Source organism: Rousettus aegyptiacus, unplaced genomic scaffold (assembly GCF_014176215.1).
Source record: "Rousettus aegyptiacus isolate mRouAeg1 unplaced genomic scaffold, mRouAeg1.p scaffold_m13_p_11, whole genome shotgun sequence".
Taxonomy (NCBI): domain Eukaryota; kingdom Metazoa; phylum Chordata; class Mammalia; order Chiroptera; family Pteropodidae; genus Rousettus; species Rousettus aegyptiacus.
In genome coordinates, this window is record NW_023416286.1 from 36492573 (window position 1) to 36564661 (window position 72089).

General features: G+C 41.1%; 1 long non-coding RNA gene across 1 annotated transcript; it reads right to left on the reverse strand.

Annotated features, from left to right (window-relative positions):
* Positions 1–16100: 16100 nt before the first annotated feature.
* On the reverse strand, positions 16101–49067 carry LOC107505791. The gene is made up of 3 exons (XR_001595788.2): positions 48846–49067; positions 43993–44085; positions 16101–22544 (listed from the first exon to the last, which is right to left on the reverse strand). It is a non-coding gene; the product is annotated as an uncharacterized LOC107505791 (long non-coding RNA).
* Between the last annotated feature and the right edge of the window lie 23022 nt (positions 49068–72089).

Consider the following 72089-nt stretch of genomic DNA (forward strand, 5'->3'; position numbering starts at 1 on the left):
AAATATCAATAAGGAAAAGGTGAACAATGAAATAAAAGATGGATGGAATATATGAAAAAACAATTCCAGAAATAAAAAGAAAGTTAATAAACCTTTGAAAAATTGTTTGTTTTTATTATATAGAATGCTAATTAAAAAGGATATTTTTAAAAACCTATCAGATTGGCAAAGATAAAGCAACACAATACTCAATGTTGAAGAGGGTTTAGGAAAATAAACTCTTTCAAGCACCTTTTGTAAGTTTTAAACTGATAAAATCTTTCCAAAGGGCCAGCTGGCAAAATGAATACAAATTTTAAATCTTGCATACTTCTCTTTGACAGAACATGTCGAGAGGCATCACAAAGCAATAGTTAAGCACACGGGATTTCACATCAGACCACCTGTGTTCTAATCCTAATTCTGCCACATACTTGCTTGGGGTTACTGGGCAATTTATATAATCTCTCTTTTTTACTTTTATCGTCTGTCAATTAGGATATTTAATACCTACCTCACTGGATTATCATCTGATTTTAGTGACTATTTGTACAGCAGTTAAAATGGTGAACAGCTCTCAGATTGTTACTAGACTTACGGTTTGATCACTTTATAAGGTATATAAATTTTGAATCACCTGAAACTAATATTATATTTCAACTGTAATTACAAATAAATTTTTAAAATAATGAGATAAAATAAAGTTGTGAACGACACATTTTGAATCTATAACAATACAAGTGTTTGCTGTTAATATATTGGTAGTGGTGTTCATGAAAATCCTCCTTGAAATCCTTGGACCATCCAAGCAAAAATTACCGTGTAAGATTTTTTTTCCTGTGGATTACCAGATGATCGCTTAAATTAACTGAACCTGTAGGTCCTGAATTATAAGTGAGGTGATGTGATATTATGATAGTTTAACAGTTTGAATGTAGGTACGAAGATACTTGAATTTTATGGATGTGCTTTGCATTTTGAAGATTCATGATTTACTTAGATCTTAGCTTACAAATGCTTGGACACTTTCCTTAAGAGCCATGACAATGGTCTTAATATTCGATTTATACCACAAATGAAAGAGTCATCTGATTCTGCCCCAAGGCCAACATGACAGATCATGCCTTCGATTCTGTGCCATCGCTGTTACACCTGCTGAAACAGGTTGACAGAATTGCTGTTCTTTTTCTGAATGACAGAGACACAAGACTTCGTAGGGACATGCAGGTAAGAACCCATGTGACTAGAAAAAAAGAATTTGCTCCTGGTGGCACTTTTAGAACTAAGAAATTCTTTTACCCCTGAAATATCCAGTAACTCTACTTTTAGAAGCTATCCGAAGGAGATAATAACAAGTTCACGAAAATGTTTACAATAGTAAAAATAACTAAAATATTCATTAATGGTCAATTTTTAGATAAACTATGACTTATCTATATAATGGAAAGCATGGTGATTAAAAATACTGCCTTGGGTGTAGATTTGACAAAAGGGAAAGATTCCCAAATTATTAGATTACATTGGTTGCATTTATAGTACAACTATTTGTTCATTTTCTACATAGAGCTTGTATTCACCTGAAATCATGTATTTTCCTCTTGTCACCCAAGTGTACCTAGAGTAAGGATTCCTCTACTTTTACATTCAGGGTTTATTTCCTAAGTCAGATATACAATGAAGCCACACTTTCTCTTAAACCATGCTGCCTTCCTAGCATTTCTAGTTAAGTGTAAGAAATCTTGAAAGAATTATAGCCTAGGAGTCCTAACTGTGGGATAGGGATATACATCTCAGTGACTAATCAGAACCTTCTTGGCTCTAACAGCTCCTGGGAAAACAGCAGCTTCAATCTCTGCAAATTTGAAATCGAAGAACTAGGAGAAAACCTGAATCTCAGAGAAATGGACAGCACCACAAAGGTGAAGCCAAGGCTGACTGTGAGTTTCTGCCTCTTTTGAAACCGAGGCTCTGGTTGCAGGGGATGAAGCCCTCCAGTTGCTGCCCAGCTTCTGAGCTGTCTCATAGGGGGAAGGCCTGTGGTTGGATGAGGGAGGGCAGGCAGGGTTAGGGAGTTTCAGCTACATACCAACCTCCACGCTCATGCTTCATTCTCTGAGGGTGCACCTGAGACCTGAGACCACGAGGCCGCAGCACTTCTGTTTGGGATGGTACAAATAAATCCTTCAAGAAATTGGTATGAGGTAGCTGCCTCTGACTGACTTCCTTTATCCACTTGCAACCAACTCCAAACCTCTTACATATTTTTTAGGATGTGTGTCGTCAATCTCCAGTCCCTCTCTTGCTGAATCAGGTAACCCGTCCCCGTCCTTGGCTAGTGTTTGATGAATGAAGTGGAGAGCTCAGGGTCAGCATGCGAAGATCCTGCTAGGGACTATGCTGGCCAGAGGCATGACTTTAGCAAGCAGACAGATGATGCTCGGAACCTTAGTTTGGGAGGCCTGAATACTTTTCTTTTTGACTTCATGATGCCCTTTACATTGAATGCCTTTCTCTTGCCAGTGTTTCCTGTCATAGCCTCCAACAGGCTCCAATTTCAACTCTACTTTTAGCATTTAGTTCCAGTTCTTTACTACTTTACAAGAGTTGAGTCTCTGATTTTCAGTGTTGCTTTCATGTTGAACCAGAATAGTAGCAGATATAATGTATGCACTCAGAATGTTTGGTGCTACAAGGATATGGATCAATCTATCAAGAAAGAGAAGCGAGACAAGGAAACCGAGGGTTCTTCTGAGCATTTACTAAGCATCAGGCACTGTGTTAATTGCTTTACATCATTGAATCTTAAATAAAATGTTATAATCTCCATTTTCCACGTGAGCAAATAGAGATTCACCGAAGTTAAGTAACTTCCTTTAGTTTGCACGGTTAGTAGGTAGTATAGTGAGGATTTACACCGAGGTCTGTCTGGAGCCAAAGCTTACATCCTGCTCATCTTCACCAGGTAAGCCCTACATGGAGGGATGAAGATGGGAAATCTGGGGATCTGACGTCTGGACCATGTTATATTAAAATGGGAAATACTCATGCCACCACCACACCGTGACCTTCTTTGCCTTCCACCAGAACCCAAGGACATGAGCCAGAGGCTGATGTACACATCCACATAAGTACAGCTTCTACACGCATCACCCTGGAAGGAAAGGGTCCAGAGCTTTGAGGAGATGATGTACCCGTTTTTCAGTCTTCCTGGTTTTTAATCATGGTCCCAACTCAGGATCTATATATGAAACAAATCAGAAATCAGTTAAGGAAAATATCATACAGCGTTTTTGAACAGGAATCAATTAAAGGAAATATCGTACAATTTCTTTAATCTTAGTACTCAGCATCGATATTCAGTGAGTAGTCTCATTGCTTATAAAGAGTGTTACCATTTTGATTAAGTTGCTTTTAAAGCCTCATTGTAGCAGGAGAATAGATCTTACTTTTGAAATAGGGTTGAATTTTTCTTAAGAAAGAGAACATTACCCTTGGTCTCCCAGCATTGCCTTTTCCTTTGGTCTAGAAAATATAAAAATAAACATGGTCTGTTTACCTCTACCTGTAGATCAGGAAATACCAAACCTTGAGGTTCTAGGGAAAGAGTTAACCCTGCCTCTGGGTCCATGCCATGTTGAGATATTATTTGAACTGCTCTACTTACAGTGCTCTAATGTAGGTTTGTTCTTATTAAACCCATTTCCCCTTTTTGAGTCAATTATTCAGCTAAAGATTAGAATAGAGAGAATTAATGGAAATTGTGGGAACTTAAGTTCAAAAGGCTAGATATTCAACCATTATTTTTCCCTCATACTTGACCTTTTATTCAGAAACTTTATTCTGACAAGTTATTCTTTCCAAACCTGAACTTGTGCTAAGGCTGCAGGACTAGTGTTGGCTTCCCAGGAAACAATAGTTCCAAGTATGCTAGACTCCCTCCCTTCCCTCACACTGTTTATTTTGCCCAGAATGTGCTTCCTTCCATGTCTGCATATCCAAAAGCCACCTACCTTCCTCAAGGCTCTGTGTAAATATCTTTACCTTCATGAAAGCTTCCTTGAGTCTTTTAGTTGCTAGTTGTAAGATGGCAGTGTGATGGCAGAAAGCAAGGATATGGGGACCAGACCACAAGAGTTTATTCATATCCCAGCTTTGCCATTTGCTAGCCACAGGACTTTGGTAAAGTTTCTCACTATGTTCGTGCCTTAGTTTCCCCTCTGTAAAATGGGGATAATAATAATACTGACCTCAAAAGTTATTAGGAGCATTAAATGAGCTATTCCATATAAAATGCTTATAACAGTGCCTGGCACATAGTTTATACTACATATGTATTAAATAAAATAAATTTTTTTTGAGGAAAATGGCAAATATCATCTAGTTTTACGTGGATTCCTATTAGTGTCAAGTCCTGTTGGTGACACAGTCTAACCTTCATTCCACATTTCAGAGGCTCTCTGTTTGGATTCCAGAGCTTACAAAAACCCAGAAGGTGGCTGGCACCTTAATTTCACAGGGAGAAACGTGCCTCCCATTCAACTAACAATTTTCATTTACTGAATCTGGTTCTAACTTAACATGTCAGTAAGCTCTCTAGCTAAAGAGGTCATTTCTATAGTTTTGGAACATGCAATTGCAATTTCCCCAATAATTGGGAGACATTGTGCAATGTTTGGTTTTAATTTGTTGATTTTGATTCAAATATACCTGAACTCCTTGGGCAATAGTGGAATTGGGAGATCAAACCTTGATTCCAGGGTTTGCTGGTAGACTACACTCCCCCATACCACCCTTGGGACCACACTGTGTGACTTCTAAAGGTCAGGGAACAACAGCATGACATAGTCACAAATGTCCCTCTGCTCTCAGCTAATCAAGTAAGTTCTGCCAGTTCTGTTCTCTCTACATCCTCACCCATGCCCTTAGAGTGAGTCCTGCATTCTCTTAGAGAATTGGGCTCAATTTGAAAGGCAAAAAAGAAAAGAAAAGAAAAGAAAAGAAAGAAAGAAAAGAAAAGAAAGGAAAGGAAAGGAGGAAAGAAGGGAAGGGAAGTGAAAGGAAAAGGAAGGGAAGGTAAGGGCCGGGAGGGAAGGAAACTTCGAAGGCAATTTAAAGCCTTCAAAATGAATTACACTGACAAAGCAGGCTTCCCGTAACCTCCCCTCCCAACCGTTCCCCTACCGCCCCCCGCACCTCCACTCACCTCACCGCCCAGACACCAACCTAAAAGACCGAAAGAACCCAACTTAGGTTTCAGTGAGGTATTTTCAAAAAGAAGAGTCTAAAAGTGTTAGTGGTTGTACGTGATTTCAGTTGCATTAAAAATTCTGATGCAGGCTTTCCTCAGTAAATAGGAGTCGTGGGTGAGAGTGGGAATGAGTATTAAACAGAATTTTAAAACCCCTTCATTTTGCAGAGGAGGAAAATGAGTCCCAGAGAAGAGAGGTGACTTCAAGTTTCCAGAGTGCCTTAGTGACAGAGACAACACTTAGTCTTAGTACTTGAATCTTGAGACCCTCTGTTTTTTCAGCTAGATCTCACGGAAAGGAAATGGCAAATGTTTGATAATTTAGTTTGCATTTAGTCACCAACTTCTTGAGCACACTGTAGTTTTTTTGTTTGTCTTGTGTTTTGCTTCTTGTTTTTTGCCTGGAAAATGTATACAATGCAAATTTTGTGGAAATTTTGGTTTAATCAAACAAAAGCTATTTTTTGAGTGATTTCTGCATGCTACATTCATTATGCCAGTGTTCTCGGTACTAGAGCTAAAATTGTGATTTGTCTTCATGGAGCTTACAGCGATGGAGAACACAGGCCAGGGAATTGACAAGAGTAGTAGGAAGGAAGTGGTTTGGAAGGGAGTCCCAAGAGGCGGGGTGGGGCTGGTCAGAGAAGATATCTTGGAGGACTGTCGTCTAAACCAAAACTTGAAGATGAGTAGGAAGGAGCCAGATGGGAAAGAAGAGGAGGAGGAGAACTCAGGAATCACACTTGCTTTCATGCCGTGTCATGCTTCTGCTCTCCTTGCCTTGGGATGCCTTCTACACCCTGCTCTGCCCACACCCTCATGCCCTCTGCCTGCTGAGTTCTTAGTCCTCTTTTCATTCTGGGGACAAATGTCAGGCTCTTCAGATACTCTCCCTTACCCAGAACAGGCAAAAGATCTTTGTTCTGGCTTCCTTTAATGTTTTGTTTATTCTGTATTATAGCAATTATCATATGCTATAGAAACATGCTTATCTGTCTTCCCCACTAGATTTTAAACTCTCAGAAATAGGGACTTTGTTCTATTTATGTACTCATGCCTACAGTGCCTGGTACAGGGCAGTTGTGAACTAGATGTTGAGACGTGGTTAAGCCTGTGACTGGCATCAGGGTTAGCCTACAGGTCTTGTGACTCTGCCTCAAAAGCATCCAAACCACAGTTTCTTTCACAGATTACATTTGAAGACTCTCATTTCTAAAAGGTGGTATTAGTGAAAACCTTAGGTTGCCTTTCAGGAGAATGAGAATGTAAAACTAGTCGGGGGTGGAGGGCGAAGAGTCAACACCAGTGGGGGCATGCGGCTGCCAGGCGGAGGCCCAGGGCTGGGCTCTGGCTGTGCCTCTGTTCACTGCCAAGCTGGTAAAGGGTGGCAGCTGCAGTCTCCCTCTCCCCACACCCCAGCAGGCCCCAAAGGCCACAGTCCTCCCAATGGAGAAGCCCCACTATCTCAAGCTGTGTTCTGGGGGTATGGATAGTGAGAATCAACTTCCCTCGCACTTCTGGTGATTTATTTTAAGCTAAAGTCTTACGGGGAAAGCTGCAGACCAAAACGAGAATTTATTTAAAATGTCTGGAGCAAAACAAACTTTTGTGGGTGGAGTAAGAAGAAAAAGTTGAACTTTCTACGCGGGAGCAAGGAGAATGTCCTGTGTCGAAGACAGGCTGGTGGTGACAGACTCGTCTCAAGAATACTGGAATGCAATTATGAGCCTTTTATATTCTTAACTAGGTTCTATTAGCTAAATCACAAATTGATTTTTTATTTTTAAAAGCTTGTTGTTAACATTTAATGATATATTAGAACAAGAGTTTACTGAACTAGAGATTTTTACCAATTCCCAAAGGGCAATAGTCACCATTCCTTGTTGGAATGGACCAGTTTCTGTGCTCATTCATTTCCAACTCACAGGTGGAGTTACCGTTTCCATGTGAAAAATGTCAGCATTCTCAGTGAGTTCCCAGGACTTTGATTTCAGTTTAAACATACAAAGGAAGTGATAAACTCTAGTCGGAGAACGTCTGAAGTGAGAATTAGCTTAATCGGCTGCCTTTGTTGACATGTTCCCAATTATAATCTGCTTTTGTCTACCACATTTCATCTGTGGTTGAAAGACTAGTCTTTCCTCCTCTGGGATAGTATCCTAACTGTGCTAGATAATTTTTTTACACTACTTCACCTAACCCCTAAGTCACCAGAGCCAATTTGCTCATTATGAACTTTTTTTTTTTTTTTTTTTTTTTTTTTTTGTGAAAAGATCTAGATGCAGCAACTGAGCCCAGAACTGGAAAGCATGTGAATGTCAGGTGAATAGTTATATCAAAGTTTGCAAATACATTTTCTTTCCTAAGTACTCTGAGCCTCAGTTTCTTTACCTATCAAATGAAGACTTCAAAAGAGGCAATTTTCGGAGTTATTTTTAGGCTCTTACAGTCCTGAATCGATCTAAGCTATATAACATCATTGTTGGAATGGGTGCAGTTCTTGCTGTGGGGGACCTCATTACAAGGGAAGGGAATGGAAAGTCCATTGGCGGGGAAGTAGAGGTTCTTCAGCTCTTTAGACACCTGCACCTCAGAAATTCCTCTCATCATGGATGCCTGAGGGACCATCATGAGTGAGTGGGCTGTCCACTGCCCTGTGCTCCCCTCACACTGCCCTGATCCCCTTAGGGACGATTAGTCCTGGAGGGTGGATTGAGCCAGGAGGGCTGTAGAATGAAGAGTCTGTTTTGAGCAGAGAGGAGGTTCAACAAGGGAAACCAAGCAGAGCTCCCTTCTGGATATTCCTGTCATAGAAGTGGTTCATGGCCCCAGGTAGGGGGCATTCGGTGTCTGGGACATATAGAGAGAGGTGGAAGAAAGGGCTAGCTGTGGGGGTATTTCTCAGTGAGAGCTAGTAATGAAGAGGGGAAAAGATGGGTCCTTGTGAGTCTTTGCCTTTCTCCTTCTGTCGTGGTGGAGCAGAGCTGGATCAGGGCAAGTGGCCTGCTCCCTGTCTTGTCCCTATGACAGAACAAGATTCCAGAAAGGTAAGTGGACTCAGAGGGGAGGCATGTGAGTGTCTGGCAGTTCTTGGCTGTGCCTGCCTCTCTACCTGAGTCAGTAACCCCAGGAAGCCAGACCAGCCAGCCTCTGAGAGTTGTGTGCTCACCTGAAACTTAAGCCAGGCTTTGAAAAAACCAAACTGAACAAACAAACAAACAAATGAACAAACAAACAAAAACTGAGATGAATAAGCAGAACAAGGCGAGAATATTTAGTGCAGTTTTCAAATCTCCAGAGAAGGAGACATTTTAACAAGAGTCCTTGCTAAAGGTCTCTGTTATTCGAGAAAACAAATTCATTCTCAAAAAATTTCTATTGAGTGCCTGCTGTATGCATGGGAAATCAACCAGGGCACTCAGTTTTCTTTTGTCTGAGCCCTAAAGCACGCTTTCTGGCTCTGCCTGATCTTACCTCATTAAAATTCCAGATGTCGGAAGGAGGCTATGCTCCATTCCATGATTTAAGCCCCACTTTGTTAGTTCAAAGCGACCTCAGCTGCCCTGATACAGAGTGCCAGGTTCATGCCCTTAGCTGCACTTCATTGGAAAGGATGCCAGGTGGGCCTGTCTCCAGAGTGGAGTGATTTTTCTTAAGATGGGACCCTTTGAAGTAATTGGGCCCCCAAAGTGAGTGTGAATCCTAAGAATTTTTTTTTTTTTAACAATAAGGCCTGTAACTTTTATCAGATTCTTTAAAAGAAAGAAAGAGAACAGAACAGAACCAAACAGAACAGAACAGAACAGAACAAGAAAGCAAAGTCCCCCCTCTTGTAGGTCTACCAGCTGACTCACAGCTCAGGAGCTGCGTGGGGCTGATCCTTGTTTAGTTTCTGTTTTGTCCCTCTTCACTATACAGCCCAAATGTCCCACCTACTTCTCCCAAAGCAAGAAGCTAGACGACTCCTTTTTGTACCCTTAGTCATTTGAAGGCTCTTTCTTGGCTGCACAGCGTTCATTATCAGGCAGTGACGGGATGCTGGGCAAAAAAATCACCAGGGGCCTTCAGATCAACACTTTTCCTCCTTGCACCATGCACATATCCTCGAATGACTTCAAAAGGGTGTCCCGGCGCGCACCCCTCCCCCCCCCCGCTCCCCAAGGGCAGGGGAGCTCCTGCACTTTGGTCAGTTAACAGACCAGCAAAGAAAAAAACTCTCAGCGCAGCTCCTGAGGGAGAGGGTAGAGGTAAGCAGTGTCAGGAAAGAGGGTGAGACTCTGTGGGGGGATGGGGGGACGTGGGGGCGGGGGCTGTGAAGCTGGTGGTGCCCTAATCTCCATGGAGGAAACATCGAGCCCTGTAAAGGATATGTCACCTTTCTCCTGCTAGTTCTACCCTCTTTCCTGTTTTTGTAAAACTCCCAGATCTATTGATTTTCTCTTACCACTGATGTTTGCTAATTTACTAATAATAATATTGCCTTCACCTGACAGGGAGGAACTTGTATTTGGTTACTTGATTTGTTTCAGATGCCAGTCCCATGGGAGAGCTCGACATTGATTAATGGGACATTTTCTTGCTAAAGAGTGGAACTCCTCATTTATCTCTGGGCTTTCTCTTTTATTTACGCTCTGCCCACTTTCTGAGGCTTTCCTCAGAGACCAAGCCGGGCCCCCTGCAAGCTGAGGGACGACTGAGTGAAGGCTTTTCCTCACCTGCTGTGTTGCTCTAAGGCCCCATTCTCCACCTAACCGAAAAGGGCTTCGCTATTTCCACATGACTCAGGGTTGTGACCCAAGCCGGTGAGTGAAAAAAAGAGAGTTCTCTTCAGATATATGCTGGTCTTGTTGGATTTAAATTGTGGTTGGGAAGACTGAGACATAAGATGAGGATGGAAGTTGAAATGTGGAAACATTTAGATTGTGAAGCTTAGAGGGTTCCTTTCTAGCAAGGAAGAGAAGCAAGGAATCTCTAAGAAGAGAGTGACATTTTTCCTAGGGAAGTAAAAGGTATTCTATCAGTTAGGATGGGACAAAAATAAATTAGGTGAGACAGTTTGTAAGTTTGTGTAATAGAATGAGCCCTGAATTGGGGGCTAAAGTGTTGGGTCTTAAACCTTAACTCTGCCACTTACTAGCTTTGTGACCTCTGGGAATAACTTCCCTGAGTTTCAGTTTGTCATCTGGCCAATAGAAATAACAATGTATAAGAACGGTGTTACTTGCAAATAACTGAAAATCTAATTCAAAATGGCTTAAATATTAGAAGAAATGACTTAGCTCATAGCTACGAAAAAGTCTGTAAGTGGCAAAAGCTTCAGGCATAGTTCGATCAGGTTCTAGACACATTCCTCTTTGAGTCTCTTGTTTCTGCCCTTCTTCATTTGCTTTCTTTTCCTCTTGGGAGAAAAATGGTGGTGACAGTTCCAGGCCTCCTAGCTTGCATGTCACTTTGACCTCACTCTATCTAGGCTGACATCATATCCTCACTTGGCCTGGTAAATGCTATGCGCTAATTTTCTTAGGCCTGGGTCATACAACCCTTTCTATACCAACCACTGTAGCAAGAGGAATAGAATAGCTGTTTGATTTAGACTGGTTATTTTGAGGATTCAATCCAAACAGCACAACTGCTTTGTGGTGGAGAAGGGGTATTCTAGTGATGCCAACTAAAAGTAGCACCATCCATGAAGGATTACAGGAGGAACTCAATCATTTAGCGTATATGAACTAATCCTAGCACATAAGAGATGCTCAAAAATTAATCAAATCTGAATTTGTGGTGAAATGTCCTATATTAGTTTTTATTGCTGTGTAGCAATTTATCACAAACTTAGCAGTTTGAAACAACACTTGTTTATTAGCTCACGGTTCTATAGTTCAGAAGTGTGGGCATGATGTGCCTGGTTTCTCTGCTCAGAGTCTCACAAGACCAAAATCAAGGCATAAGCTAGGCCACAATCTCATCTGGAGTTTGGGATCCTACCTCAGACTCATGCAAGTGGTTGACAGACTTTAATTCCTTGCGGTTATAGGATTAAGATCTTTGTTTCCTTATTGGCTATCATCCGGAGGCCACTTTCAGCCCTTACAGGCTACTTTCAAGATCCCCTCCATCTTCAAAGTCATCAATGGAGAAGCTGGCTTGCACTGGATCCTTTTCATGTACTGAATCTCTATCTGCCTTTAGTGTGATTATGTCAGGCCCACCTAGATAACGTCCATGTTTGATGAACTCAAAGACAACTGATTAGCAGCCTTAACTACATCTACAGAATCTCTTCACCATGTAACATAATATAATCAATCCCACGGGAACAATTACATCCCCTCACGTTCCCAGGTTCTGCCCACACTGAAGGCACCAGGGGGTGAAAATCTTGGGGGTACCACATGTCCTCAGAAGAAAGACTCAGTTATTGTAACATGGCATTTTAGGAGCATAGTAACTATTTGTGAAATGAATAAATGAACATAATTCCCAAGGTCCTTCAGGATCTGGCCCATTCGTATCTCCTGCCAACTGACCCCCAACACACACACACACATACACACACCTATCCACAGCCCTATCCACACACACACACATACACACACCTATCCACACCGACGCCGCTAGGCCTTCAGATCTTAGCTTCCCTGTTGTCTTTGATCCCCCAAGCCTGGGTGAGGTGGCCTGTGCCAAAGTTCTCATAAAACCCTTATCATAGCATTTATTGTAGGATGGTATATTAGCTCCCACTCAAGACGCTGAGAACAGGGAAAGTGGGAACTCATATGCAGACTGTTTTGCAACATGACCAGCCATGACTTGTGACACATATTTTCCTAAAGACTCAGACTGTCTAAAACCAACTGTTCCCCTTCAGCCTTGAGTCCCTTAACACACTATGCCAGTGACTTGACTTTAGACCCTGTTTGGCTTCAGAATTCTGCTTTTCCATGAAGTGAGAAGAGTTTAGGTTAGAGCACACAGCGAACTGCATTATGCCATATGGATGATAGTGCGGGACGTCCTATTAGGGTCTGAAATGAGGCAATGGCATGACAAGCACTTCTTGCTTTTCAACCGGATTTTAAATGTACTAACTGTTTATCTTTCCCTTTACTGTCTCACTTGCTATTTCCCCTGCAACACAGGTAGTGATGGGGTGCTAATGAAGAGAAGCTTGCATCTTATGAATTTTTATTCCTGTTTAGAAGTCCATTTCCATTTCAAAAAATATATATATAGGATCGAGAAGCAATATGCCATTAGTATTGAGAGCAAGGGTGAGAGGATGAGATTAGCCACAGTTAAGAATTAGCAGGAAATCCGGAACTGGATTCTGTTTTAGTTATTTTGTGAACTTGGACAAACTCCTTCTCAATCTTAGACACCCCGCTAGGCTCTAGGAATAAAAAATGAACAGATTTTTGGAGCTTCGTGGATAGCTTTGAAGGATAGCTTCGTGGAGCTGCCAGTCTGGGTGTAGAGATACAAATGGAAGCAGAAAAATGACATGCATCTGGGTATATATTAGAACAGAGGCGATATAGTACAGCGGAACGAACCAGTGATGACAGTTGACTCTTAATCTTAAATCTGAGTGGGAGTTTGCCAGGAAGAGTAGGAGAAGGGGCATTGAGACAGTGGAAGCAGTTTTGAGCAAAGGTACAGAAGCACTGAGAGGAGAGGGAAGAACAGAGGGAGTGGCGCCGGTTACAGGCTGACAGCTAACGGCTCTGCTCTGCGAGGGCACGGGCCTTGCTCAGAGAGGCAGGGCAGAGTGCCGAGCTGAGCGCACGACGGAAATGCAGCCATGGACGGAACGGCCCTGCCCTCTCAGCGAAATGCAGGTCGGGAAGATAAACAGCTGGTCTGGGAATAGGCAACTGCTGTGGGTAACAACGGCCCTTGAGTTTTTCAGATGTCCCAGCCTTAGTTACATCTTCATAGTCTCAGCTTCCCTAACATGCTCTCTCCTTGTCGGGGCACCTTGGCTAGGTAGCGTGCAAGGCCCTGGTTGGATGCCAGCAAGGTGTCATGGGAACAACAGAAATCTTCAAGGGTGGCTTTCAGTGTTTAGAAAATGTCCAACTGATTAGCCCCAGGACCTCCACCCACAGGAGAGAGGCTGGAGACCTAGAAGTCCCAGACTTTGTGACAAGCCCCTGGAGGGAATGGATCAGGTGGTTTTAGTGGGAACAGTGTTTTGAGGCCCAGCCTCAGATTCCCCACAAAGTGGTGGTGGTACGAGGAGCGGGGGTGAGTAGGGGGTGAGCATATCCTGAGACTTGCTTACAGTTGCTGGTGGTAGGTGGTACCAGAACTCCCTTGGGTAGCCTGACTTTACGTGTAACGGAACTTGGAATATTTGTTGAGGACTGAGAAGAAGCCTTTGGAATGACTATACTCCCGGCAAAACTACACTTGGTTTCTTACCAAATTTAAAACCTGTGCACAAACATGTACAATTATCATTCCAGTCAAGATCTCTAGGTTCACAAACCATCTTTGGGGGAGAATAAAGCCTACTCTTTGTAAATACAAACAGAGTCCTCGTTGCTGTTCATTTTCAGATAATATTCACCAGGCTCCCACTCTGATCCAGTTACTGTATCTGGAGCCTGGAAAAAGTTTTTGTTTTGGATTTCTTAATAAGTAAAGGAAAGAGACTTAGAAAAAGTTTAAACAATTCACTCAAGGTTACACAAATATTGACTAAGCATGTTGATACATCTGTAGTTAGCTGAAGATATGCTGGGAGTAGGTTTATTTAAGATGACCTTGGCTGAGATGACATGGCTCTACTTCAGATGATCTCTTATCCTCCAACAAACTCGTTCAGGCATATTCTTGAAGCTAAGGCAAAGGAGCAAGAGAGAGATAATAGAAGCATAAAAGTTTTTTTGAGGCCTGGACTCAGACCTCGTGAACCATTGCTTCCACTATAGTCTGTTGGCTAAAACAAACAAGGCCAACGAAGGCTCTAGGGTTAGGGAAATAGAATTGATTTCTTGACAGATGGAGCTACAAAGTCCACATTGAATAAGGGATGGGTAGAGAACTGGGCCAGTTTTGCAATCAGTATACCATAATCTAGCCATAAGTGTTCACATGTAATACAGATCTATACCCCACAAACATGTCCAAAATTGCATGTCATTATGGCACTGGATATATTGCTCCATGTCTCTTTTTGAGACATGCCTGAATATTGTGACTAAGATCAGGTCCAAACCTGGTTCCCCTTGATCCAAAGACCTATGAACTAAAGCCACAAGTTATCTGCCTCCCCCACATTCAACATACGATGATGAAACGGGCACAAGGTAACCACATTAAACTGCCACTTGAGAGGGGGAAGATTGGAAGGTACGGGTCTTTGACAATTCTGAAATCCCCTAGTGCACATATTACCCATTTTCCACACTGGAGGGTTGGGTGGCGGTCATGACAGTGTCTCTCCAGACCATCGTTCTCCACAGCTTTTAGCTCTGCCCTCTGGGACATAATTCCTTCCCATTACCCTCCTTAGCCACTTCTGAAGAGAAAATGTGGAGCATGCTCAGCCTTCTTCTTGCCTGTAAAACACTGGGGACCCAGAGGCCTTTTACATTTTCGAACAATTTTAACATGGAGCCTTTTAGTTCAAGCTGGTGGCACTTTTGCATTTATAATTCATTTAAAATTTCATGGAATTAGTTTGGATCTGATTTGAACCACTCTATCTGACAAATTCTTTTTGAGACATGCTTGACTCTCTAGACTTATTCTCAGCTACTTTGGGCATTCAGGGTTCCATGGGATGGCACCTTCAAAGTTCCTAATTGTCCTTTGTCCAGCTGAGAGAGTATACTAGTCATCTCTTGAATTCTTTATTATAACCAAAATCTTGATTTCTCTTGTACTCTAAGCTGATATCTTTCTAGCAGTGCCTTGGGTTTATCTTTTACTAATTGGAGTCACTGAAGAGGAATAAGTTTTATTTTCCATCCTAGCCTGTTCTGTACCTTCTGTATTCCTTCTGAATTTGGTTTGCAAACTAGCCAGTTCTTTTTTCACCAGAAGACACTTTCAAGTTTTGCCTTGAAATCTGATTATTCAAATTTCAGAATTCACAAGGTACATTTCTTTTTCCAACCAGCCACTAGCAATGGTTTTACCAATAGTTTCGTACTATTTAATAGGGTCTTTTTTCCAGACTCCTATAGTTTTTAGGTCTCTGATTGTTGTCTTGTCCCTAAGCCAATGCCACATATTTTTAAATTTTGTTATTGTAGCACCTCAATTATGCATACTGAATTTTGTTTTTGTTTCAGTTAGCTATTGCTGCATAACAAAACATCCCAAAACTTAATTGCTTAAAACGACAACCATTTTTTAAGATTGTGATTCTGCAGATCAGCAATTTGAACTGGGTTTATTTCAGTGACTCCTCTGGTCTTCGCTGGTCCCAGTCATTTGTCTATGATCAATTGTGGATTGACCAAGTAGCTCTGTTTCTGGAGATTATCTGACTGTTGGCTGGGCACCTCAACTCTCCTTCACATGTCTTTTTCTATACTTTTCTTTTATATCCTTCTAGCATGCTAACTGGGCTTACTTTTATAGTAAGTCCAAAGTTCAAGTGCAAATAATCCCAGTTGTTTAAGAGAGCAAACACAAGGCCTCTTAAGGCCTAGGCTTCTTCTGTATTCTATTGCACAGGGCAAGCCACGAGCCTGACCTGTTCAGTGTGAAACTATGAAGTTACAAGGCAGAGGGCAAAGATATAAGGGACCATTAATTGGGGCATCAATGCAGTCAATTAACCCCAGGGAGAGAAAGAATCTATTCTACTCAAGTCACTATGCTTTGTTACAGCATCATAGTGCTATAACACCACACTTACTACGTGCCTAACAGCATGCCTGTGACCTTACTCCTATTTTCAAACTTAAAAGGAATAAACATTTTCCCAGGAAAACATATAACCACATCTATCAAGCTACTCCCTGTTGCTTGTTCTTTTCTCCTTTCTGGACCTGGCTTTTAGTGGAGAAAAGGATTCTGGCAAACATGATTCTTATCATAATATATAAAGTGAACAACCTGCAGCCCCAAGGAAGTGTGGCACTTCAGAAAGTCCAGATTAAAAATACAAACAAAAGCCATTGTTGTCCCTACTGACAATGCCATTTTTTGAAAAGTAATGATTTGTCTTCACAAAACTCTCACATGGGTTTTCCACTCAAAGCCAAGTGAGAGTGCTTTAACATGCCTTCCACTGAGAAAATTTAAAACACTAAATATTTTTAGAAAAATTTTACTGAGGCCTTCCATTGTATGCTGAATTGTGCCCCCATTCATATGCTAAAGTCCTAGCCCAACTACATCAGAATGTGGTTGTATTTAGAAATAGGGTCTTTTAAAAGGTGATTAAGTTAAAAAGAGGTCATTAGGGTGGGCCCTAATTCAATATGACTGGTGTTCTAAGAAAAAGAGATTAGGACACAGATGCACACGAACGAAAACCATGTGAAGACACAGGGGGAAGACAGCTGTCTATATGCCAAGCAGAGAGACCACAGAAGAAACCAATCCTACCAACACTTTGATCTCAGACTTCCAGCCTCCAGAAGTGGGAGGAAATAAATTTCTGTTGTTTAAGGGGCTTGGTCTGTGACATTTTGTTATGGCAGGCCTAGCAAACTGCTACGCTCTGTATGACATTGATGACTTTGGGTTATTTTTGGTTAGAATGGCTTAGTTTGAGTGCACACAAGTTTCCTTGTCAAAGTAGACAGCAGAGTTTACTAATATTGGTAACAAAATTTCATTGAGCACTTACTATTTGCCAAATAGTGCGATTATGTATATTTTCTCATTTTGTCCTCAAAACAGTCCTATAAGATAAATACTTTATTATCCCTGTGTTTTTAGATGAGGAAACAAGCTTAAGTGAGTAAGGGGGTAAGTGACATCTCCTGAGTCTCCTAACTGGCAGAACTGGGATTTGATCCCTCTCAGCTGGAAGAGGCTTGGGTTTGAAGTCGGATGGATTTGAGATCAAATCCTTGTTCTGCAGATTACTATGCTATTGGGGTAGATGACTTAAATGCCTTGTCTTAGATTCCACATCTAATAAATGGTCATAATAATGCAGTTTATTGTGACGGTTGAATGATAGTTCATGCCTGCTAAAATCTTTTATGAAGCCTAGTGCAATTTCTATTACATATCAAGGGCTCAGTGAATGTCCGCCTTTAAATTTCAAGGCAACATCAGGTCCACTTGTGTTATAAGCATCTCTAATCCAATCAGTCTGTGTGTCAGGGCCAGAGATCAAGGCTGTTTCCTGCATTACATTTTTTCTAGTTCCTTGTTCCATCTGCTCTTACATTTCCTCAAAGGATATGACCTTTACCCATGAACTCACATTGTAGATGAGGAGGTCAGAAAAGGTCTCATGTAGACTGAAGAAGCTCAAGATTCAACACAAATCATTGCACAAAAGAAATTAAAAGCCACTCTGTATATCTTCCAAATAAGTGGCTGAATCCACATGCTCAGTAAAAGTGATGTGAAGAATAGGTTATTTTCAAAGCTGCGATTTGAAGGATGTTGCTTTCATTCAATGATTATCGATTTTATTGATTATGAGTACAAGGATGGCATCATGCTGGGCACATCAGGGAAGATAAATTCTGAGGATGTACACACAGCAGCCAATCTTATTATATGTTACATGCCTTTAAAAAGGTGAAACGTCCTGACTGGCTAGGGGATGGAGAAATAATTTTTGATTTGGAAATATATACAGCTCTGTAGAGAGAGAATGACATTGGATAGGAATGACTAGAAGGAGGGAGAGGAGAGAAATGGCTTTTTCATCCAGACACACTCTACTGTCAGCTTGGCTCTATGTTAAGGCACATGAGTCAATATTTAATTGATAGCATAGATAAACCAAATTTCAACTATTTGTAAGGAAGTATACTTTGTAACTTATTACTAAATAATGTACTCCAAAAACTTGGTAGAAAGAGGGTATGCTAGGGACAGTTGTTTGGAGGATCAGAAAATTTTCAGTTTTTTCTATTATTTTAAGATCTTCTCTGGGATTAAGTCACATGAATCAAGAGCTCCTGGGGCTCCTGGATGATGTTGTATGGCCACTGGCTGAATTGTTTCCATGAGAGGTGCCTTGGGTGATGGATGGAACATCGCATTACAGGGATGCTTTTGAGGCTGCTCATCAGTGGAGAGTATCCTGACCTGCTTAGTTAGGGCCTTTTGCCTCTATGGTCCAATGGTTGCTCTTCTCCTGAGAAAGTCTCATCTGGAAAGGCCAACAGCTTTTCCTTTCAGGATCGGTTCCTAGAAAGTGTGTAGTCAAATAAATGGCTTCCTTATAATAAGCATACATATCATTATGGCATGCAGTCCTTAAAATCTTATTCTTGGCTCCATTTGAAATCTCCATCCTGTTTTTGTTTTTAAATTATTATTCCTTAAGTTCCTCTCTTTGATTTATGCCTCCTTGTTCCAGCTTTTATATCCTCATGAGCAACTCTCAGTCTTTTCTGGAAGGAGGCGTGGCTGCGCTACCCTGTCCTTTCATGGAGCCTGAAGATCTTTGCACACGATGTTTCCTTTGCCTGGAAAACTCTTTCCTTTCCCCTTTCCTCTTTTCAATTTCCTATTCTTCTTCTTGGTGCCCCTGGACCTCTGCCCCCTTCATGTCTGTTTGATATCACTTCCTCTGTGGGTTAGAGGCTCTTCCATGTGTTCTCTCAGCACGGAGTCCTCCCCCTCCACAGAATTCCTCACTCTCTGTGCAAGGGACTGTTTTCTTGTCCATATATCCTACTACACCATATACTTTCTGAATGTGGGGTTCTGTATCTGGCTTCTTCAAGGTTGCCTCTCCAGGACCTAGCATTTTGCCTGGCATATATGAGACGTACAACAGACATTTGTTATATAAATAAGAGAAGTTATTTTTATGATCTTCTGTTTTCTGACATGTCAAGAAGAAGATGCTACTTACAATGCAGGATTGCTGTGAGAATTAAAGAGATGATTTATGTAAAATTACTAGTACAGAGTCTTCCATAAACTAAGGTATCCTCTCACCTTTAATCCCACTTCCTGTAAGCAATTAATTTCTTAGCACATAATTCACTATGAACCAAATCCTTCTTAGGAGCAGAGCGTAGTCTGTTTCTAGGAAGAAAAGATACTGATAGAGATAAAATGATTAGGGAGGGCTTCTTGTAGAGATGGAGCATTGTGAAAGCGTTTGATGAAGTTAAGACTTCAGACGATAGCTAACCTCAGAGAGGGGTGATGGAAGTGGGGATGAGGGAGTAAGGTCTCATTTCTGAGGCCAGTGAGCAGCCCCTGACTCCATCTTTCCAGGTCACTGGGTTTCTGATTTTCATGATGCAGCCTTGACTAATGAATAGAGTTGTGGTTCAGTGTTAGGGAATCTCAGGTGAGCATTTTCTGGGGGTTATGAGCTCTCTGTGCATATTTTTCATCTTCGTGGGGCCAGAATCTAACATATTCCCCCAATGCCTGTTAAATTCAATTTTCAAACCCACTTCTCCCTTGGCCTTCCTTTCAACCAATTACACAGTATATCATATCTATTCTGTCCTCAAACACCTTTCTTCCCCTTTGACTCTCAAAGCAACAGAGCTTCCAAGAAGCACAGACACCATCTGCACACACCTCTCTGAAGTTGCTGCATGGTAGATGGGAGAAATACTTCCTTTTACTCATGTGAGGCACAGTCCCTTCCACAAATATGGATGGAGCTCTTGCTGAGCAGCAGGCACTGGGAATAGAGGTGTCTGAGGGTGGGTGGCTTGGTTCTTTACCTCCCAGTCAGCAGGGGATCTATAGTAGCTGTTTTAAGAGGTGGCCTCAGCCCTGTTAATTCTTTCATATTCTGTTGCTTCTCTCCCCTACCGTCACCCCAAACAACTGATCTAAGTATACATCCTTGTGCTTACTCTGTCACTGCAGCTTTAAAATATATGTCTCCTGATAACTGCTATAGAACCCCTCCTATAGGGAAATCCCAGAGTTTCTGCTTGAGGGTCTGAGAAGAGAAAGCTTGCAATATCAGTCTCAGTAGTGTATGGGAGAGGAGGGGTCTCTTTTCCTTTTGGGGGGCTTCCTTTGCTTCAGAGGCTCATTCTTCTCATTCTCCAAAAGAAGCCAGAATAAGACATAAGAGGATTAGCTACCCCACTTCTTTCCCCCTCTTTGCTTTCCTGACTCCTTTCAATAAGATGGAGATCAAAATATTTAAATAAGGCTGTTTATAATGCTAGTTCAAGTCAAAAACATACTATTTCAATATAGTCTTAGCTCAGGGCTGTGCACATAATAAAGTTTTAATAAACACATGTTGGTTGTAAGTCTTTGATCTCTGGAATCAAATATGAAGAGAACTGGGATCCTTGAGTGTTTCTTGTTTTGTGTGGAACAGAGAGGTTCTGAGCAGCAAACCTTAGAAGAAGGAACTATCTTTTCTATGGTCAATAAGAACCAGAAAAGAGCATTAAGAGGATCTTCTTGTGCTCCTCATAGTGTCCAAGATCTGAGTTTTCCATATTGATAATGGAGAATATTATACCACCAATTCACAGCCCAAGATCAGCTGAGAATGCACGGTATCGGCTGGAAAATTCCTACTCCATTTATTAAAACAATAGTTCCTCAGGACACTATAGAATTTCACTAATAACTGGCTGAATATATGTTTAAGCCCAGTAATAATGGCTAGCAAACTACGAGGTACTTACACTTAATTATACCTCTAGTGGGTAGGTTGGCACAGAGGGAGGCCTTAATTATCTATGTATTATGCCCCTGCTTTTCATATAATAAATGGCTTAATGTGGCTATTCATGTTATAGTTTAAACATCTTGGTAATTAGGAAGTGGGAAATAGGTGTAGCAGGGGGAGCTGGCGATTTCCTAAGCTCTACATGTGAACTGCGAACTCTGTACCTCTTTGAGCTGAGACTCTCGGCTAAGGGAGGAAGGACCAGCCTTGGGCCAGAGGATGGCATAGCGTGAGCTTGCCAGACATACGATTAGGCTGAGGAGAGTGCTACTCATATAATTGCACCCATTTATTTATTTAACACATCTTTACTGAGTACCTACTGTGTGCTCAGTACTGGTTTAGTTATGCGGGACGTCAGTAAATAAACCAGCCTCAGATCCCTGCACTAACCCAGCCTCAGATCCCTGCCCCTGTAGAGCTTCTACATGAAGCTGGTTCAGTTACAGAATTCAAAGAGTTAATGACTGGTCCAGAGAAGGTCGCCAGTAGTGAGCCTGCCCTGATCCTGTCCTGTCCGGTGCTTTTGTTAACAACTGGGATGATGACACAAAAGACATGAGATCAGTTCTGCAGAGAGAAAGAGTAAACCTATGAGAGCTGAACAGCTTCCTTTATTAATCTCTCATCCTCACCACGATTGTGCAAGGCAGATGTTACCATCACTTTCATTTTAGAGCTCAGAAGGCTGTAGGACTTACCTGGGTTTCATATCCAAGTTGGCTGCCCTACTTCAGAAGATGCAAGGCTGAAGATGACATAATTAATACTGTGTGATAGAATGAGGGTTCTATAAGTCTTTATTATATGAATAAATGAGCTCAAACTAACAGTTTGTGTTAGGAGTGTAATATAAAGCGATAAGGTCAAAGACACAACATATAGAGACTTGGATTCTATTGGCGCTAATTTTGATTCACTATCTATTTCTGTAATTACTTCCTGCAGTTTATGAGGTTTCTGTTTTTTCCTGGTACTCTGGAGAAAGTTGTTGTTTAAATGCAAGATCAATAAATTTAGTAGCCAAGTTAAGGAGTAAGGAAATTTAGTGTTAATGTCACTCAAGGGCAGAAGCAACTATGCCAAGGTGATTTAGGCATCGGTCTCTGTCCCAGCTATCTCTTGCTGTGTTATAAACCAACCCAAGACCAGTGATGTAAAATAACCGTCATTTTACTACGTTCGTGGATTCTGTGAGTCAGGAATCGGACAAGACATGTCAGGAACAATTTGTGTCTACTCCACAATACATGGGGCCTCATCTGGTAGGACTGGAATGGCTGGGGGTGACTCAGATGTCTGGGGGTTGGAATCAACCAGAGGCTTCTTCACTCACATGTCTAGTGTCTGGGCTGGGAAGAGCTGAAGGCTGGGCTCAGCTGGCCTGTCTACTGGAGCTTTCCCACGTGGCTTGGTCTTCCTCAAGAGCAGCAGCTTAGGATAATTGGATTTCTTATACGGCAACCTGAAGCTGCAAGGGCAAGTGTTCTAGCAAACAAGATGAAAGGTACATAGCATTACTTCATCGGATATTGTACTGGTCAAAGCAGTCACAAACCTACCTGGATTCAAGGGGAAAAGCATAGACGTCATCTTGCGACAAGATACATCAATGATTTTTGGCCATATTTAAAAAACCACTACATCTCCCCAAAAGCATACCTTCTCTGTGTATTTTTAGCTCAATTCACTCTGCTAGAGTAACTTCTAATTGGTAGAAGAAAAAACTGGGGAGGGAAGATGTGACTATTGTCTTCAACTCCTTGAAAGATTTTCACATGCAGGAGAGAATAGATTTAACTCACAAGGCTTTAAGCAAAGAACAAAGGACCAGTGGGTAATGTCAGAGGACAATTTACTGATACTTAGAGATGTCTATCAATGGCTGGCCTGGCTAGGAAGATAGTGATTTTTCTGATTTTTGCATTGTTAAGTAAACACAAATCTGAAATGTTCTAGAAGAGGTTAAGTCATTGTCTGGGAGATCGGATTAGATTATTTTATTAAGAAAGCAGGGGCTATAAGTGACTATAGGTCAGAAACATCACCACAGATACAGGAAATGGAGAATAATAGTACAAGGCTTTAATTCTCCGTTTCCAACTGACCTCCAAAGTTCATGATTTCAGAGATATTGTGAAGTCCTAATGGTGCTCCCCTCCTCCCCCACTTTTATACTCCTCTGTCAGTGGCTGAGATGCCCCTAGGAGAGATTAATTCTTTTAATTTAAGCCTTTAATCCCGAGAAAGGTGAGAGCCGAAGCTCTTTGGGGTAATTTATAATTTAACACAAACATGTTTCACATTCTATCCTGTGAGCATAACTTGACAAGGAAATGCAGGTCAATGAGTGTCTGATAAAGATGAAGGGGAGGCACACCAAAAGGAGAGAAAGGATGACAGGAAGTGTGGAAGGTGCACAAAGACCCGGGAGAGCTGATACTTACAGAGGCACCCCTGGCAAAGGGCTGATTTCTTCGGCTTAATTTAAATGGTTAAGAAACAACTGTTTTTGAGCAAACCAGTGGAAAGTAGGTGCCCTATTCACTATTTCCTGCACTTGAGAAGTGCACCAATGAGCTCAGCTGAGACCACACACCCCTCCTCAAGTGTTCCTGTCCCCACACTCTGCTAGAACAGGGATGATGTGAGACGTAGCCCACTTCCTGAGAAGTTATGTCAGCCTCTGTGTAAACAAAGTAAAAATCTCAACCATAAATCTCCAAAGCAAGTGAAATCCCAGAAGAGGCAGAACTGGTGTGGGAGGCAGACACGGTCCAGGGGGAACATGTTTCAGTTGTGCACATTAGATCTGGTCATTTAAAAATGACCTCTTTAGAAGTGCAAAAGATAGCAGAGATTCAAACAAAGGCTATGAAATTTATGGCATAAACAGAGCATTTGAAATATGGAAGAGTAAGAAACCAACAGACTCTTACACCTTCCCCTTAGCCTGTACTACCCACACACCCCAGAGCATTTCTGAACAAAGGTGACATTAAATGTTTCAACCTTTGTGGAGGACCCCACTGCCATTTCTGCATTTTCCCTCCCTCACAGCCCAGAGGGCACCCCAGCAAAACCAGCTGTCAAGAAAGCATTCGATGTCCCCATTTGCATCTTAATGTGATGTAAAGACAATGGGCTGCCTCCTTTAGTGTATAATTTTAAGGTTGATTTCTAAGGGCAGGGTGAAAAACTCTTCTCCAAGGGAATTCAAGCTGGGAAGATCAATTAGGCAGACGCTGGGGGAAGGGGAAGTGACCATCATTTCCATTTCCAGGTATCAGGGAGGCCTTGAGTGTCAGTCAGGTACTGGTTCAGTCATAGGAGGCCACAGGGTTTTGCTTTTGGTCTGGATGCTGCACTCCTGGTGAGCCCCCGGTGAGTGGGAGCCCAGGATCTGGTCCAGGTGGAGTTGATATGCCCCTTTATTTCAATCTTCCTTTCAGTCTATAGAGGAGCCAGCCCCACCCCCCCACCCCACCCCCCACCCCCACCCCTGGCCTAGCCAGGCCAGCCATTGATAGACATCTTTAAGTGCAGGTCTTCCTCCCAGCTACAGGAATGTTAATTGTGTTGTAAATAGAAAACCCGTAGGCCAAAAGGGAAATCTTCCAAAGGGAAACTTTGCATAGTCATAGTATTCTAGACCCCTGGCGATCTGAGAATAAAAAGTCCCAATAAACACTAAATGCCATTTCTTTTCACCAACGTATATATAAAACTGGGCCCTGACTCTGTTATGCATTGCCAATAAACGGCTCTACAGGATCACTGACACATCAGTGGTCCCTGAGGCCCCATGAGGCTGTTTTCCTATCATTACACATCCTCCAAGTTATGGATGTCACAGCACTGGTCTAGCGGAGATTGAATATCATCCCATTATTAGAAGATGGAAAGTAAATTTAATACTCAAGATCAAATGCAGAGATTTCTTTCTCTTTTTCTGCCCCCCTCCCCCACTCCCTTTTTTTCCAGTTACTGAACCAGACCTTGGTTGTGAATAGCTTTTAAACTTTCATGAGCACAGTTACAGTGTGATGCTCAACAAATCCATTTTAAAGAAAATGTTAATAGGATCAGGGGGAAAGAATCAGTGGCACTATAAACATCCATTTAGCAAAGATCTTGTCCAAAGAAAGGAAAAGTCTTGGAACTCAATATGAATAAATTTGAATGTGACTCAGGAGAGAGAGAGAGCATTTTTTATACATAAATCTGAGCTATGTGAACCAGCAGCAATAAACAGGACTTATAATACTATCAATGGCCAATAAACAAGAATGAAAGTCTGAAATAATATCACACACTAGGAACCAACTCAGCTAATACCCCACTCAGTCAGATAATAACTCTTTATTGGTCCACACACATAGAAATTCAATGTGGCTTATATAGGGTGCAACTGTGGAATTCTGCAAGGACATATTTGTGTGGGCTGCCTAGACATTGTGAAGAAATAAAATTACTTACTCATTCTTGATGAAAAAACTTAATCTCACACATCTGCATCAGTTAATCATAAAGGATCTTAGCCTGCGATTATCCTTTAAGGTTTGTCATAAGTGTTTTGCATAAAAAATAGGACCACGACTCCAGCTGAGTTTGAAAAATGTTTAACATGTCTATATTCTCAGTACTTTTGCTGTGCATTCTGGACATAAAGGTCTCTAGTACCATAAATTTTCTCTTTTCTTGTAGTAATTGGAGAAAAGATTGGTCAATATGCAGAGAGTAGCCATGTTTGGCTTCCTAAGGAGAAAAGCTCTAGTAGTGTTTATAGGAAATACGCTTGTTGTCGGGAAATTTCCTGGATGCAATGATACCCTACAAGTATGCTACTGGTCAAGCTATCCCAGAGATAATGGAACAGAGTGGGTCACATAAAACTAATATGCTTGAAACATATCGAATTCATTTAACTACATAGCTAGAAGCAAGAGACATAAAAGATAAGGAAACACTCAAGGTGCAGGTGGGGTAGAGGGACCACACTACCTGATCCTCAGTCACATAATGTTTGTACATCCTGTCTCTCTCTGCCTCATCAGCCGTCCCCACTAATGGTGAGTTATACTGATGAGAGATGAGGGTTAAATAAGAGGGTTTGGCCTGAAGGCCCCTGAAGCCAACATAAATTCGCTCTATCAGAGAGAAGCAAGACAAGTCCCCTGACCAATAGCTCTGGTTTGCCAATCAGCTATCATAAGCAGCTTTGGATTTTATTTACATTTCTTGGTCAAAGGGTACATGATGCCAGAAGGGGTATCACTAATGGGTGGTCAATTTAAGACCATAGGAAAACTAAGTGTCTCACAATCCTCATTTATATTTAGAGGTTCATGAAGATTTGTTGCCTCTTGGTCCTTCCAACCTTTCCTATGTTCAGTAATACACGATTTACTAATTTTATCCATGTCTAATCTGCCTCATGGGTTGCTAGCTTACTTATCTATAGCCAACATGCTTTATGAATTTTGTCTATGTCTCATGAACAACTTACTATTTATTTATTATCTGTATCTCATGCATCTTATGAGTTTCATTCATTTTACTGTTTTCTTGTCTTCTCTAGAAGAATTGAATATTCTCAAATAATTCACCTTACAGTGTTGATTGCCTAATATGTTGATTCCTTTAAGTCCTAGAAGGTATTCATCCATTCATCCATTCATGAAACAGATATTTATTGAGCATCTACTAATTGCCAGATACCAGTCTAAGCTGTAGGAATATGAAGATCAAGATGATATGGTCTAGTCTGAAAAGGCTGACAGTTTAGTACTATAGAGAGGCATAAAAATAAATACCAATATGAAGTGCGATGGGTTTTGTAATGAACTTTTGTGCAGAGAATAGTAAGACAAAAGAACAACATGATCAAGTTTATAGGGATGTGTGGGTGGCAGAGACGGTGATATGGTTTCTTAGAGGATGTGGTGCTAGAGCTGAGTCTTGAGAGATGAATCTGTTTCCCAGGAAGAAGGGGAGAGGGAGGGCATTCCACACAGAGGAAGCAGCATAAACACAGCCACGGAGCCCTGGAAAACATGCTCAACTGTCCCCCAGGAAGGAGCAGAGAGAGGAGGCCAAATGGCGGAATACCTCGAATTCTACGAGAACGTGAAAAGAGTCTATTCTTTAAAAGCTTGACTCCAAATGCTTCATAGTGTGAAGGTAAACTCCCATTTGATCCCTCTCTGAATTATGTGATTTATTATGTGGGAGGCCCTAACTTCTTAGAACCCCTTTTTCTTCATCGTGACATGGAAACAATAACCCCCAGCTCAAAAGGTTGTTGTGGGAATTGGAAGGCGTTTGGTAGAAGTGCATAGTCCTCTGCCTGACAGAAGCCTCCACTGACTAGTAAAGGTCATTAACATAATCATCCTTATGACAATCCCAACTTCCCAAAGGGTCGAATGAAATATGATGGGGTTTTGATTCATCAGACAACATGATCACTTACAGAACGCCTAGTGACTTTGAGAGACACACTCAAATGGTAACATTTGTCCCCATTAGGACAGAACAAACTTAAAATCACAGCCTGGATGGGTAGCCAGCCATACATTGAAGTTCTCTAGAAGTAATGATGATAATGTCCTGTGATTTCATTAGTCTGTCCAAAATGTAGAAAGATGCAATCTGTTTAATTTTATGACATTTGGGACAACAGGGAATTTTTGAAACCTATATATTTCTAAGCCAACCTCATGTGATATTAGAAATGCTTATCTCAGAAAGATTACCATGGCACCATGAAACAATGCTGTGTGGTCTCAGCTGCCCAGCTGGGTCAAGGCTGGAGAGATGTGACTTATCTTTGTTTCAGGCTGACAGAGGGACAATGGGAAATGCCTAGAGATGATTTGGGTAGCCAGCATCTTCAAAAATGAGAGACGATAGGGGGAGGGATATTACCCTGGGCAAGGCTGGCGGTGCGAGGAAATGATGATTCAGTTCATTGCTTTGCCCGTGTGGTACTCTGTTTAAAATTGTGCTGGGCAATTCCTTCAGCCTCAGGAAGAGAAACAACTCTTGTCAATAAATTACAGCGGATGTGGGAAAATCACCCCTGGGGTGAAGTCTGGGATTGAATGAGTCCAGAGAGGTTAGTGCCCACAAAAGCAGCTGCCGAAATTTACATTTTTCTTTTTGCCCTCTGGTTCGGAGTGAATATAAATCTACATAATGCAGCCATAGAGCCACCTGTCTGCTGGCCACGCGCAGGGATAAGGGTTGTGGGGAGGAAAACATGCGACCCTGACAAAAGCAGACTCTGGCTTTATAATAATAACCTGGCCACTCTTGGCATTTTTTCTAAATTTCTGATATCCCCTGGAAAAATGTCAGTCTCCTGATTAGCAATCATGAATTCTATTTAATATTCGAACTATAGTGAGGGCAAAATATTTAAATCTATAAAGAAATATTTTTAATTATAAAACATATACATATATATATAGTAAAATTTTGCAAGAGTACTTAAGTGCAGACAAAATAAAGTAAAAATATTACTATTTCCCACTCAAATCCAATTTTCCAGAAATAACTGCTAATAATTTGTCGTGTGTTCTTTCAAGCTTTCACTGTGGATAAAATGTAATGCTGCAGCTCTGAAGTCAGATGGCCTGGGTTTGAGCCTGTTTCTGTCACTTAGTAGCCACGTTACCTTAGAAACATTTCATAACCTTTCTGTGCCTCAGTTTTGTCATCCACAAAGTAAGGATAATAATAGTATCACCTCATAGATTGGTATGAGTATTAGTCAGATTTATAAATACACGTACACAGAGAACTTATGCCTGATACTTAATAAACACTTAAAAAGTGTTTGACAAAATGGGACTATATTAAGGCTGATTTTTAAAGAAAATGTTTCTTACAGACTTTGTTTCCAAAGGATTGTAAAGTTTGTTGGGCCAGAATGAGTTGGACTGTTGACTCTTCTGAGTTTCTTTCTCTAAAAGCAGTCATTTCTTATTCTTCTCAAGTGAAAATAAGTATAGTACTTGAGTACTGTAAGTTCATAAGTTCAGACCAATGAGGATGGGAAACCCAGCCTCTCTACTTAGTAGTGTTATTATAATGGCACGTTACTTAATTTCTCTAAGCCTCAGTATCTTTGCCTATAGAATAGGAACAATAATTTTGTTTCAAGGATTGCATAGGATCATGCATGTGAATGATTTTCCCTGGCTCGGAGTAAGTACTCAAAAGTGATATCTACAGGAGCATGAAGTAGAGGGCTTAATGCTTCCTCTTTCTTATTTCTCTAATAGAGGTGTGAACATATAGGCTGGTATTATTCTCTGAGGAGAAGAGAAAGACAAAGATTTGACTTCAGTTATGTTTGGGGTGGCTGAGTCACACACCGATTTTGGTTGGAATAGAGTTTTCCAGTTGACAAAGCACTTTCAACTTGAAGATGCCCCGTGAAGGAGACTAGGGAAGTTATCATTACCATCACATTAGCGTTGGTTTCTAGATAACAAAATGAAAGCACAGAGGACATAAAGCACTTGGCCAAGGTCGCCTAGCACAAGATAGAGCCAAAACTGGCACTCTGTGCTCTGACAGGCCTACCCCTCAGTTCCCTGAAAAAGCCATTATAGGCCAGCTTGTAGTGTATGGAGTGCTGTGGGATACACAGATAAGATAAGGGCTCTGTGGCTGGGTCTGACTCAGAGCAGACCCTCAACAAAGAGGTTGCCGTTATTATCAGAGCATCTTTAGGTACCATCACTTCTACCTCTTCCATCATGACTATATCTCAACCCAGGTTTATTTTTCTGGGCCCAGTATGCCTGACAAAGCTAAAAACACTGACCTAAAATGATTATGAAGGCTGGGACAAAAAATTTTTTCCTTACCAAGATGATTTATATTTGAGGAAGTGAGGCTCTTCCCCTATATGCCTTTCATATATTTTGAGTCAGAAAGGATTTTGCTTGAGAAGTATGGTCAGGAGAAATTCATCTATAACTGCATTGGAAGGAAGAGGATAATGGAAATTTTAATAAAAACGCCAATGCATTTATAATAGGAATCAGTTCTTTTGCAATAGGAAGCCGCTACTTTGCTCAACGGGCAACAAAATCTTAAGTTTGTGTTCATGAAAATAATCATCATCTCTGGCTCCACTGAGATTTAACCAAAGAGGAAAAGAGAATTTAAAAAGTTCAGATGCAGTTCACTTAGAAATTTGTCTCCAGACTTCAAGAACATTTCAGTTTTTCAAAAGAGAACATAAAGAAAGAGGCTGGATTCTTGTACAAAAGAACACAGATTCTCCAGATCATAAGGACCTTATAAGACAGTGTGTTGCTAGTTGTCTGTGCTTTCTACGTCATGACTATGAAACATCAGGATAACACTAACCTGCTGGACTCACCATAATCACCCTTAGGGCCTTTGCCAGAAACAGGACTGCACTGCAGCGACAGTATTAATCCTCCATCGAGGTCTAATGCATGTGCCATGTGCTTTGCGGGTACCAGCTGTGCGAGGGGGAGGTAGAAGTGAGATGTGTGTTGTATATATTTTGGAAACAGAGAGGCCAAGCTCTATCAACTGTGATGCTTGAATTTGTCTAGTGAACCAAATACCAGAGGCCCTGAGGAGAGTTAGCTGCACAGCTACAAAGCCTTTGCTATTGAGTGATGGGAGGAGAACATGGTGTCTGTCCACCAATCCAGTCTTCCATAGAAATATAATGACATGCAGTTTTGCAGAAGTTTCTCCATTATAACTCTTCACATTATATATGGCCAAGAGGAGACACACTCATGCAGAACACTTGTGACCAGATGCATGTGTCTTTTTTCACGCCAAGCAATTCTGGTGCTAAGTGCCTGGAGTTAGCATCAAATCCCACAGGCTAAGGTCTCAGACCCACAAGAATGTCTCGCACTTCAGACATCAGTCACCAGTAGTGGTCAACTTCTGCTGACTCAGCTATAAATGGAAGGTTCCCATGACCCCCTCCTGGTTTCATCATTTGCGAGAACAGCTCACGAACTCAGGGAAAGACTTAACTATGTTTACTGGTTTATCATATAATAAAGGATATAGTAAAGGATATAGATGAATAGCCAAATAGAAAGATACATAGGGTGAGGTCTGGAGGGTCCTGAGTGGAATTGGAGGGCACCACCCTCCCAACATGTACATGTGCTCTCCAACCTAGAAGCTCTTCAAACTCTATACTTTTGGGATTTTTATGTGGACTTCATCACATAAACATCATTGATTATTAACTCATTGTCCAGCCCCTCTCCCCTCTCTGAAAAAGGGAGGTGGGGCTAAAAGTTCTAAGCTTCTAATTATAGTTTCATTTTTCTAGTCTTTATCCAGGAAGCTACCAAGAGTGCCTCCTTAGAACAAAGGACACTTTTATCACCCAGGTAATTACAAGGGATTTAGGACTTCTGTGTCAGATACTACTATCACTCAGGAAACTACAAGGGTTTAAGAGCTCTGTGTCAGGAACCAGGGTCAAAGACCAAATATTAGCAGGAACTGGATGCAGATTATATATATATATATATATATATATATATATATATATATATATATATATATAAAATATGAAATAATAAAATATATGTTATTTCACAGCAAGCCAATTTCCTTCCTCTCACCTTTTATTACTCAGAGAACCACAATTTATCCAGGAACAGCCTGGATAAACTACATTTACGACCTCCCTTGCTCTTAGAGATGATCAAATGACAAATTGTACTTCTGACCAATAAGAGGTAGAAATCTACTGGGGATTTGGAGAGATTTCTGGTCCCCTGATTTGGTGCCTCTCCATAATAAATGCCAAGAAAAGCCACAATTATTCCCATCGCTGTACCTCTGGACCGACTTTGCAACTTCTCCCATCAAGAGGCAGAGACTATTTCTCCACTCCTTGACTCTGGGCTTAGTCTGTGACTTGCTTTGGCCAGTACACAAAGCAAATGAGATGCAGACCAAAACAGAAATGTGGCTGCATGATAGTGCTTGCCCTCTCCTGCTGCTCTTGGAAACCTGAGACTGCCAGGGGCAGATGCCAGGGCTAGCCTGCTAAACAATGAGAAACATGTGGCCTAGGTATTCCACTGCTCTTGCCAGCAGCATACCAACCACCAGATTTATGAATGAGCCAAAGAAGATCGTTCGACTTGCAGTCAACTGGCAGGTGACTGCAGATGCACAAAGAGTTCAGCTGAGCTGGCCCAGATATGGAGAACTACCCAGCTGACTAACAGAGCGGTGGTTGTTTTAAGCCACTAGATTTTGGAGTTTGTTTGGTACCCAGCCAAAGCAAACAGCTCTATACTCCTTCCCTGGGCCTCTGTTTCCTTTCTGCCTGAAATGCAGACATGAGGTCGAAGATGGAACGACAACCTTTGCCATGATGAAGACGAATGCATTTCAGAAAGACAGAAGGGACTTGTTGAACAGACATCACTCTAGAACTAATGGCTGCACCATCTTAGGACTACCAGCCTCTGGACTTCACGTGTTGTGAGAAAACCTTATGTTGTTTAGCCACTAGTATCATCCAGTTCTTAGACACAGACATTAGAGTCTACTTAGGTGATTTAAATAGAAAGTGGTTTATTAAAATGCATTAGTTAGCTTATAGAACCTTTAGAAATCCAGAGAACCAGTTTAGAATTCTACTTAGCCAGGAAAAGGGCAGCCAGACACAGCAGAGCCAGCAGAAAAACCTGACCACAGTGCAGGACTGTTCTAGTGGAAAAGTGAGTGTTGCTGCCTCCCGCGGCCCTGTGTCTGCGTTATTAGGGAATGAACAACAGAACCTCCTCCGTGGCCGCTCTGGAAGAGCAGACGCCTCTGTCTGTACTCTCCACTTACAGCTGCTCCCAGGCCTCTCGCGTTTGCCTCAGATTTCATGGGCCAGCACCTACGTGTGTTTATTCCCTTTCTCTTCACCAGTTTGGTGAGGAAGGGATCCCTGCTCTAGAGTTACGAGGGTAGCTGAACATATGACACCGACACTGGACAGATGAGAGTGACGGCAGTTTCTTAGTCACATATACTCACAGCCGGGGGTAGGACACTGCATACCCCACAGGGCCACAAGGTCATGCTTGGGAACAGAGTGATTGGGAGGGAGGCTTTGTGATAACAAGACAGTGAGGTGCCCCCTGGTTCTCGTGGGAGATTGTGATTGGTTTGTTTGAATAATTCCACAGGCTGGCAGGAAACTGAAACCTGAGACTCAAGGATAAGCAGGCACTGGGCCAGTCCCCATGATGAGGAGGGCTGTTTGGTTAAGGGACCTTGTCCACTGAGGCAGAATGGGCAGAGGACTTGAGATTCAGCCATTTGAAGCCACTCAATTTTACCAAAAGTCAAGACAGCACATGGTAGTGAATCCACTTTCGGCTAATGTCACATCATGTCTCAAGCAAGCACCCTAGTGGAAAGAGATCTGGGAAATCTAATTCTAGCTTTCTAGCTTTCTAGTCTCAGGAAGGCAAGCTAAAGTGGGTTGAGATAGGTGTTGAGTGAGCAACTTCCCACCTCTTTTGTTATTCAACATCCATATACACCCTTCTTTCTATAATTAAACTTATAGAAGGAAACAGCAACAGTAGCATGTACCTTCCTACTGTCATGTAACTCATCCTTACACACAGGAAACTGTATTTACTCTCTCCCCAGAAGGAAAGACTCAAGTTCTCACCGGTCAATGCCTCCACCTTTACATCATGTGTATTCCTTATCTAGTGCAGTCATAATTCTATCTAGATATCCAGTAGCCTACAGACTAAATGAATAGTGAAAGGAAGGGAGGGGGGAAATTATAATACACACTCATACACATTCACAGCTACATCGGAAAGAAAATACAGGTGGCTACCATAGTCATTTTCTGCAACTAGTAAACAACAGTGGCAAGAGGGCACAACAGCACTCAGTAGAAGTGCCAGTGGTATCAAGCCGATGCAAGGGTACAGAACGGCCATGGTACTATCTAGGAAAGCCCGGAGCAAGTAAAGGAGAAAAAGAGAGCTGAACAGATCTTACAGAAGCCCATATGAGACCACCCAGGGCTCCTGGAAATACCAGAGGGAGAGTCTTTGCAGGGATCTGGGTTCCTGCATTATAAGTGAGACAACACTTATAGAAGTGGAAAAAGAAAACAGATGTTAAAGGAAAAGAAAGACAGAGCCATGTTGGGGGAAAAAAATAACAACGAATGTTCAGTTGGAAAGACAATTATTCAATGCACAAAATACCTTAGGAAAAAAAAAACACATAATATAAGATTAGAGATGTCATGGCTCTCTAAGAAGTACTTAAACAAGAAAGAAAAGGAGAAAGGGAGGAAGAGAGGGAGGGAGGGAGGGAGGAAGAGAGGAGAGAAGGAAAGGAAAAGGGAGGAGAGAAGGAAGGAACCGACCTGAGGTCTGTCCATCTGGGGAAGACAACAGATCACTATGATGTCCAGTGGCCTGCACAGTGTCTCTGCTGTGTTCTCAGAGGCAACAACAGCTACCAAGGCCCAGAGAAGTTAAGTGACTTGCTTTAGGTCACACAGGGAGTGAGTAGCAAGGCAATTATCTTTCAGTATAGCAAACTAAGGCAACCTAAAATAGAGTAACTTGTAGGAAATAATCCCTATGCTGTATTACCCTTGCACTTTTCACTCTCTTTTTCATCAAAGAAAAGAGCTACTGTCTATTTCCAATGAAGTCATTTGATTTCCTCGTGCCTCCAGTAGGCAAACTGCCCCGACCAGTCATCTGTTTCTCAGCTGAACTTTTCTGGCTAATGAGAAAAAAAGCAGTTTCTGTTATAATAGTATCTTATGTCCAGCATGATGGAAAAGACAAGTAACTGGAAGTCTGGAAACCAAAATTCTTTCTCTGGCTTCATCAGTGGCTACTGAAGGATTTCGAGCAAGTCACTTCATCTCTGTGGGCCTCTGTTGTTTCATCTGCAAAATAAAGGTCTCGGCCTAGATTGGTGGTTTCCCACTGTTCTTTGGAACCCTAAGATTATGCAGTAGTGCCCACGGAGTAGGTAAGGGGGGAGACCAAATGGGTAAGACTTCAGGTCCCGTATTCCCTCTCAATTTTATATATTAGGGTTCCCAGTCTTTAAAAAAATCATCTAGAGAATTGCCCAGGCACTAATAATCCGTGATTCCAAGGCTTTCGGTGGATGGTTCTAAAGATAGCTCCATGTCCGCATGCCTCAAGTGAGTAAAATTTTAGATGGACTAAAAATAAAGAATGCTGGTTTGGTTTCCGGATTTTTTCAGAATGGCACAAAGAGAGAGAGAGTGGACCAAGAAAAATGTTTTGTGAGTAGGGAATTATTTTGCTTTCCTGCCAAGATTTATTACATAAGTACATTTTGTACTTAGCAGCACCAACCCCATTGTGAACACTATTTCACTGTGTGTATATCTGCCTTGAGGACATAAACGGGAAGATTCGTATAGGCTGGGGCCACACAGTGTCCAGCGTGGCAATTAATTGTCAGAACCTTCTAAAAAGTCAGTGGGAAAGATGAGAGAGTTCAATGTTCTGTGATTCCTCCTCTGGAATGTTAACCATATTAGGAATTTATTTAGCCATCTTATAAATACCCTATTACTATGACAACGAAGACAATTACACTACAAATAACATTTAAAGAGAATTTCTAGTCCAGCGACTATAACCACCTTTATTCCAGAATAGCTGTTAAAAAGTCTGTTAATAAAGAGCCGAAAGAAAATAGAGATTCTCAAATTATATTGCTTAATACTAAAGAAAAACTATTCCAGAGGCTCAGACTTTTAGCTAATAAAATAACAACAATGCTACATGGCACACGAAGTCAAATTTAGGGAATGATATATGGAAATCAAAACAATTGGAATTTTTTGTTTGTTTACAGATGAGCAAATTGGAAAGTACCATTAGGGCTGTCTTCAAGTGAATAAAGATGTTTTGTGAATTAAATCCTTCCTGATCATTTCCTACATTCTTAAAAGAACAAGGAGGAACTGGACTTATATTTAGGAGAAAGATCGATTTGTTAACGGAGCTAGATTGAGAGTTTTTTGTAATAAAACACTGGGGTGCCCAAAATAAGGTCACCTTCAGATCTCTTGCCATCTAGCCATCTGTCTTGGACATTTGCCTATTTAAAGGCAAATGGTTGGGGAAGAGAATTTTTATGATCTTTATAACTGTATATAGAGCAAGTGTAGAAATGTAAGCTGGTAGAATTATTATTATTATATTACATCTGTAAAATATTTGGTGCCTTTAAAATCCTTTTCCCATACATGATTTCATTTGGGCTACGGGAATGATTCAGAGGCAGTGTTTCTGTCATGCAGGTGAAAGAACTGAATTCAACACAAGGCTCTCAAGAGGTTGAAGAGCCTTAACCACAGCCACATGAAAGTGAATGACAAAGTCAGGACCAGCCTGTTCTCTGGGCCATCTTTATAGCCTCAAACGCTGCAGCGTGAGAGACCAGTCAGCATGGGGTAGCTTTGAGGGGGATGTTGGACTTGAAAAGGACACCAGAAGAGGTGGAGGATGGGCATCAACTGGTGCAGAATGGCTGTCTGTCAGAGATCTTCATGATGAGGATTGGTACCTCAGGTAATTCACAATTTTTGGGACCTGGCCATCACCCTTCAGGTCCACAGACTCACAGACTCCCTCTCGATAATTTACATCACCCGGGTGGACAAAAAGCTACACCAGCAATTTATTCATTTATAATAAGAGTAATCCCTTTCTCCAGCTCGTGTCCATACAAGGCTGATGATTGTGTGTGAGAGGGTGGAAATTGGGGACAAATTACTGAAGCCTAAAAGGGGGAAGGGGACCTGGGCTTGACCATGTTGCCACTCAGTGTAAAACTGCTGTGAAGGTGTTTAGCTGCCTGCCCTTGCTGGGGCCCTCAAATCTTTTTTTTCCTCACTGAGGTGCAAACCGACTCTCAGCAGTCCTATGTACATGTTCATAGTTCATTCTTAGAATCAAGGTGTCTGGTCATTGAAGTATTTATAATAACCTTATTTAGCGTCCATAGAATCAGACTGAGCTTCAATGGATATTCCACGGTAAACCCTATTCCATAGACTACATCTATATCTCAACCCTATATCATCGTTAATTGATTCTACTGTCATGCCGCAGACACCATACCTCTCTCTCTTGGTAGAGCTGAATATAGCAGACAATTCTGCCTTTTGAATTATGTATTTGAATGCCGACCTTACCACCCCACCCCCATTCAAAGGTCCATTCATTCTTAAGTGCATTAACATTATTCTGATTCCTGTTCAGTTCAGGATATTTAGCAGTCTTATCAGTGCCACTCTCAGTTTTAAGGGGTCCATAAGTGACAGCTGGGGGGTACTAAGTAATAGATAAGCAGCCCCAATTAACTAGATCAAGTCTTGGAGACAAACAACAATAATAAATGACACTATATTCTTCAACATCTGATCTTCTTGGCATGTTAATTTTCCTTTGAACCAAGCAAGGCCCATGTTCCCAGAGAGCTGCCCTTCCGCCCTGCCTCCCACCTTCCTCACCACCATCAACTTTTTAGCAATGACTTAAGGGCCCATAAGGGTGGCTGCTTTAGGACACAGTCTTCTTTCTTTTCCTACTTGTGGCTCACGCAGTTTGACCTTGCTTTGACTTTGACATGACTGTTTTAGGCCTCACTATCCCATCTGCAGAAGACGGTCTGTCTCACACATGACCATCCTAAAACTCTCTGCCAACTCCAGATTCTCAAAGGGATTCCCTCGAGAAAAAAAGAATCCCAAATTAAGGAAACTGGCACTGGCTTTTGTTTCTGTTCTTTCTCTTTACTCTATAGCTGCCAAGTCATTTTCTAGGTATTTGACACTGACTGAAAAGTTTTCCCTATGGGTTTCATTTCATTTGCTCTCTGTGTATTTTTCATTATGCGCTTACCCAGGGATCAGTCTCTGTAACTGAACTGCAGGCATAATTCTCAGAGGCTTGGCAACTCATGTACAGTACTCTAATTAAAAATGTGCATTTTGAGAGAAATTTGAAGTCATACCCTCATACAGTGGAAGAAAGGATCTCTGTTAAACTCTCCACAGCTATGAGAATGAATCTCATTGTTAGAAAAAGATTTTCTACTTTACCAATCCTGGTTCAGGACTTCAGATAATTGTAATTTTTTTCCTGTTTACAGATGAGCAAATTGGAGGGTACTGTTAGAGCTTCGGAGTCTTAGCCCCATGGGTCTTGAGGACTGGCTTCCATCTACCACCCGTTAGATCATCATTTAAGGACTTGAGTCAGTGAACACTTCCAGAGGACCTACTACACGTCTGGCTTAAGTTACTGAGAACCCAAAGGCTGTGTATTGCAGGCATTCAGGTGTCAGGCTCTGGGTGAGTCAGATGTGGTTTGGGTCCAGGTTCTAGAGCATACTAACTCCATGTCCCCTGAGCTTCAGTGTCCTCATTTACAAAACAGATGGCACCTGCCACATGGGGTTTTTGTGAAGAGTCAGTGATGTAATGCGTACAAAGCACAAAATCTGGCCCCTAGTAAGCCCTTTATCCATGATAGCTACTATAATGATCAAAAAGGGAAAATGACAGATTCATTCACTTGACAGACATTACCAAGAGTCTTATGCTCCTGGTGCTGCACTAGGACACTGGATGTACACTGGTAAACAAAGCAGGCATGATAGCTGTTCTCATGGAACTTGTAATCTGGTGGGAGTTAACAGTCCATATAAAACAAACAAACCTATAAATATACAATGACAAATTGTAGTAGGTGCTGTGAAGCAAATGAACTGGTGCCTTAAAGTGCATGGGAAGAAAATGTGGGCTGAACCATGTGGGCTTGCAAGAGAAGAAAGGGGATTCAGAGCACAGGAACCACGCTTGAGGGCGGGGGATGGTCAAGGCAGTCTTCAGAGGACGAAGTAGGCCAAGAGGAGACACACTTATCAGAATAACCTTGCTTTTGTGGTTCCATTGTTGACTCACAACATTTTAAAGTTTGAGCATTTATCAAAAATCATCCAGCTCAACTCTTTTATTTTACAGACAAGTAAATCAAGGCGTGGAGAAATAAGTTGCTCTAGTCATACTTGTCAGATTTTGTACCCTAGCACCTCTCTTGCCACACCCTGATCCCAGTCCTGATGATGAGACCTCCTAAACCTAGGATTGACTGACACTTTCTATGTAGACTAGAGTTTCCTTAATTTCTGTGTTTAATTTCTAGGAGGGACCACGTGGTTATAGATAAGAAATTCTACTGCCACGGAGGAAAATGCGCAGGGAAGAGGAAAGTACTTTATATCAAGTGCAGCAGATTTTGTGGCTGGTGATTAGTCCCTTTGTGAAAAATTGCAATTTTAACGTTGACATGAGTAATCACACCTTTTCTTTCCGTAGCAGTTTAGCATTTCCTGCTGTAATAATTCAGGCCTAATACCTCATTCAAGGAAGCAGAAGTGTCAGCATGCTATTAGTTTTGTCTGCATTGACCCATTTGTTTCTTCATAAACTCAGTCTGAATCTGCCACCACACTGGCATATATCAATGATTCATGACGGACACTGGCTGAGACTCTAAAAGAGTCTTGCCAAGGACCTCTACACAAAGGATGATTCCTCAAATTGGTGACAACTCAATGACCCAGCAACTCGGTCATGAGTCTTTTGAGCTGTGAGGTCCCCTGCTCATAGATTTTAAAGACCATTGTCTACGGAAAGGCAGGAAGAAAAGAAAAGTCTTTGGGCCAAGGGTCAGGTCTCTTGGGTCCTAATCCTAGTTCTGTTATTTAATTTTGCTCAACTTTTTCACTTCTCTGGGCTTTAATTTTCTCATCTATTCAAAGAAAAGACTGGCTGAGAGCTAGATCTATAAAGACAGTTTCAGCTTGAAGATGCTATGGTACCATTTGGTGTGATTCTTGGGGTTTTAAGTTATTCTTGAGGGTTCTTTGAACTCTTCCTGACTTTGTCTCTGAAAGACTTTGACGATGGCAGTGGGAGTCGAGGGTCATGTCCACGTAGCACTGTGGTTTGCCAAAGTGGTTGAGGACTGGAAAGAAAGGGCCTGCTGCACATCCATCCCTTGACCTGTGTCCTGAGCCTTTCCTTTGGGGCATCTGCAGAGCAGCCAACTCTAAAGAGGGCTCTTAACCAGCCCACTAGTGCCGTCTTCTTCTCACTAAGGTTTCTTTCTTTCTTTCTTCTTTTATTGACATATAATATTAGTTAGTTTCAGGTGTACAACATGATGATTTGGCATCATTGTGAAATGATCACCACAATAGGTCTAGTTCTCATGCCAGCAAACAAGGTTAATACAATACAATATTCTTGACTATAGTTCCCACATTGTATGTACATTATAGCCTTATGACTTATTCATTTTATAACTAGAAGTTTGTATCTCCTGATCCCTTACACTGGTTTAGGTGAACCCCCTTCCCTCCTTTCCATTAAGGTTGCTGACTCATAACTGCAGTGTAACGTATGGCACACCCAGACGAGAATGCATCTTGCAAACTGCATTGGAGGCTGTTTCTCTGGTTTGCCTCTTCTGAATACCAAAGCCAAGATGACAACTGGAATTAAATTCTTTACAGGTTAAAGGGCATCTAATTATACCTGGAAGTGCTTTTTAACTAAGACTCCTAATTTTTCTTTTAATATGCATATAGTTAGCATGCATCTATCTATATCACATATACACCTCATAATAGTCAAACAAAACTAATACTTGCAGTATTGTTCAGATTCTAGAGTGCAGTTGGTTCACTCATATCCAAGTGTCTAAATATCATTAAGATTCTGAACTTTTACTCTGCAGAATAAGTCCTGACACTTTTCCCTGAACATGATTTTTCTAACTACTTTTAGAAAACAACTAAATAAGATAAGAAGGGGTAGTAAGTGGGCTTTCTCTCATCTACGAATACCAATTTATAGTGGCTTCCTTGTGGATATGTTGAAAAAGACCATGAGACAGTGACTTGGCAGGAAGAAGAGCCTAATGGATGAGCCATGTCTGCTTTGGGTAGGGAGGGGGCTGGGCAGCATGCGAGCCACTTATGCGCCACCCTTGGATGACATCCTTCCAGCCACCGTTCACCTTGTCATCCTTCTTGAAACCAGAGGGTAAGGCATGACGTTCAATGAACATGAGCATTGTACATGATGGAGGAATGTTATACAAAGTGTGATCATTTCCATGAGAAACATCAAATTAGAGAATGTTACTATGGCTTTCTTTCTGGGGTCTTCCTTGCACATCAGGACACTTAGTGAACCTAGTTGAGACTGAAGTCATTTTAGTGAGGGGTAAAAGGATCTATGAAAGTTCACAGAGAAGGAAATTGAGATCCCATACAGTTTCCTACACAGTTATGATGCAATCAAGAGTGTATATTACAAGTAATAGACAACCCCTTGTAAGATCCTAACACTAACCTCCATCTAGTCCTCACTAAGAAATTGGCAAAATTAGCCAGACATGACTACAGTAAATCTCCCTGGCTAAGTTTGTGCATGTCCTACTTAGATTTCTTTATTTTGGTTTACCAATCCTTTCCTTCTGCCTCCCAGTACTTTTCTCTATTCTTTTTATGCTAGAATGGGCTCTTCCTTTCATAAGGGCCCGGAGCATACCAAATGCTGAGAACTCTGTTTCTCCATCTGCTTTCACTTTGGATTTTATGCAGAGGGTCATCAGTTGTATTCCTATAGCTCTAGATATCTGCCTTTTTAATTGTTAATTGCTTGAAATTGAAAGCGGTTTCTTTTACTTCTGATACAGAAAAATGTCTCCTTTCCCCCCTCTCTCTCTCCCTCCTCCCTACTCCCCCAAATCTAGGGAATCCATCCGTCTTATACATCACTGTGCTTTGCTTTCTGTCTCTCTTCTTTGATCACTGTGACCTGGCTTATCCTACGGCCCTAGCAGAGATTTCACTGGGTGGAAGAAAACATATTTTAAGTTGAATAGGAACTGAAAAAGACTCTAAAATGTATAGAGTCAATGATATTTCCTGAAGGCTGACATCAAATGCTCTGCTTTCTCTGGCACAGCAGTGGTACATTCAACCGTTCAACTGTAGAGAGAATTAAAATCCTCACAGTTCTCATGGTCTCGCTTTTATGGGTAAAATGGGCTGGAAGCCTGAGCTAAAGTGACAGGTTGCTCTGCCTAGGAAGGATAATCCCAGTTTTGACCTGCCTCTTAATTGGGCTTGTTTCAGGAGGCACAGAATAGATACACGCTCACATGGGGAAGAAAAAGAGAGCAGAAATGTAATTCAGCAAGCCTCATGGAAAATGGAATGCTCACTGAATATTCAATGCATTTCTAGCATTGGAACCCTGTGCCCAGTCAGAATTCGTTCTTTATCGACGTTAGCAAGACAGCACTGCATCGAGTCTGCCGCCTCACATGTTTGGCAGTAGCAGCACGTACTCACGTAACTCCTCACAGTTATCCTCCTTCTTTTGTTTTCCTGTCTCATGATGCCTTCTCTGGAATGCATCCTCTTTTGCACCTCATCACATCACTCAGTGGTGTCACACAAAAGCAGCAGCTGAAACTTACTCTTTTGGGAGTGTTGGGGGAACAATGCTGTGTGGACCCAAAGACTAGTGTTTTCTAGCTTTGGCCCTTCCTAAGAATATTCCTGTTGCTATTTTCTGCCCAGTCTCTTCCTTGTCTTTGTCCCTTGCTTTAGTTTATTTAGAATCTATTCCCTTTCAGTTTAGATTAGTCAGTGCTCTCTGCTATATACTAAATTGATTAGTCATGAAATGATAACATCGTCTATTAACTCTATTATTGGACACTGCACTGAGTGCATTGGAGGTTAAACAGCACAAGACATGGTCCTTCCTTCCACCCTCACCTCTTCCATGAACCTTGCACCTGTAATAATAGACAACAATGCATTTCAGAATATTTACAAGTGCTCGGCATAGTACCTGGCACATTAGATGCTGTATAACCCAGACTTGTTGGACAAAATGGATGAGTACTTGCTCGTGTTGTGAAGCATGTTGGGGCTATGGCAGTTCGGATAGAGTGTGATGATGTAGGCTGGAGAAGTGAGGGAGGGTTCCAGAAAAAGGCAGGGCAGGAAGGTGCTGGAAGGCATATTAGAATTCACCTGGGCCATCTGAAGGGGGTCAGAAATAGCAGGCTAACTGGAAAGCCTCAGTTCTCTGGTTGAAAGCTGCTTCTTTGAGTTAGCTATTATGGTGATGACTCCTGCTGTCATTATGGCTAAATTTACTCTAAATAGAAATCTATAACTATCTCAATGAGCACTAAAAAGAGGCTTAGTCATCTCGGCCACCAAATGTCATCAGATGTATTAAGGGCACCTATGTGTCCAAAAACACTCCAGCCACTCTAAGTGTGTGGCCTCTGTTTAGCTCTCATCGTCAGGCTTTTGGATTTGAAAACAGACATTCAAAGGAAGCAATCTGGCCTTAGAATAAAGGGAAAATTTACTCTCTACATCTCTCTAAATCGAATTTTGCTATTATGTATCATAGAGACTTTTAGATATGAAATGACAATTTATTCATTTGATAGATAATTGTATATTATTAAAACAATAGGCATGAAACAGTGAGAAGAAGGAGGCAACGTTAACGACTATTTGCAATGACTTATCTAATTATAATTGTGTAAAGTGCACAAAGGAACAGGACAAGGTACTAAGGAGCATAGAATGAAGGCCTGACCTAGTCTGAAGCAGAGGAGTTCTCCTTAAGTACTTGATTATTTAGAAGGATAAGAAAGAGCCAGGCAAACAGTTAGGAGAGGATGATCTGGGATTAAACTGGGGGGGGGGGGGTGGACAACACTCTTCCCATGCTTTTAAGGGCATATCTTACCTAGTTACAACTCCCTGCAGTAAACTCTTTTGGCTGTTTTTGATCCTTGAGGGGTTGGCCAAGCAGATAATACTGTGACTGCAGCAGCTGCTCCTGGTGCGAGAGGCAAAACGTCAGCTTTTACTATTCTTTTACTCTAAATACCAGGGGGTGGGAGTCAGGATCAGAGTGCTCCAGCTGATGATTTTGTTTTGACCCTCCAGTTTCATTGAGCAGAACACAGGCATACGTGGATATATACATACACCACAAGGCAGTAGATATTCAAGTCTTTTCCACAGTTATTTCTTAAACATTTGCATACTCGAGGTTCTGAGTATGGCTGACTATTCCATGCACTGAGTTACTTCATAGCAACCTCATTTCTTGCCTCTCCCGTACCCCCAAACTCCCGGTTACTCCGGTTCTCTCCTTCTAATCAGTCTCATGCCATTTCCTCCCTCCACCCCAGAGCTCTGACTTTTTTTAAATTGACATATAGTTGACATACTATATCCCGTTAGTTTAACAAATGGACATTGAGATCACACTTAGGCTTTACTCTATAGTACGAGATGAAGTTAGTGGAAGCTGCATTGGTGGTATTTCTATTTTGCCAAAGCTGGAGACCCAACCACGAACAGAGAAGTTTTGATAGTAGCAATCTTAAACTCGAATTTCAGAACAGAGAGAAACCAAGCGATCTGAAATGTGTTTACAACTGGCTTGCTGAGGAAAAAGGAAAGAGGATTGTTTCTTAACTGGTTTCAAGCAGCCTTTACAGGCTCCATTCTGAGGGTGTTGGGGCTCTCACTGACACTGCCTAGAACTCTACAGAGAGGAGGTGGGCGGGAGTCCCTAAAATTTTGTTGTGGCCTTCCAATGTTCAGGGCTATACAAGTAAAATGACCACATTTTTTCCGTCTCTTTTAAGAGTAAAATGCCCGTAAAAAAAATAAATCGTAAAAGTGGAACTGGTGAATAGAGAATAGCTATCTGTGCTGAGAACATGCCTACATGGCACTTCTTATCCTAGAAGGAATCCTGTGGAACGGCTTTGTGCCGATGTGCTACCTCATCTGTCACATTATCCAGGATGAACTGGAGAAGAGTTTCACAGATGTCACGTGTGGAAGACAGAGATCAGCCCCAGAAATAAGGTCAGAATTTGCCTTCTGAGATTTTATGCAAAATAGTAATATTCTCTAGGCCTCTAGTCTTCTCTCTGTAAAATGGAAACTCTGATTTCTGACTCCTAAAAAGAGGGGTGAAGTGTTTTGTGACTTAGAAGACAAGGCTTCAAGGCTAACTTCTTAGAGTTGCACATTCAAGAAGTTATTGGTTGACAGTGAGTACTGGATGAGAGTAGAGATGGTTGAGTTGAACATTTCGGTCTAGCTGAAAGTGGAATAAATTTCCCTGTGGTGGGCAGAATAATGTCCCTCCCCCCAAAAAAACATGTCAACAGTATAATACTGACAGTAATGGAGCAGCATTCTCAGGAAGCAAAAAGTCCAGCAGGGAAGATAACTCTAAGGAAAAAAATGAAACCAATGGTGGATATGTTTGGATGTATGGAAAGGAGGCATATTTCCAAAAAAGTTTTGGGATAAATTTCTGATAGATACATAGGAAACCGGGCAAGAAAAGAGTAATATGAACAGTTGTTACCTGTAGGAACAACACAGTTGAACAAGAAAACAAATGTAATCACAATGTATTAAATGGCTCAGTTGAGAGGGTTCGTATAGACATAATAATGCAATCGCTGGATATTGATAGAGCCATTATTCATTGAATCATTTGAGAATGGAAGTGTGTGTGTGTGTGTGTGTGTGTGTGTGTGTGTGTGTGTGTGTGTACCTGTGCCAGGACATTGTGCAGATGTATAAGGAACTGAAATTGAAATGATCAATTTCTGGAGTATAAAGGTGCTACCTAAGGCTGAAAACTCAAGAACAGCAATGCGAACATGCTGCATAGAGACACGGAGGTAAATACCAGAAGGGATGACCGGAAGTGGTGGTCTCTAGAGAACGGACGCTGCCAGGGTAGGAAGGGCTGGGAAAGCTCCTCTTTAAACTATGGACATGTATTCCTTGGATAGAAAGTAGACATAGCTTAAAGTAGGATGAAGCGAAATTCAGTGATACCTCATTCACAGCCCCTCACAATATACCCACAGGCTAACTCACTTCATTTCAGGTTATACCAAACTTTTTGCTGTTTTATACATTGTAAGCACTTTCCCCAAACACAATGTCCTTCAAGCACGCGTGCTGTGCCTTCTGCAATACTGTTCCCTCTACCTGGTGTTTCCATTTCTCCCCTCTCTACTTGGCCAGCTTCAGGCTTGGGTCCATACCACCTCCTCCAGGAAGCCTTCCCTGGTTCTCTCAGGGCAGACTTATTTGCTCCACCTCTGTCCTCACAGCATTTCTGTTATTGTACTGCAGTCTGTAACTGGTATGTTTCCTTTAGCACACAAAAGCCCATGTCTAATTTATCTCCCTAATCTTCACAGTCCAACACAGTGCCTGGCACATACTATCTCCTCAATAAACATTTGCTGAGTGCAGGGAGAACTCTTTCTTTGATGCTAAGCAAAAAGTGAAAAAAGATAAAAGCTTTCCTGAGTGGCTCATCCAATGACAAAGTGACCACAAGCCAATCGATAGAGCCAGTGGGGATGGCGGCTCCTGAGTGGACCGAGGAGGCGGAGTGGCACCAAGGTGAAGCAGCTGCAGCTGGCCCCAGAGGGGAGGAGTCCAGGCAAATGACATTCTACCTACGCCTTTCCACAGTGCCCCAGTCAGCAGGGGGAAGGGCAGGAGGAAGCTCTGGAGTCCGTGTCACAGCACCTTGGGGATACATGCCTTGTCCCTGCCATCATTACGGAGGGACAGAGTGACAACTTTAGACTTGGCCCTGCTCCATCTTTTTGGGTTGAGAGGGTCAGCATTACAGACATCTATAATTACTGACTTCCCCCACCTACCCCAAGGCTTTTTCACTTGGCTCATAACCTATGAACCCAATCTCCCAAGAGTCCCCCCGCCCCCTGCACAACTTCAGACAGTCTGCATTAACTCTCTCCATGTTCTGCGCCCACAGCACCTTAGAATATCTCCAGCTGTGTCTTCTCCACACTGCCCTTTGTGGGGTTTTCTCCTCCACTAGGCTGTGGGCAACTTGGGACAAAAGCGTGTCTTATCTTGAATCTCCACACCTGTCACACATAACAGTGGGTGAAAGAATTGGGGGACAGTCTGTGAATTCCTTCTTTCTATGTTGGACCTGAGCACGTGGGGCCAGGGGTGCAGGAGACCTTACCTCTGTCACCTTGACCCCGTGAGCTCCATTCTTCATCAGACTATGAAAAGGGGTCATTAGAGTTTGAGCAACCACTGATGGTCAGAAAGAGGGGTAGGCTGTGCCAGGAAGAAGAGAATTTCACCTTCCCACTCTCAGATTCCAGGGGACAAGAATAAATATAAATCCTAGACATCTGGAGTGTCACCCTGCCTAGGGAAAGAGCTGAGAGGGCTACATTTCTCTTTAAGGTGAATCTCTGCTGTGGAATCCTGCCCGGCTAAGACACATACCTTGTGGGGCCACACTCATCACCCAAAAGCTTGCTTCTGCCTGAGCATTTGGAATGTTATGTTTCTCAGGTCCTCAGGGCACTGAAATGCCAGAGAGAACTCGGTGAGTGCCCCATCTACAGATCCTGGCCACACGGGTTTATTGATCCCCCACCATCGTTTCTGCCGGAGAGTGGGCAAAGTTGCTTAAGTCACGGAGGCAGCGTGCAGTGCCGAGATGGGGGCCAAGAAGGCAACTCAAATTCAGCCTCAGCTCAACTGTCACCAAGAAAGGAAGCCCTCTCCCTCTGCCCTTGCCTCCTTCAGTCCAGTGGAGATTAACAAGGTTCAGTGTGACTCATCCTGTGAGTCAGACAGGGGAAGAAAAACAAGCACGTCAAAGCCTAAGTTTCAGATGTGTAAAGATTTAGCAGTCTGATCTGTGACCAAAATTGTTGATTTGAAAAGCTGGAAAGAAAACTGCAAAGTTTTCTCTCCTTTCATTGTTTAAGAGCTGTGCTTTCTGAGGACCAGCTGAGTGAAGGCTGGGCTGGGGGGAAAGGGATCAGAGAACCCTCAGCTGCTCAGGACAGGAAGTGTCAGGGAGGAAGATGACCCACCAAGGCCTTTTTCCTTCAAGCAATAATGGTCTCTATCTGTTTCAAGGTATAACTTCTGTTCTTGATTTCTACCTTCCTTATTTTGGGATTCTCAAACTTGGCTGCACACCGGAATCATCAAGAAAGATAAAGACATACCGATGCCTGGTCCTACCCCCAGGGCCTGGGCATCTAGATTTTTATAAGCTCTCCAAGTGATGCTAATGTGCAACCAAGCTTGCGTATCCTGTCCCTAATCGAATGATAAAATCTCCATAGGAATTTGCATTTTAGTCTTTCATCTGTAATAGTCTAATGACATGCTCTGTTCTATAAGAAGGAATTTCATGCTTCAGGGAGATATCTCCATGGGCTGTGAGGCCTTCCCTTACACTGTAAGGTCATACTGCACCAGACATCACTGGAAAAAGATAAATGAGTAACAGTCGATTTAGGATATTTTAGTTCTGAAAGCAGAGTAAAGGACACAGGCAGCTCATTCTCTTTCTAGTTTTCGTCTCTTAATTCTCACTTTTCCTCTCCCTTTCTTCTTCCTGAAGACTCTCAAATGCCAGGGACCCAGAGCCCATTCTAACTGGTCCCTCTTCCTGTCCCTCCCACAACATTCCTCTATTTACCCTCCCTGGAACCCAGGAGGAAGTCATGGTGGGACCATGCCCAGGACTCCTACCTCATGGTCCGGAAAATTCTGTCCAAACTCTTCATCCTGCAGGGACCAGTTACTCAAGGACCTTCCGTCCAGCAGCAATGACAAGGCGACATTGCTGTGTAAAACTTCAGTCTCTCGGGTGTGGGTGTAGGCAGCAGTTCTCAAGCTTTTTGGTCTCAGGACTCCTTTACACTCTCTAAAATTTTCGAAAGCGTTTGTTTATGTGGTTTACACCTATTAATAATGACGTTATTGGAAATTAAAACAGAAATTTAAAAAATAGTTATATGATAATTTACTTAAAAATAACAATAGCAAACCCATTCCAAGTTAACTTAGTTAATAACATATATTAACATCCTAAGTTAATATATTTTATGAAAAAGAACTATATTTTCCAAAAAAAAAAAAAAAAAAGCAAGAAGGGTGGCATTGTTTCACTTTCTGCAAATCTCTTTATGTCTGGCTTAACAGAAGACAACTGGGTTGATAATTTCTGTGTTCAGCCTGTTTCAATTCACACGCTATGTGGCAACCTCTGGCAAACGACACTAGAAATTGACGAGAGAACAAGAATAGAAAACGCAAACAGTGATTTATTATCAGGAAAACTGTTTTGGCCCCTGAAAGGTCTCAGGGAACCCCATGGGTATTCGGGCCCCACCTAGAAAACTATTGGTGTAGACAGCCATCTATGGCGAGTGCTGGGGGGGAGGATGAAACAGCGCCCGGGGCCAGGAATAGGCAACCATTTGCATCCTGAGTGCAGATCCCAGAGGACTTACGACAGGAGAAAAAAACAAAAAAATCAATTAACCGAGTACAAATAATAGTTACTAATGTCACATGTATTTTTCTCCTCAGGTTTTGAATTTCTGCACGGCATAGTCTGCTGCACAGTAACACGCAGTGCAACACCAGAGTTTGTCACTCACTGGACACGTGGAGGAGCGTGACCCTGAGGCCGCAGCACGCGGGCGGGCGTTCGGGAGCTCCTGCGCTCCCAGCCCCGCCACGAGCTGCGAGCTGCTGCGTGGGAGAGGAAGACAGTGTAAGTTTCCATCTTCACATCAGGTTAAGTCGTTGACGCTCAAAACCTTCTTCTAGTTTTAACTTTTAAAAAAGGTGGGGGAGCGTCTTGGCATTCTTGAAAAAAATTCAGCTGAATTAGAGAAGTCAATACTTAATTAGATGGTAGGAAAATAAGAAGGAAATAAAACTGAACATTTACCAAATTTGGAATAGAAGGTAATTTTTAAAACATTGTACGATATTTATAAAATGCAAAAACTACCAAGTAGAAAGTGACGATGACCCATAATATTTTGGTGTATTTCCTTCTGAGCTTGCTTTTCCAGATCAGACTGACACAAAATTCAATATTCTGATTCTTTGAGGTAAATATTTTTACTAAATTATCATGTAATTATTTATAATTTCCACTTAAATGAATAAAATCCAAATTCGTGGATATATTTTACTTATTTTCTTTTTTTTTATATTTGAGAAGTTATATTAGGGTTATGAAATCGTGAGTGATTTTTGTTTCTACTCCATTTTGCTTTTCTCTTTTCTCTCAATGTTATTCTTGTTATCGAAAAAAATTTAAAGTAAGGACCTATTTTTTTAAATGAGAGGAATATTGATTGTATATACAAGATAGCATCTTCTTTGCAGAATCTCAATACAGATTTTTCTCAACTCTCATTAGACCCTAGACTTCACGGGACTGCAGTGCCGAGGTGTGGCTGCACTTCCACGCACGACCACGGTCCGCCCTGTCCCACCTGCGGTGATTCGCGCTGCATTCATGAACGGCCCCACCCCCGATCGGATCATGGTTTGTCATTTCACCACAACATAGGCCCTAGCATGCAGCAACTTCGCTGGAATTCAGTTTTCCTGTTTGCTTTGTGTCCCTCCCAAAGCCAGGGAGGTAACTCAGAAATTACTCTTTGCTTTTCCCACAGCACCATTATAGGGCCTACAAGAAACGGCCAAATTCTACAGGAGCCAGGGAAGCCGGGCACCTGGTGCCGCTTTCCCACTGCCCCGAGAGTGTGGCCAGTGTCGCAAGAACATCGCGACTGCCTTTCTCGGGAAGCGAGGATGAGCCGAGTTGCTGAAAAGTGAAAGTATTATGGAACTAAGTGTCCTATACAATTGCAATTTTTTTTGTTAAAATAGAAAATAGAATGGACGTAACAAAGAGGTCGCAAAGAGTGCTTGCTGCTGAACCTAGCGCCCACAGCCCTGTTCAGTCCAAGAGCACCGAATTGGGCCACACCTACCTCTGCCAGCTGGTTCCTCCATTCCTTTTCTCTTTCAAGGATTCACGCAACCCCATAAGTACCTTGGTAGAAATTAGATGTCCTAATTGATCAGGTTCTTTCTTGTGCGCAGCTCTTTTAGTGAGAAATGCTCCACTATCCATGTATTTTCTTCACATGATAAAGCGCCTCAAACCGAGTGGCTTAGAACAACAAAAATCAACCGTCTCACAGCTCTGGAGGCCAGAAGTCCCAAATGAAGGTGCCAACAAGGCAAAATCTGTTCTAGGTTTGGTAGCCTAAGGTGCTCCCTGTCTGGTTGATAGCCGTCTTCTCCCTGTGTTCTTTCACATCGTCTTCCCTCTGTGTCTGTCTCTTTGTCCAAATTTCTCTTTTTTATAAGGACACCAGTCATACAGAGTAAGGTCTAAGCTAACAACTTCATGTAACTTTATCAACTCTGTGAAGCCCCAGTTTTCAAATAAGGTCACATTCTGAGGTACTGGGGTTAGGACTCCAACGTGTCTTCTGGAAGGGCACAAGTCAATCAACAACGGTACGTGAACCTAGTCACCAGGGATGTGCCTCAGAGCCGCCATGTGGCTTTCTCAGGCCTCTATTTTCTCAGTGGTCTGGAATTAGTGGTGTTTCTCTGGAAGCAGATTTTCCTTCAGAGTGATAACAACTTGCAGCGATAGCTTTAATTCTGAGTTAAGAGCATTTCTTAGTCAAGAGTTTTATTGCAAGCGTGGCCCAGTGTGTGCAGCAGAAAAGCCTGAGGTCTGAGCACGTTTTCACTCACAGACCCTAGAACAGCAGGCTAATTTTTTTTCTCTCTGAGTCTGAGGAAAGGCGGCACTTACTGCCAGCGAGACCACTCAAGGCAACGTCTCCTCCATTCCAGGTCTCCGAGCCCTAGCGTAGACAAGCCCGCCCTGGGTCGAGCTGTGCCTCCCAGCAGGGCTGTGACTGCAGGAAGCAATGACTGCAGTGTTCGGAAGGGCACAGCAGTTCTCACGTCATAAATGACAGAAACCTCAGCCCTTACCACGCCTTTGGGACGTGACTGGCTGATGAACTTAGCATTGCATTTCTGGCATCTATTTCAGTCTAAGTGGGTCTAACCAGCAACAAGTGTGCTTATCAGGGATTAAAATAACATTTCCGTGTGACCGGGGAGTCCTCGTTCAGTCTTCTGCTGTGATGTGACTACCACTGACCCACTGCTTCCTTCAGACTAGGACAATCTAAATAAAACGCTGTTTTAATTTTAACTATATTCTGTTCTGTGTTAAAAGTAATTCATGTTCAATATGGAAAATGTGAGAGGCGTGCTGTTTCTTATTTTCATCAGCATTTCTACCATTAAATAATAACAAATGTGGGTGGCATAAAATAAAACAAGGAAGGGCATCTAATATTCGTCGATGCCTTCTTCATGCCTGGGCACCATGCTAGGCAACGGATAAATGTTGTCACAGTTCACCCGTCCACAACTCCTGCAACCTGTGCCCATTATATCCACTCTCCAGAGGGAGACATGGAGTCTCAGGGAGGTCTGGCTGCAGCCTGCCTCCATGCACAAGACGATCTTTCAAAATTCAGTTCTAAGCTAATCTCTCTTCAGAACTCTTTCCTGATAAGCTCTATCCAACTGTTTACCTTCCCTGGGACCCTTTTGCCTTCATATGCACCATTTCTACATGTCTGCTGTACAGTCTAAACAGGTTTTAACTACTATTTAATACATTTATTCATGTCCCCAACTCAACTGAAAATTTCCAAGCATGAGGGTACAGCATTGACCCCATCATATTATGAATATGGCAAGACTGTTAAATAAATGTTGAAAAAGTGACTGACTACCAGGAGATGTTTACCTTGGAGCACATATATCAGATTTCTTTGCATTGGACTTGAGGGTTCAGAGGTCTAAATGGATAAATGTCTTGACTCTCCTGGTTATGAACTTACTTCCCCAAGAACAGGCTTGATTTACCAATCTTTGGGGAAGAAACCTATACTTTATAAGGAAGTTAGAGTGATTTGGGTTCAAAAGGAGCAGGTGAAAGGCATGAGGCTCCCCTTCGGTAGACATGTGGGCGCTCTGGAAGGGGGCGCGCTGCTCCTGCTTCCTGGGCTCGCCTCCACCAGGCGTGCAGGGGCACCGTGCCCCTCAGCGGATAGAGAGCTCCTCGGAGGCAGGCGGGAGCCGCGCCCTATTCATTCCTGTGTTCCTGGTGTCAGCAAAGTGCCTGGTACACAGCAGGTGCTCAATAAGTGTTTGGTGAATAAATGAACAAGTGAATGAGTGACTTTTTTTTTTAATTCCTTGTGAAGTGTTGCCCATGGGCCTATTTATTGTGTGAATCCTTTGATTTCATCCTCTGGGCCTGTGTTAATTTGCTTGACTCCAGGGGATTTAGATCTGGGGAAAAGTACAAAGCACTTTTTTAGTGGAATTTCATTTCCTCACTTATTTTGGCATGAAATTCCATTCAAGCCTGATTTAATAGGTATTAATGTGTATATGTTGAATGAGTTGATCTAGAATTGCAGAGTTATCCATTAGGGTCCCTTGATTTCAATGTTATATTCCAAGGCTTACAGTGACTTAATAAAGGGTTAGAGAATAAGGCAAAAAATGAATGCCTTCTCTTTGCATCCTTCCCTCCAGTCCATATCCAAAGAAGAATGTGAAAATTTGCAAAACTTTCCCCACCCATATCCCCATTATTCCTCTACATTTCTCTGTCCCACCTACTCCCAGGCAGACAGAACTCAAAAAATGGGAATCTGCAAACCCTCAACGCTTCATTTGTTTCCCATCTGTTTCCTAGAAGCATTTGAGCCCTTAAACTCTTACAAATGTCTGCCTCTCGACCCCGAAGGTGAGTGACAGCCTCAGATAAAGCAATTGTTGCTTTCTTCTTTCATGTGGCTTCTGTCCCACTATTGGATACAGTTGATTTACCTGTAGTAAAAAGGACAGTAACCAGAAAAGAGGATTACAGTATTCAGAAGCAATCAAGGGAGGAAAATAAACTAAGTGCCAAGAGGGTATTAAATAGCAGGGTATCTGCAGGAGTAGAGAGGAAAAAGAAAAAAACAAACCTTCTAGGACAATCCTTGTACTTCAGAAGTCTGGCATTTAGTCAGAAGCTTGATAATTGATTTTCCATTTTAGGTAATTTAACTAGTAGACACAGTTTAGTGGGTTTTGTTCATAGTTTTGTTTAGGGAGTCCCTAAAAGTCTGTTTTTTTTTTATTGACAAAGTAATTTTTTTCTGAAGCAACCTAAGCTACAGAAAAATGAATAATCTTAATTCCTTCTGCACATATGCATACAGAGTGTGGGTGTGTGTATGGGGGAGATAGTAGCGAGGGGGTTGTGTAAAGCCACAGCAAATGGAGAATTTCTTTGAACATAAATTATATTTGAAAATCTGCGAAGACATTATCTTTTTTTGTATTGAACAAATACACATTTGTCATGTAATATAATGGGCATTTTTGTATGAATTTTAAAGATTAACATGAGGTACCAAATAATTGTCACACACATGCCAGCTGCTTCAGATCAGCAGATTTCCTATTTCTCACAATCCTGGGGGTGAGGGGAAATCCTCTCTCTTAGTGGACCTGTAGGCAAAGAGATTGATGAGGAGCCTCTGCCATATGTATTGATACATGGGCAGGAGACTCTGCAATCCTCGCTCTCTGTAGATATCATTTCTACTGTGGGATTTCAAAGGGATTATTACTTGAGTCTTGCCTTACTTTGTTTTCACTATTTCTCTCTTCTGGCCAACTCTCTAAGCCTATAACTACTGGTTTTCAAGGAACTTTAATCAAACAAAGCAAAAAAAAAAAAAAAAATCAAATGCGTGGTACATGACTCATTCTTTCTTCCATTCTCCCAATTTTTATAGCATTCATCAAAGGATCACATTCTCTGTAGTGTGAGTCACGGGTTGTGGGTCTGAGAGATGACTGCGGTCCAGCCCCAGATGAGGCTGGAGAAATGAAGAGAACGGACCCTAAGTGGGTGGCGGTAGGAGTCAGGAAAAACATCAAAATTCAATCTGTAGTATCTTTGTGAAAGATTCATGAAAGGACGAACTAAAACTACTTAGAAAAGTTGGATATGATTCATACCGTGTAAATGTAAAGAACTGGGACGTTTTTCTTCTCCTCTTCTGCTTTGGTAAAAACTATGAAAAATGAAAACTCTGTTTTCAGTTTTGAGGTAGAATGTCTTGTTAAAAACAACCCAACATTGAAGCTAAATATATATAAATTCAAATCCTGCTTGTGCCATTGACTAGCTGTGACTGGGGCAAGTTAGTCTCTTGAATCATCTGTACCTTCATCTGTAAGGCAGGAATGACACATTATCTTTAGGTGAAGTGTTTTAGCAAGTATATGTGAGCTATCTAACATATATTATTAAATAATTTACCTTTTGTTAGTCATCTATTTTTGCGTAACAAATTACCCCAAACACAGTGCTTCAAACAATAAACAATATATGATCTTATCATGGGTCAGGAATCTGGGTACACAGTAGCTGGGTGCCTCTGACTCTGGGTCTCTCCAAGGTTACTATGAAAGTGTTGGCCAGAACTGCAGTCTCGTCCGAAGTCTCAAGTGAGGGATGATCTACACTTAAGCCCACTCACATGTCATTGGCAGGCCTTAAGTCCTCAATGACTACTCACTGGAGACATCAGTTCCTTGCCACGAGGGCCTCTGTACAGGGCAGCTCATAATATGGCTCCCTTCAGAATGAAAAGCAATAGAATGAGAGAACGTATGCAAGACGAAGTCGTAGTCTTTTTGAAGTCTATTTGTAACCTAGTCTTGAAGGTAATAATAGTTCATTACTTTTGTTACACTCTATTCATGAGAAGAGAGTCGCAAGAGCCAGCCTACACACAAAGAGAAGAGATTTAACATGAGCGCGAATATCAGAAGGAACAGGTGATTAGGATCTATCTTAGAGGCTCCTACTATGCCCTGGACTCGACAGATGTTTACTGAGAATCTAGTGCTGGCCAGTGCTGGCTAGGCATTGTGCTAGGTGATAAACATATAAAAGTGAATAAAATGAGACATGGTGCCTGCTCCTGCATAGCTCACAGAAGACGCAAAATTGGATTCATGTAAAATTACAACTCATGGTGCTAAGAAAGCACATACCGCTGGGACTTGGCCTAGTTGACAGTCAGTGACTACATTCCTGAGAAAGTGACATGTTGAGTCAAGGTTGTATGGTTATCTGGGGAAAAAAGGAAGGGGAAAATCATTCCAGGCAGAGAGAATAGCAAGTGCAAAGGTCCCCATTTGGCATGACAGTCCTAACATTTTAACCCCAAATTAATTTATGACACTTGCGCAACATGGAAAAGATATTTCTGTACCGATTTAATTTCACTATAGTCAATAGCAAAGTAACTCAAAGAGGCATTTTGTTCTCTGACTTGCCTCAGTGTCTTGGTGCAGCTCAGAAGAGAGAGCTCTACAGATGTGCTTCTCCCACTTTAATGGACATCTGAACCTTGTTGGATCTGACTAAAACACAGATTCTAACTGGGCAGTTCCTGAATTTCCCACTCAAACTGGGCTCCCAGGAGCAGGAATACTGGCATCTCGTGGGAACTTGGTAGAAACGTAGGACCTCAGGCCCTAGACCAGAGCTCTAGAGTAGGTGAGCATATGGACTCCCTGGAAGCCTGGGCTCCATTCAGAAAATGCTGCTTCAGTTGGTTTACATGGGACTCACGAGTCGGAATTCCTCACAAGCTCCCAGAGGGTCTTGTGGCCACCACCATCTTTTGAGTAGTACTGCTCTTAGACTCCTAGAGCTCAAACTCTTACCCAGGACATTCTAGAAAAGATGTTGAAAGGTGGCCCTTGCTTGGGTAATCTTTACAAAAGCTGTCCTCTGCAGAGAAGAAAGAGAAGAGCTCAACCCCTTTTCCTCTCAGATGAGCAAATCTTTAATGGTGGTGGTGACGAAGACCTGGAGGGAGGATGTCTCCACCCTGGTGACCACCCAGGGACCATCAGGATCTCCTGTGAATTAGTAGCCAAGGCACATTTTTATCATTATAATTACATTTCTTGCAGATGCATTTTGATCCAAGCAATAGTTTTCGTTTCTTGAAATCTCTATATAGGCTGTGCGATGTTAATGTCCTAGAACTGGACTCAGAAGACCTAGGAATGACTCTCAGCTCTACACTCCTTTGGACATGAGACCCTGAACAAGACATTACTTATTCTATGCCAATATTCTCATCTTTGAAAAGAGAATAATGCTAGCTTCAACTACAAACAAGGTCACTGTAAGCACTCAAACAATGACCTTCATTCTTTCTTTTCCTCTTCCCTTCCCTTTCCTCCTTTCCTCTTTCCTTCCTTCTCTATGCATTTTCCTGTCCCATCCTCACCTTCCCTTTCCTGGAGCTGAAGGGTAAGATACGGGGAGGGAGCTGTCAGGAGGGCCATACATGTGGGGAGGTAGCCCAGTACAAAGTCATAGGGCCTGAGTGGGATCAAGAGATTCTCCTAGTGGGGGTAGGGAGTGGGGTTCAGGGTGTCTGAACCTGAGAGAGTGAAGAAGGCATCCACGAACAGTGGGGAGGGGCGGTCCTAACTACAAGGTATTGGTTACCTAGAAAGAGATTGATCAAATAAATAAATATATCAAAGACAATAGAAGCCAGGTACTTATTGTTGGAGAAAGGAGTCACCAATATACAAAGAGAGAAAATTAGAATGGGCCCTGTGGCTCTGGCTTAGAGTTATAGATAAATGTAGTGTGTTCCCTAGCTCTCTCTATTAATATCTTAGGATATTAACAAAGCCCCAAAAGCAGCAAGAATGCCTACTACCTTCTCTTGGCTTCCAACTACCATGCTTCACTAAACGGACCCAGGCTCTCTTAGGAGAAGTTGCTAATTCTGTAGCTGGGACAGGGAGAGTGCAAGCTGAGTTGCGTTGCATCAGTAAAAATGATGGGGATGTTAACACTAGCTTGTAGGGGTTCCAACTGGCCATATATGATAAATTTGAGCATCAAATACATAATAAAAATAATAGATTATAACCTAATGAATAATATAGGAAATCATGGATCCAGAAAGGTATGAAGAAATGAATAAAGGTCTTTTAAAAAATGCGTTATTTATATCGTCCCAAATTACCTGTTTACAAAATATTTTTTAATTATAAAGACAAGAAAATGTAACTTTACAGTGGAGAAGACTGGTAGACAACACTTTAATCAAGTGATCATAATGGAATAAATTGAAACGCTATCATACCCAGTCACGTGAAATGAGAGGAGCACATCGACTCCTGTGATGTTCCAGTCAAAGACGCGTAACCTGAATCTGATTACGAAGAACTAACTTCTTTCTCCAACAGCAAGAGCCCATCAAAGGACATCTCATAAATTGTTGATCTAAAATCTCCGAATTTTCAGGGGCATAAAGACAAGGAAAGCCAATGAAACTGTTGCAGACTGAAGGAGACTCGAGAGGCATGAAAATGAAATGCAATGTGTGATCTTGGACTATGTCTTTTTTGCTCTAAGTGACATTATGGGAAAATTGGAAAAACTTAAACGAGCTCTGAGGGCTAGATGGTGATAATGCACCAGTGTTACTTTCCTGACTTTGGTTGTTAAATTGTAATTTAACAGGAAAATATCCTTGCTTCCTGCATGTAAGAAACACATGAGAGTTCAAGGGTGACAGGATATCATTTAGCAACTAATTCAAGTGTTTTAGGGGGAAAGTTCTTTGTTCTATATTTGCAACTTACCTTTAAGTTCGAGACTTTTTCAAAAAGAAAAAAAAAACTACCGATACAAAATAATGTTGCACATCAATGTGTCCTGGGAGATACGAAGTAATTTACAAAAGTCAAACAAGACGATGTAATCCTCTGCCCCTCCATCTGCTGTTTGCTCGTGTAAAACCATCAACACGTCCTTCCATTTCTACTTGCGGACTGTTTTCTGGGCTCTGTCCCATCCATCACTTTCAATATCACCACCTGGTTTAGGTTCCCATCACTTGTCCCAACAACTCGTGGTACAATCACTCTCATAATAACTATCATTGTTAGGGAATTGTTTGCTTTGTTGTATTTGTCCCTCATTAGACTGTGAGCTCCTTGAGGGTAGAAACTGTATTTTAACATGGCTGTCACCAGCACAGTGCCTGGAACCTTGCTGGTGTCTGTTGAACAAAGGAGTCAATTTGGGGAGTAGTTTGGATGCTCATCAGGCATTTGGTGCCATTGATGTTGAGATTTCTCCCTTCTTCCAGGAGGAGAGCCTGCAACAGCTGGAGGAGATTTGATGGGTCTGGGACATGCACAGGATAGTTTAGAAATTTTGCTTCCCAACATTAAGATTCGCTTTCTTTTTTTCGAACAATTCTGAAGCACTAAGAAATGGTACGTTATTTTTATTCTTTCCCCATGTGAAGAAGGACTCTGATAAAGTCTTCTTCAACTCCGCGGAGTGAGTGGGGAGTAGCCTGTCCACAGGGGCCCCAGCTGGGCAGCCAAAGTGTGCAGGAGTGACATACATGGTACACGCCAGGACGCACGCTACTTATTCCTCTGTGGAGGACGCAGGCACATGAAATGAGCGAAACCAGAAGCTCTGTAAGGAGTCAAGGTCCAAAAGGCTGAGTGGAGAGCCTGCGTCAAACCTGGTGGGAGAGTCAGAGCAAGAGCCCAGAGTGTGGAGGGAGAAAGACAAAGCTGAATATAAGCATAATGGAGGGTGGGGCATCACAAAGCAGCCGTGGTGACAGCTGACAGAGGCCTAGCGTTTGAGGGCTAGCGGAGCCTCAGGGAGGCTGGGGTGGGTCAGTGGATTCACTGAGAGCTTCCAGAATGAATGGGATGACAATGAACCATAAATGATCAATAAGGCTTCTAATATTATCACAGATATTTATTTTTCCTTTGCGTCAAAACCTCTTTGCTTTTTGTGGCATTTCAGTTAGCAGAGAGATGCATCTCTGAGTAACAAACCTAATGTCATTCATGTGTATTGAGGACTGGATGATAAAATCCTGCTGAGTACTGTGAAACAAGGCAGGATCATAGAGCCTAAGGCACCACTGAGGGTCGTCACCACATAGTCAAAGTCAAATTAATTTCAAAGTTTTCTTAATACACATTTATGCAAGTCAGGTATATCTGTCTTTTAAGTTAACCCAGAAGAAATTAGGGAATGAATCATTCCATTTACAAAAAAAAAAAAAAAAGATTTATAATAGAAAATTCTTTTATAGAGCAAGCTGCCCACGTGTATTTAAAAAGAGCTAGGAGTCAGGAAAACTGTAATAAGTCCACAAATAACTGGTCAGAAGCACATCTATAAAAGTCGATTATACTCATCCCACACATCCGGGAAAGAGATGTAAGTCACTCACAAAATCAAACGAGTCAACGATCAAGGCTCACAAATGGTTGAGTTAGAGAAGCATTGATCCCAAGCTTGTGATTGAGGAGTACGATTTGACTTTATTTTTAAGTCCTTCATTTATTTTATTAATTAAATATTTACTGAGCACCAGCTACCTTGCTCGGCCCCGAGGCTGAAACAGTGAACAAAGTGGAGGTAATCCCTATTCTTATCAAATGTTATTCTAGTGAGAAAGACAGAATACAAATAAAAAGACAAGTCATTTTAAAATGTCGTCAATCGTAATAAGTGTTGTAAACAGCCAAGTAGCTGAGCTTGTGTGTTGGGAAAGGTGCCTTGGATGAGAGGATGACTTTCGATGGAGTGGCTGGAAAGGCCTCTCTGAGAGATTACTCTTGAGTTGTGATAAGGCTGCTGATAGGAGCCAGCCATGTGATGGGTGGGAGAGTTCCAGGCAGCAGGAAGAGCATGTGCAAAGGTCTTGAGTCAAAGAAAGGCCTGGTCAGTTTGAAGAGTAGAGAGGAAACAGAAGACAGTGTGCCTGGAGCTTAGTGAGTAAGACGTCTTGAAACACGGTTGGATCTATAGGCCAGAAGCAAATCATGCAGTTTCTTGGGGTTCGCTCCAAGGGTAATGAAGTTCCACAGAATAATTTTAAGCAAGTGAATGCTATGTTTCAATTTACATTTAAGAAGGTTACTCTTTATGGAAGCAGAGTCAATGGGATGTGGGGGACCATTTGCTCACTGTACCAGCTGTCGAATCTAACGATAATGGTAGTGTGCATTAAGATGCTGGCAGGCAAGATGGAGACATGTGGGTGAACTTGAGTTGTGTTTTGGAAATGGAATTGACAAAGTCTGCTTTGGGTTCGATGTGGACTTGAGGCAAAGTAAACATCAAGAATGACTTCTAGACTTCTAGGTGAGAGCATCCAGCTGGTGCCCTCTCCTGAGATGGGGAATATGTGCAGGAATAATAGTTTTGGGAATTGAGAGTACAGGGAAAATCAAGAACTATTAGGTGTCAGATCTTTCTGAGACATGCAAGTTGAGATGTCAAATAGACAGTCGGATAAGTGAATCTGGAGTTTAGAGGCGAAGTCAGTTCTGAAAGAAAAGAAATCCATGTATATAACCATATAGATGATGGTTGGCTTACCTCAGGGCTAATCTACTTACTCTTCAAGCATCTGCAGACCTTTCTCAAGACAGAATCTTAGAAGTGACATATGTCTATTGCATTGTAAATTACTGTATTTATTGCTTGTAAAGTATCTTAGAAAGTATACATTGGTTAGCAATTACCGAGTTAGAAGTGGCAGGCACTCTATTAAGGTGACTTCATTTAATCGCTGCAATTTGCTGAGGCATAGAGGGCAGATATGAGTATATTTAGAGGGACGATGAGGAAATAGAAGCTCAGAAAGATGAGGTGCCTTCCCTAGAGCTACTCAGTGGGTATGTGGCAAACCAGGGAGTGGAACCCAGGCTTCCTGACTCCAAGGTCATGCTCCTTCCTTTGTGGGCTCCTCTCTTCTTAGTAATCATTTCCTGTAAACCCCTCGTGGGAGTGCATTTTTCAAATATTTTAATAGTATAGTGGTCATGTGAGTTGGAACTTGGTGCAAGTCACTGAACCTCTTTGAGCCTCCACTTCTTCAACTATTATGATGGTTACATGTCAACTCGGCTGAGTCACATTGCCCAGTTATTTGGTCAAATATTATTCTGGATGTTTCTGTGAGAATGGTTTTAAATGAGATTGACATTTAAATGGGTGGACTTTGAGTACAGCGGATTGCCCTTCATAATGTGAGTGGACTTCATGCAGTCAGTTAAGACCTGAACAGAACAAGACAAGCCTCCTCCAAGTAAGAAAAATTTCTGCAGCAGACAACTTGAACTGCAACACAGATTCTTCCTGGGTCTCCGAACTGTTGGTCCACCTTGTAAATTTTGGACTTGCTGGCTTCCATAACTGGGTGAGCCAATTCTTTAAAATAAATCTCTTTATATATACATGTACATATATAAATATATATGTAAAATAGGGTATGACACAACCATTAAAGATGATTATATAGATTGTTTTCATGTTTTTAAGATTTTTAATCATATATTTCAAATAAATTACAGAGTATTATATAACGCCCACATAACTACTTACTCATTTAATAGATGTTAACGTTTTGTCTTATTTACTGCAAATATCTTTTTAATTTAAGAAACAAAACATAGGAGAGCTATAGGACAAAGCTAAAATATCATTATCCTTTCCTGCCCTTTTCTCTTCACAGATGTCTGGTCACTATGTATCCTGCCCATGAATGTTTTTGTACTTTCACTACATAAAATGTACACATAAGCAATTCATGGTTTTGTTATATGCATGTAACACTATTACATAAATGCATATTCTTTTATTATTTGCTTTTTTCCCTCAATGTATAAAATAGTAGCTTGTTTTTTGTTTTTTGTTTTTGTTTTGTTTTGTTTTGTTTAAAGTTCCAATGATGTGCCAGGGCCAATGCTTACAATTTCTGTATATCATCTTATTTAGTCTTTACAATAAACCCAGCGGGTATGTACAATTGCCCATTTTACAGAAGGGGAAAATAAAGTTCAGAGACATTAAGTCACTTTTCTATGGTCACGCAGCTAGTAAGTGACAGAAATGAGCCAGAATCAACACCCTCCTCCGATCTGTTCTCCTGAGCATTGGGCTTTTTCATTATTCTCATTTAGTTTTCTCAACATGTAGATTCCATTTCCCACTTAGCGTTTCCTTTCCCTTCCCTTTAAAACCATGGCAGAATTGGCCGTTTGCCCCCACGTCTTCACATTTATTAGCTTGCCCCATTTGGGGGCCTGGTTAGACAACGCGAGGTGTAGAAAGAAAGGGGCTTTTGCAAAGTCCCATGGTCCAGCCAGCAAATGCCTACATAAGAGAGTGCTTTCTCAATTCTGGTTACATTTCTGTGAAAATCATCATCTGTCATGCTATGACAACCATCTCCAAACTTCAAGGCTTAAAACAATCGTTTTTTTCTTCTTTCATGGTACTGTGGGGTGGACTGTTCAGCTGAGCAGCTCTACTGGTCTCTCTCATGCAGCTGGGGCCAGAGTCACTGCAGATTCACCTGGGATGCTGAGACGGTTGGGTCTCTCTCCTCCATGTAGCCTTTCGCACTTTGCTCCAGGTAGTCTGTACTGCAATCTCTCCAGCAGGATAGTTTAACATCTTACATGACTCCAGGGTCCCAAAAGTGTCAAAAAGGCATCTGCCAAGCATCCTGAAGACTTAGGCCCGGAGCCCTCACACTGTCACTTCTGCCAAGTTTTACAGTTCAGAGTGAATCACAAGCCCGGCCCAACTGCTATTTGGGGGGGTCAGCCCAAGGGTGGAACACCAGAGGCACAGGTCCTCGGGTGCTATCTCTGACCGCAATGGGAAAACGCAGCGCTTAAGCTCAGCTCTGAAAGTTCTTCCTATAAAGATAACTTTTAATGACTCAACGCTTCCCTAAATTACTTAAGAGGATTTTTTAGCAGCAAAATGGCAAGACAAGTAAGAGGTCAAATTGACAACAACACTGAGAGTTACGGGCTGAGTTAGTCAATTTAGGAGACCAGAGTTCCCAAGAAAATTATTTTCTCCCCATGCTTACCTGCGCAGCACCTTGCTTTCACCACTACAGCGACTCTCTCTAGAACTTTCCTCAAGGGTTAATTTTGTCTCAGGCTTTGGAACCCATGTCACCAGATGATAGCTGTAGAATCTGATATCCTTTGATATCAGATTTTAATCACCAGAGGAACCCATCTTTAATTTTAGACTTTGAGATGGGCCATTTATCCCACCTTACCTACCCCTTCTCAAAAAATCAACACAGTAATGGCGGTCAGAATCTTCTTCTTCTTTTTTTTTGGGGGGGGGGGTGTCACTTTAGAAAATATTTTGAGCTCTTTCAAATCCATAAAAGGACTTTTTAAAGCAAATTTAAACTTAGCATGTTTTTAGGATAAGTAATGTAGCCACATAGTCACAGTCAAATTGAAGTTTCAAAAGGAATTGAGTAAGAATCCACCTTCCATAGCCTTGTCTCTCAGACACATAGTTTCCTTGTCTTTTTTTTTTTTTTGTCCCCACAGATATTCTGTATTTCCTCTTCCGGAGACATATGCGCATTTAAGCAAATATTCATTCTTTTTCAAACAAATGAATCACATTCTAAATACTACTCTACATTTTGCTTTTGTTACTTATCTTGAAGATTTTTCTATATCAATACATATTTTCCTTTTTCATAGCTGCATAAGGATTCCATTTTATGCGTGTACAATAATGTATTTAAACAGTTCTTTCTTGATGGGCGCTTAGATTCTTTTTAATATTTTGCTATTATTAATAAGGGTACAGTGAATAGAAGTACATATGCATGTGTAGGTTTACCTGTGGGATAAAATTCTAAGAGTTGGAATATCTGAGTCAAAAAGTGAGGTAATTTCGAATTTGATAAATATTGCCAAGTTGCCACCCAAATATGTTATACTAACTTACAATCTCACCAGTAATGCATGACTTGCCTATTTAACCCACTCTTGCTAACACTATCTAAATTTTCTAACTTTTGTCTCTATAATAACTAAAAAATGTTGTATTAGTGTGATTTTGTTTTTAATGTTTCTTATTAGAGATATAATTGATCACCTATTCTTACACATAGATGCCATCCATATTTATTTCCTTCTCCGTGAACCACATGTTTAAATCTTTTTGTTCATTTTCCTTTTGGTTATGTTAGTACTCTTTTTAAATTCTATTTGTAGGAGTTTTTTTTCTTCTTTTTTTTTTTTTAATGCAGGAAGTTAGCACTTGACTCTTGTAAGGATTGCAATTTTTCCCCACATTGTCATTTGTCTTTTTACTTTACTTGAAGTAGTTTTGCTAGGCAGAAAATTTTATCCTAATTTTTATGTTTTCATCAGTGTCAGACTTTCACATCATATTTAGAATGCCTTCTCATTCTGAGGGGGAAAAATCCATTTGCTTCTCATAGTAATTTTCTAATTTCATTTGTTACATTTAAATCTTTCATCTTTATTATATTTATTTTGGAGCAAAATTTGAAGCATGGAGACAGCTTAATATTTTTTTCCCAAATACCTACCGAGTTATCTCGGCATTATTTATTAAACAAGTCAACTTTTCCTCACTGATTTGAGATGCCACCTTTATGACACTAAATCTTCGTACTCAGGATATAATGTGCTTTTGTTGTTGTTAAACTCTTCGTTATTTTCCCTCAAAAATGTTTTAAAATGTTTCTTCCTACAGAGCCTGGAGGGTTCCTAAGTTTACCTCTCAATGTTTCTCTTTTCTTATTTATTGTTCCTATCATAAATAGTTAATTTTTCTCCTGTTAGACTCTACTGGCAATCTGACGATCCTATTTTCTCACTTGTTTTGTTTCTTTATATAGAGGCTATTGATTTTTGCATATTAATTTTACACATGTAGTTTCTGGAGAGTCGTACTTTCATTCTAGCCTTCAAAGAATTCTCACAATTTTCTAAGGAAAAGAAGCATTTCAAAGCAAAAAATTGCAATGTACACCAGGAAGTAAGGTATTAGGAGCAAAAACTAGCAGACATAACAGTTTAAACATAGATGCAATAGAACTATATAAAAAGGAAAGTTTTAGAATGATAACACGAGATTCAAGAAGGGAGGCAAGAGGATGAGATGAGGGAAAATAATGTGGTTATATGAAGCTATCGTCAAGATCTTCGTGTTTGTTTTAGAGAGTAGTTTTACAGATGCTTATCACATTGTCAAAAACTAACCGATCAATTAACTACCAGGGCTAGTACCTGTGCGATGTTTCACGAGGCCCAGGTTAGCAGCCTGATGCCAGCGTTCTAGCTTTGGACTGCTTATACACAAAAGAACTCTTAGACTTGGGGTGTTCCTGAGCTGATTAGTTTTAGCTATTAACTAGAATGACTAAAGAGACAGAGTATTGGGCTTTTGTTCCTATCATATTCTATTTATATATGAAAAAAAAGTCTATATGTGAAAAAAAAAGAAGAAGAAGGAAGTGAAGTAGTTTCTGATTTGCCACCTCTTACTAGCGGCCCCTCATCTGAGTGGTTCTGGGAGTCACATACCTTCAGTTCTGGTACATGAGCATGTTCTGAATTCCAGTTACCACTAAATGTACATTATTACACTCCAGCTTCCCAATTAGGAGTCTCTACGCCCCGCCCCCCCATCACCATCTGGGCGCCGACTCACATACTTCCCAATGTCTCAGATATCTCAGCCTCAACATGTCCAAAAAAAAAAAAAAAATTCTTCATAAAAATGTTCCCTTCTTTTCTCTACCGTCATCTACACAATTATCTCAGCCAGAACCTTGGTGCCGCTTTGGCGTCATCCTTGGCTTCCAGCTCTCTCTTACCTCCTGTCTATATAAATCACCCTGACCTGTCAGTTCTACCTCCTGAATATTTCTCAGAATTCCCTCTTCTCATCTCTGCCACCACTGCCCTAATGTCAGCCTTCCTCATCTCTCTCAAGCTGAAAGAAAACAGTTCACTTGGCTGCCTTCCATCACTTAGGTCTTCTTCAAATCCTTTCTCCATACAGACTTAACCGTGAAGCCCTTAAATCACAGATCCAACAATTTTCTTTTTCATCTTTATTTTTTTCCATTTAAAAATATTATAAAATAGTGCATGCCTTCCCCAAAATGTCAAAGGTATATACAGTAATAAGAAAGTCTCTGTAATATTTTTCCCTTTTCTGTCCAACACTCCATCTCTCTCTCTTCTAAAAATTGCTCTTCCTCCAACTCCATAAATAAAGCCCCCCACTGCAACCCACCAACTTCGACCCTCAGGAGCTGCCATTTCCTTCTTCGGTATCTCACTCAGGCCATAGCTAATTAGTTCATATTGAGAGTTCTCTTGTATAGTTTTGGACTCAGGCTCAAAGTGTCTAATCAACCTCTCTCTATGTCTGGAGATGTAAGACATAAAAATTGGTAAATTTGGTGGCCAGGCATCTTGTCCTGATCAGTGGAGAAGCTGATGCAGCCAGTCAGAAGAGAGAAGGATGAATGGAGTGACACACACAGAGAAACAAAGATAAGCAACGTGGAGAGAGAGGATCTGGTGGTTTATTGTTTTCTTACACAAATGGATCATGCCATACAAGTTATACTTTCATCTATTTTTTTTCATTTAACAATATAGCTTGGTGACCTTCCATTTTTTTTCTTATAAAAGTACTTTGTTCTTTTAATGGCTGCCTCACATTTAATAGTCTGAATGTCCCATGGTGTAGTTAATTATTTCTAACCAATAGGTAGGTTGTTTTCAGTCTCTTGCTGTTACAGAGAATGCTATACTAAATGTGCTTGTACAAATACGTATTTTTTACAGAAGAGAGTCCTGAATGAATAACTACTATTTTTTCCAAACTCCCCAATATTTCTAAGATAAAATGTGCGCTTCTTAAAAAAGCAGACACCACCATCATCAGCATTTTTCGCCCTTCCCAGCTTTCTGCCCTACTTTTCAGCAACACAAATTGCTTGAAGCTTCTAGCCCATATACCACGCTTTTTCCTACTCTGTGCATTTTCTTTGCTCTTGCTGAACCTGGAAAGCCCTTCCCACCCATCTCTGCTCAATCTCTTCCTTTTCATTCTTTCTGACTCAGGTCAGGTGTCGGTTCTTCCGAGGAACTGCTCCACACCACTTTCATCATTCATCTACCACATTGTATCTGATTTATTTATTAAAATACCTATATTTGCCACTGGATTATAAATTGCTCCAGGTCAGTAATTAAAGACGGTACTTGTGTCTTATTGTTTTTATATTTAAAATACTTAGTAAAGTGTTTGGAACATACATGTGGTCAGTTACAATTGAATGAACAAAGGTCTGCACTCATAGATTTATCAGACTCTACACCCTCACTCACATGCGTGTTTGCTCCTTTTGAATGTTAATGAATCTGACAGATTTCTTTTTCTCTAATCAATAATAACAATTACACAAACAGATATACACTTTTCATAGCGTGTAAGTGAATGCATGTAATGAATTGTTTTAGTTTTGTATTTTCTTCTGGTTGTCAAGTTAATTGCCTCAGTTAACATCTTCGTTCTTGAAGACAATGATAATGATAATAGCTATCATTTATGCTATTTCTTGTTTGCAGGTCCTGTATTAAATGATTTACCAGATCATCTCCAGTCCTTGTGGTTCTTAAGGATAGGCACTATTATCCCTATTTCATGCATACTGAATGCAAGAGGTTAACACCTCGACTAATATCACACAGCTTGTTCTTTAAGGTGGGGGGGTGGGGGGGAGGCTAGTCCTGTTATTTAGATCTGGGAGAATTGAAAGCCATTCTCTTTTCCTAACCAGGCTCTCTTATAGTGTTTTTAATCCATAAAAGGGGCTGTTGACTCAGACTCCCTGGTGTAACATTCAAGACTCACAAATTTAAACCTAGTTGGGAATTGCAAACACACTTTCATTTATTGCTGTTATAATCAAAGAAGAGGCTTTTACTTAAATATTAAGGTTTGGAGGTAGAGGCATAAATAGAAACAGTTAATGAACATTCTAATTGTTCTTCTGCCCCCTCTTGCATTAACCTGCATTGAATTTTTAGTTAGGTTGTGTTCCCCATGTCCTATCATTATACTTCACATATGTTACTGCTAATTTCAATAATAAGCTAATTTCCAACAATAACTACCTATGGTTAAATGTTACCCCTAAGGAGTAAACTAATGTTCAACATAAGCAAAACACACACAAAGTCACCCACTGGGGCTGCTTGTATTTTTCTTTTTCCCAAGTGAGATTTACTAAGTTGCAGTGATAGACTAAATTGCACCGAACTCGAAAGGGATTTTTGAAGTATATTCATATATCCAAGAACTGTATTTCGAGATGGTATGCCATTATTTCAGTGGTTAAGCACATTGGCTTTGGGGGTAAACAAATGTGCCATCCAGCAGGTTCTGTGATTTTAAAGCACATTATTTAACTTCTCTGAGTTTCAGTTTTCTCTTCTGGGTCAATGTGAGGATATTTATATATATATAAATATAGATAGATAGATAGATAGATAGATAGATAGATAGATAGATAGATAGATAGATAGAAAACAACTTCTCAGGTTCAGGAAAGACTATTTTTTGCTATTTGAAATTTTAATTAATAGTTAATTTATTTAAGATACATATTCAAAAACCTAGTTTTTCTTAGTCCTTGAATTGAACTTAAAATTCTTATAATTCTATATCTAAACAGAGAAACTTTCAACAATCACTTTTAAAACAGCCTATAATTAATGTCCGATCAACTGAAGGTAAATTAACCAAACTCCTTCAATCAGTACCATTTACAACTTAAACACCTTAAACTCTATTTTACTTCTTATAAATTCACTAAGTGAAACTTACAGTGAGTGAATTTTAAGTTATCTTAAACACTACAAAGAACTCCCAAAGAGCATTTCAACTTTTTAAAAACCTAATCTGACAGTAATACAGTATTATGGATTTTATTTACTTCATTTGCACTAAACTCAACTTTAATCTTTCCTGGAGTTAAAAGATTCTTAGCTGCATAAGTAAGAGACCCAGGCAAACTGTGGTAACTATCTCAAGAAAACTGCTGTTACCATCTCAAGCAAGTAAGTGGGGCTTACTGACTAGAGATCTAAGACCAAGGAAAAAAACCCAAAAGCTTTGTACCTATAGGAATGTCCTCCCTATCCAGTGACAGATACATGGATTCATTTTTATGGTTGCAATAATAAAGGCTTTATATTTTTAACTCTTCAAGTAGAATTGGTTTTTACCAATATCTTCTGGGGGCAAGGTACACCATTATTTCATCTATACTCACCTATTGTGTTTGGGTCTAACTTCTTTCAATAAATAAGCTCTTTACTGTCTTAAATTCTGCTTAAATTTTGTTTGTTTGTTTTTGTTTGTTTGTTTGTTTGTTTGTTTGCCACCATCTCATCTGAAAGGGCATAAGTCCTTTAGTGAAATGCTACATATCCCCTACACCTTCATCTGGTTCTTTAGTCATGAAACCAAAGCCATGCTAATAACAATTCAATCATTTCAGTACCTCCCCCATAAGGCCCTTGTGGGGATCAAATAAGCTAAATGAATGCTAACATACTTAGCACACTGCCCAGAACGTAATATGCACTTGACAACTATTATTATTTGGGGGTATTTTCCCTACAAAGACTTTTATCCAATTGTTGAGCTTTAGTTAAAATAAGATATAATTATAATTTAAAAAATCATATATGGTATCATATCATCCATTTCCTGCTAAAATCCTACTAAAGCAGTAGTAACTTAAAACAAGCCTATAAGCACAGAAGGAAAAAAAGTAGAAGAGATAATAGTTCTGAGAATCAAGAAACTAAAAAAACTGAATCTTAAACAAGTGATGAAAAAAGCTGAGAAGCAACTCGATTTGCATTGAAGATCCCTGAAAAGGCTCAAGAATTGGCAGCAATAGTTTTCAAACAGTTGGATGTCCATATACAAAAGAACTGAACATCAATCCACACCTCTCACTATATGAAAAATTAACTTCATATGTATTATAGACTTAGATATAAGATCTAAAACTATAAAACATGTAGAAGAAAACAGGAGAAAATTTTCGCGACCTAGAGTAAGACAAAGGTCAATGTTTAGATTGAACACAGAAAAACATGAAACATAAAAGAAAAAAATTGACAAAGTTAACATTATAATTCTAAATTTATGCTCTTCAAGAGACACTATTAGAAAAATTAAAAGGTATGCCATAAACTGAACATAAATTTGCAAAACACATATCCACTTAAGGATTATAAGACTATATCAGGAACACTTAGAATTCAAAAATAAGAAGACAAGCAGCACAAATTAAAAATGGGTAATAGGTTTGAACAGTCACCTCCCCAAAGAAAATACACAAATATCCTATGAGCAAAATGAAAATTACTCAACAATACTATTTATTAGGGAAATGCAAATTAAACCACAATATGATACCATTTAACATCCAGTATATTAGCTATTTTTTTTAAAATGACCAATCTCACCAAGAACGACAAATTTTTGGTGAGAATAGGGAGCACCTGGCAATTTTACACATTGCTGATGAAAATTTAAAATATTCAGCCACACCGAAATGGTTTAGAAATGTCTTATACAATTAAACATACTTCTACACAACACAGTAATTCCACTCTTAAGTATTTACGTAAGACAAATGAAAACATGTCCATATAAATATCTTTATGCATGTGTTCACAGCAGCTTTATTAATAAGAGCCAAGATTCAGAAATGAGTCAAATGTCCATTGACCAGCGAATCAATAGACTGTGATATAGCCGTACAATGGAATACTATGCAATAGTAAAGAACAATGAACTAATGATACATAAAACAGATGTGTGAAAATCAAAAGTGTTATGTTAAG